The sequence below is a fragment of the Aegilops tauschii genome, chromosome 6 (genome assembly GCF_002575655.3).
Source record: "Aegilops tauschii subsp. strangulata cultivar AL8/78 chromosome 6, Aet v6.0, whole genome shotgun sequence".
Classification (NCBI taxonomy): Eukaryota; Viridiplantae; Streptophyta; class Magnoliopsida; order Poales; family Poaceae; genus Aegilops; species Aegilops tauschii.
The window spans coordinates 285,156,154-285,228,242 of record NC_053040.3 but is presented as its reverse complement, the minus strand read 5'-3'; positions in this window follow the sequence as shown (position 1 = coordinate 285,228,242).

Here is a 72,089-nt window from a genome sequence, read left to right as displayed (position 1 = left end):
ATGCTTTCTTAGTGTTGAAATCTGTGACAACGATCTGTTTCCATCGGTGACTTTGGGATAGTAGAGCCACAGAAGGTGGTCATAAGTGAGACTGAGTTAGTCCTTGTTGATGTCTACTACGCAACTTTATTCTTGTAGACTCGTGTTGGGCCTCCAAGCGCAGAGTTTTGTAGGACAGTAGCAATTTTCCCTCAAGTGGATGACCTAAGGTTTATCAATCCGTGGGAGGCATAGGATGAAGATGGTCTCTCTCAAACAACCCTGCAACCAAATACAAGAAATCTCTTGTGTCCCCAACAGACCTAATACAATGGCATATTGTATAGGTGCAGTAGTTCGGTGAAGAGATGGTGATAAAAGTGTAATATGGATGGTAGAAATATATTTTTATAATCTGAATAAATAAAAACAACAAGGTAGAAAATAGTAAACGGGCACAAAACCGGTATTGCAATGCTTGAAAATGAGGCCTAGGGTCCGTACTTTCACTAGTGCAATCTCTCAACAATGCTAATATAATTGGATCATATAACCATTCCTCAACGTGCAACGAAGAATCACTCCAAAGTTCCTATCTAGCGGAGAACAAAAGAAGAAATCATTTGTAGGGTACGAAACCACCTCGAAGATATTCTTTTTGATCGATCTATCCAAGAGTTCATACTAAAATAACACCAAATAATTTCAGATTCATAATACTCAATCCAACACAAAGAACTTCAAAGAGTGCCCCAAGATTTCTACCGGAGAAACAAAGACAAGAACGTGCATCAACCCCTATGCGTAGGTTACCCCAATGTCACCTCGGGAATCCGCGAGTTGAGTGCCAAAACATATATCAAGTGAATCAATACGATACCCCATTGTCACCACGAGTATTCATATGCAAGACATATATCAAGTGCTCTCAAATCCATAAAAGTATTCAATCCGATAACAATGAAATCTCAAAGGGAAAAACTCAATTCATCACAACAAGATAGAGAGGGGAAAACACCATATGATCCTACTATATTAACAAAGCCCGCGATACATCAAGATCGTGACATCTCAAGAACACGAGAGAGAGATTAAACATATAGCTACTGGTATAAACCCTCAGCCCCGAGGGTGGACTACTCCCTCCTCATCATGGTGGCCGCCAGGATGATGAAGATGGCCACCGGTGATGATTCCCCCCTCCGACAGGGTGCCGGAATGGGGTCTAGATTGGTTTTCGGTGGATACAGAGGTCAACGGTGGCGGAACTCCTGATCGGTTAACCCCGAGGGTTTTTATAGGGTAAAGAGGGGGTTCGGGAGGCCACCGAGGTGGGCACAACCCACCTGGGCGTGCCCTGGTGGGTTGTGCCCCCCTTGGGGCACCCCCAGGTGCTCTCTGGCCCATTGGTGGTCTTCTGGTCCATAAAAAATCCACAAAAAGTTTCGCGGTGTTTGGACTCCGTTTGATATTGATTTCCGGCGATGTAAAAAAATGCAAAAAGCAGCAACTGGCACTTGGCACTATGTCAATAGGTTAGTACAAAAAATTGATATAAAATGACTATAAAATGATTATAAAACATCCAAGAATGATAATATAACAAGATGGAACAATAAAAAAAAATTATAGATACGTAGGAGACGTATCAGCATCCCCAAGCTTAATTCTTGCTCGTCCTCGAGTAGGTAAATGATAAAAATAGAATTTTTGATGTGGAATGTTGCCTAACATGTCATCTCATATTCTTTTCTTTGTACCATGGACATTTGTACTTTTATATGGTTTAAAGCAATAGTCTAGTTTTGAAATGAGGACTTAAATACTCAAGCATATCAACAAGCAACCATGTCTTTCAAAATATCAACGCTAAAATAAGTTATCCCTAGCCCATCATGCTCAATCATTGATTCATTCATGAAACACACTCGCATATTAGCTACACCCAATGCTCAAGTACGATCATAGTGCCCCCTAGTTGGTGCTTTATAAGAGAAGATGGAGACTCAAATTAAAAATAAAAATTGCATAAAGTAAAAGAAAGGCCCTTCGCGGAGGGAAGTAGGGATTTTTAGAGGTGCCCTAAAATTGAGAGATAAAAACATTTTGAGAGGCATACTTTTCCCACCAACGAAAATGACTTAGAGCTCCCAACACTTTCCATGCTAGATATATCATAGGCAGTTCCCAAACAGAAAATAAAGTTTATTCCTTTTTCCACCATACTTTCACTTTCCATGGCTAACCGTATCCACGGGTGCCTTCCATACCAACACTTTCCAAGGAATTTATTATTTGACAACATAAAGTAAATTCATTTTTCATTTCGGGACTGGGCATCCCTAATACCTTTTCCTTACTCTCGTGCAATGACAAGTGAATAAACACTCATCGTGAGAATAACACATCTAGCCTGGAAAATATCGGCCACCCCTCACTGCCTCGCGAGCGGTATGAGCACACAAAAGAGAAATTTATTTTGAAAATTAGAGATGGCACATACAAATTTTCTTAGAACGGCAAAATGATACCGCATATAGGTAGGTATAGCAGACTCATGTGGAAAAACTGGCTTAAAGGGTTTTGGATGCACAAGTAGTGATCATACTTAGTGCAAAATGAAGGCTAGCAAAAGATTGAGAAGTGACCAACCAAGAAACGAATAATCTCATAAGTGAGCATTGAGCATAATTAACACCGAATAATGCACCACAAGTAGGATGTAATTTCATTGCATAGCTATTGACTTTTGTGCTTGCATAGGGAATCACAAACCTTAACACCAATATTCTTACTAAAGCATAATTACTCATCAACATGACTCACATATCACATCATCATATCTCAATACTATTATGAGGAATCAAGTTTATTTTGTCCAATGATCTTCATGAAAGTTTTTATTATATCCTTCTTGGATATCTATCACTTTGGAACTAATTTTCATGTATTGCTTTTGAAAAGCTCAAACAAATATAAGTGAAGATCATGAACATAATATTTCTTTCTCTCAAATTAATTTAAGTGAAGAAAGAGAGAATTTCTTCAAAAGTACTAAAGCACACCGTGCTCAAAAAGATATAAGTGAAGCACTAGAGCAAATGACAAGCTACTACAAAAAGATATAAGTGAAGATCAAGCGAGTAGTTAAGTTAATAGGTAGCTATTTGAGGACTCTCTCTTATTCAAAAACTTTTAGATCTAAGAATTTATTGAAACAACAAGCAAAAAAATAAAATAAAATGACATTCTAAGAATAGCACACATCATGTGAAGAAGCAAAAACTTAGGCTCAACCGATACTAACCGATAATTGTTGAAGAAGAAAGGTGGGATGCCTACCGGGGCATCCCCAAGCTTAGATGCTTGAGACTTCTTGAAATATTATCTTGGGGTGCCTTGGGCATCCCCAAGCTTGAGCTTTTGTGTCTCCTTAATTCCTCTCATATCACGGTTTTCCTAAATCTCAAAAGCTTCATCCACATAAAACTCAACAAGAACTTGTGAGATAAGTTAGTATAAACCAATAAAACCTTATCATTATCTACTGTAGCAAATCACTAAAATTATTATTCAACATTGCATACTAAATGCCTCTTCATATTTAATACTCCTATCCTCAAATATAATCATTAAACAAGCAAACATATGTAAACAATGCAAACATAACAGCAATCTGCCAAAACAATACAGTCTGTAAAGAATGCCAGAGCATCAATACTTCTTAAACTCCAAAGATTATGAAAATTTACAACACTGTAGAAAATTTATCAGAGCTTAATTTGCAAAAAGTTTCAACTTTTTATCACATTCTGAATTTTCTAGGGAATTTTTGCAACATCGATAAACTTTCTGTTTTGAAACAGCAACTCATATACTTGCAAGATAAGCATGGTAAAGGCTATCCTTGACACTTTTATTGAAATAAAATATGCAAAACATTATTCTAAATAACAGCAAGCAAATTCTAAGAAAATTAAATGACGCTACAAGTAAAACACATATCATGTGACGAATGAAAATATAGCTCCAAGTGAGGTTACCAATAATGTTGGAGACGAAAGAGGGTATGCCTTCCGGGGCGTCCCCAAGCTTAGTTGCTTGGATATTCCTTGAATATTACCTTGAGGTGCCTTGGGAATCCCCAAGCTTAGGGTCTTGTCACTCCTTATTCTCCTCATATCGACATCTCACCCAAAACTTGAAAACTTCAATCACACAAAACTTAACGGAACTTTGTGAGATAGGTTAGTATGATAAAGAGCAAACCATTTCACTTTGGTACTGTCAAAGACAAGATTCATAATTTTTTCCACACAATGCCTACTGTAGCATATCATTTCCACAATTTATATTGAGCAATATATGCCATAGAAACTAGAAAACAAGCAAACTATGCATTGAAAACAGAATCTATCAAAAACAGAACAGTCTGTAGTAATCTGTACTCCAACCATACTTCTGCTACTCCAAAAATTCTGAAAATTAGGAAAACCTGGGTAATTTGTCTATTAATCTTCTGAAGAAAGAATCAGCATTTTATCACGCTTCTGTTAAAAATGAGAATTGTTTTCCTGAGCACAAAAGTTACTGTTTTTTAGCAAGATCAAATCAACTATCACCGTAAGCCATCCCAAAGGTCTTACTTGGCACTTTATTGAAACGAAAGCAATAAAAAATGATTGCTATAGTAGACTAATCATGTGAACACACAAAAACAGTAGGTAAAAGTGTGGGGTTGTCTCCCAACAAGCGCTTTTCTTTAATGCCTTTTAGCTAGGCATGATGATTTCAATGATGTTCGCATAAAAGATAAGAATTGAAACATAAAGGGAGCATCATGAATCATAAGTTCCTCTCTCATAATAATTTTCAGTAGCATCATGAATCGATTCATCAATATAACCATCGCATAAAGCATTCTTTTCATGATCCAAAAGCATAGAAAATGTATTACTCTCCATATAAGCAATTTTATTCTCATTCATAATAGTGGGAGTATCATAGGAAACTCGAATGGTATAAATTGTCCCCACATTAAAAGAGTAATGTTCAGTGAAAGTATATTCAAAATTATGACAATAATTATCAGTACTTTTTATAACATAAGTATCATCACAATAATCATCATAAGTAGGAGGCTTGCAATCATCATAGCAAATTTGATCATTCAAAGTAAGGGGACTAGAAAGATCATCTTCATTAAACATAGCATCCCCAAGCTTGGGAGAAACATTAATTGCAGCAAATAAATTCTCAAACATGTCATTCTCATCAAACATAGCACCCCCAAGCTTGTGGCTTGGCATATCATAAGAATAATCACTCTCATCATTAAAAGTATGAATAGCACCAACGGTATAACAATTCTTATCATCATAATTTCCCAAGTTGGTACCAAAAAGATTTCCAAGATTATAAGAAGTATCATTATCTTGCCAATCATAATCATCACAACAAGCAATAGGCATAACAAAATCATCATCAATAGTGCTCTCGAACATTGTGCCATAAGAGAAAGAAGCAATATCATCATCAAGTGCATCATCTTCTACAATTATTTTTTATTCATTTTCATGAGGCACAACAATAATAGGAGCAACATTATTTGGGAGAGATACCTTTTTACCTCTTTTCTTTCTTCTTTTCTTCTTCTTCACCACATCCTGTGTGGGTTTAATTAATTTCTTCCAGCTTCTTATTGATGAGACTGGTTGAATAAGGAGCTCCTCCTCGTCACCTATTTCATCATGAGAGAAAATAGGAGGGAAAGTAGAAATCTTTACCCCTTTCATTAGTATTCCTTTTATATTCTATTGGTTTTCCCATCTTTCTATAGTTGGCAATATAAGCATTCTCATTGCAATTTACCATGCAAAACATATATATATATATATATATATATATATATATATATATAGACACACATCTGGGCTATTCTGTTTCGCGTAACAGAATATTATTCTGTTACCCTACTTGAACTGATGGTTTCACGCGGTTGTACTGATGATTTTCCTCTCGTTGAACTGATTGTCTTTTCGTCAGAATGGGGCGTGTAATATATCGTTGGAAACATCTTGACATATACATTACAAATATATAGGATTTTTTTGCAAAATAATCACGGTTTAAGAGCAGTTTTGAAAAAATAAATTTTTTCAAAACCGAAAACGCGAATCGTATTTTGGACTCAATTTTCAAATGGTTTATCGGAATTGAGCAAATAAGATGGCGCTGGAAAGCTGGTAAAAATACGCATCTTCCATATATCTACTGTTTTTTCAAATTATATACAATTTAAGAGTAATTTGAAAAACGGTGAAATTCTAGGCGAAATGTATTTTCGCATTTTTTTGCAAATAGTTCGTCGGATTGATGCAAATGATACGGCGTTCGAAAGCTATGGAAAATGCGCAACTTTTTCTTATAGAAATGTTTTTCTAATTCCTTATGGTTTAAAAATGAATTCGAATACTGTTAAATTTGATTTTGAACGTGATTTTTTAAAAAAGTTTTTCGAAATGGGGCAAATAATATACCGTTGAATAGCTATCGAAAATGTAAAACTTAGTCATGTTGAACGTTTTCTCAAATTTATAATCGTTGAAGAGTAATTTTGAATACAGTGAGAGTCATCGTGTTGATTTCCCGTCAGAAAAAACAGTCCTTGTACTGATCTATGTGTGTGTTTGTACTAATGTATTTTTCACAGAGTAATTTTGAATGGTTTTGACAAAAATAATACTTGACCTGATGTTTGTATGGGTTTGTACTGAGCTTGTTTTCACATACTAGAGTTGATTCTGTTTTTTATATGGTTCTCGTAATTTTATAACGGTTTACGGTATCTAGTCCCCGAACTTGCATGGTTTATATCGTTGAACTGAATGATATTTTTTTCAAAAAGAAAATGTTTTGTGTGTTTCTTTTTTAAACTCATTTTTTTGCAATGATGTTTTGGACTTCTCTCATTTTGCGACTTGAACTTTTAACATTTGAATTTTCGTGGGTTTATTGAACTTCCTCGATATTTTACATTCAATCCTTTTTGGAACGTCAGGTGGGTTTATTAAACTTCCTCGATTTTTTGCATTCAATCCTTTTTGGAACGTCGGACACGTCATTGTTTGCACTTGACACCCACATTTCTATTATTTGGAAACAATTTTTTCTTTCTTGTTTTTAATTCAAACTAATCATTGTTTCTAGTTTGAACTGATCATTTATTTTTAATTCAAAATGTTCATTGCTTTTAATTCAGTCATTTCTAATTCAAACTGATTGTTGTTTTTAATTTGAACTGATCACTCTTTTTAATGCAAACTGATTTTTAATTCAAACTGACCATTACCTGTAAGGTTTGCAAATTATAAGGTGGGCTTCTCTAGACCTTTTGGCTAGTGAAATTTATTTTGTATATCTTGAGAACTGATACAATAGATAAGTTTGAATTGTTGCTCACAAAAAATCGGCCACTCTTTCTTTACAAAGTGTTACGAAGAGTACTAGTTGTACTGATCGACATGGACAGATTTGCTACGTACAGCCTATGGAATTATACAATATACAATATTTTTCATATTTTTATGACATAACTAGCAGCGCCACCTCTCGACATAGCTAGTCTCCTTTGCGCTAGCTATTACCGGTCTTGTTCCTTCGCATAGCCTCAGTTCCTATAAGATCAAAAGGGCAGGCATGAGAGAGAGAGATAAATGGAACCAAACCAAGCACACACTTTCGTATATGCAACTACAATGACAATGACAATGACATCGAGTAAGCAGCTGCATCACACGATCAAACAACTACTCCCTCCGTTCCTAAATATTTGTCCTTTTAAAGATTTCAAATGGACTACTACATACGGATGTATATAGTCATACTTTAGAGTGTAGATTCACTCATTTTGCTCCGTATGTAGTCACTTGTTGAAATCTCTAGAAAGACAAATATTTAGGAACGGAGGGAGTAGTAATTACAAGAACCTTGCCTATAAGAAAAATTAAGAGAAAAAAGGAAATGGAGGCATCAAGTAAAACAAGACATCATATAATCATGTTTGCCTGAACTATTAGTAGAAATAGACTAATCAAACTGAACTGGACTAATATCAAAAGGTTGCATGAACTAGAGAGCATAGATGGACTAGAGGCTGATAGGAGCTCGTATTCGATCAACAATACAACTGAAATCCAAAGTTTCCAGACCATGCAGACTAGTTCTATCTTCAGTAGAGAGTGATTCATAGACTAACTTTTATACAACCACTCGTTTTCTGGATGTTTTCGGGCGGGAAACACTTTTTTTAACTTTGTCTTCAGAGTGCAAAAGATGCACGGTGCAGCATTGAGGCATTAAAGCAAACACTCGCAAGGTAAGTAGAGTGGAGTAAAATCTGCAGCTTCCAATGCAACGGAGATGATGTCGACATACACTGGAGCATGGCGTGCTGGAGTGATACACTTCGCGCCTACTCATTGTCGCGGTACCCTGCACACACCAGCCAACAGTTTACCACATGGACTGAATTGGAGCTACAATAAGAATTGAGTTGGTTTAAATTTACAAATTGAACAGAACGAAAAAATTTGACACCACAGGTACATCTAGAAAAAAATTGTAGTAGTTAGTACCAACTACTAAACTAATATACTGGATACTGAACTTATAGATTGCATATTGGTGAACTTTTGCACTTGACCGGAGTAATCAACATGAACTTTTTCTCTCGAAGTTACAACATGTATTCCTCGACGATAATATAAGAACATCAGGGAAAGAAATGTTTGAACGGCAAGACAATAGTGTGTGAACTTGTCGATGTAAACATAAAATATTTCAGGAAACATGCTAAAATTGGTCCCGTTTACTGATCAAGAAAATATTTAGAGATCACCTTTCAAAATCTTGTTTGTGAACTCTTAAGCGAGCAGCAATTGAACATATGTACAGGTACAAGGATGAGATGGCGAAAGCTGACCTTTAGGAGATGTCGAAGAAGAACAGCCAACGACGGTGGTTAAATAATTTTGTAGACCACACGAATTAGAAAAAATGAATCACTGGTTTTCTAACTAGAGAATAGAGATCCTGTTGAACATTTACTGAAAATTTTGCATATAGGTTGATCTTAGCTGAATTGACACATGAAACTGTATAGGTTTATGCATATCAAAATGCATATGAGTTGTTTGATGATACAGTACATGTTGAACTGAGCAAATTCAGAAATTTTTGCAATCAGAAAAAGTGTTTTTTGTAGCTTTTTTTGTCAATGGCCTGTTGTAACATAAGTAGTTAAGTACTAGTACCGCTAATGGCTTTTATATAAATTATGACAAAATCAAACGAAGTTATGAAAAGGCATGCTCCAGCCAATGTGGTGGGCAAGGAGATGCCTGCTGCAAGAGGAGATGCTTGCTGATATGAAGAGGGGGGCATAATGGAGAGAAGAACCTGAATATGGTCAAACAATTGCAGGGCCATCGTGTTTATCAAAATTAAAACCACTCAATGTACTCTTCAGTTTACTTAAATTAATTACTCAGGGGGTGATGCATTTTTATGCTTTAGAAATTCATAATGTTGACTACAAAATCTGAATGGACATAAACTAATTATTACAAATAAACACTGATTTTAGCGTATGGCCCGAGTGGTTGATTCACAAGTTTGCCAATAGTGGATGTATGCATAACCACTAAGTTGCTGTATCATCCTTGATATCGAAAATGGTGTACCAATTAAAATGCAAGGAGCACAATGTTGAAAAGAGCAAAGGCAGTGAATGTGCACACAGTGCCCTATATAATGTGCTAGTCTGTTGATCACAGAAGGACTATAGGGACAATCATTCAAGTGGGTAATATACTAGAGCGTAATGCACGGAGCACATGGCACTGATGGATCAGATACCACACATGTAAACCACACTAAGAAATTTAAGACAATGCAAATATTATCTACAATATGGACATTAAGTATAGTTTGAACTGAACTTTGAATGGATGGGCCTCCAAGCATAGAGTTTTGTAGGACAGTAGCAATTTTCCCTCGAGTGGATGACCTAAGGTTTATCAATCCGTGGGAGGCATAGGATGAAGATGGTCTCTCTCAAACAACCCTGCAACCAAATAAGAAATCTCTTGTGTCCCCAACACACATAATACAAATGGCAAATTGTATAGATGCACTAGTTCGGCGAAGAGATGGTGATAAAAGTGTAATATGGATGGTAGAAATATATTTTTATAAACTGAATTAATAAAAACAGCAAGTATCAAATAGTAAACGGGTAAAAAAAACAGTATTGCAATGCTTGAAAATGAGGCCTAGGGTCCGTACTTTCACTAGTGCAATCTCTCAACAATGCTATTATAATTGGATCATATAACCATCCCTTAGTGTGCAACGAAGAATCACTCCAAAGTTCCTATCTAGCGGAGAACATAAGAAGAAATCGTTTGTAGTGTACGAAACCACCTCGAAGCTTGACAACCCACAAGTATAGGGGATCGCAACAGTTTTTGAGGGTAGAGTATTCAACCCAAATTTATTGATTCGACACAAGGGGAGCCAAAGAATATTCTCAAGTATTAGCAGTTGAGTTGTCAATTCAACCACACCTAGATAACTTAGTATCTGCAGCAAAGTATTTAGTAGCAAAGTAATATTTTTGGTGTTTTGTAGTGATTGTAACAGTAGCAACGGAAAAGTAAATAAGCGAAGAACAATGTATGAAAAGCTCGTAGGCATTGGATCGGTGATGGAGAATTATGCCGGATGCGGTTCATCATGTAACAGTCATAACATAGGGTGACACAGAACTAGCTCCAATTCATCAATGTAATGTAGGCATGTATTCCAAATATAGTTATACGTGCTTATGGAAAAGAACTTGCATGACATCTTTTGTCCTACCCTCCCGTGGCAGCGGGGTCCTAATGGAAACTAAGGGATATTAAGGCCTCCTTTTAATAGAGTACCGGAACAAAGCATTAGCACATAGTGAATACATGAACTCCTCAAACTATGGTCATCACCGGGAGTGGTCCCGATTATTGTCACTTCGGGGTTACCGGATCATAACACATAGTAGGTGACTATAGACTTGCAAGATAGGATCAAGAACTCACATATATTCATGAAATCATAATAGGTTCAGATCTCAAATCATGGCACTCGGGCCCTAGTGACAAGCATTAAGCATAGCAAAGTCATAGCAACATCAATCTCTAAACATAATGGATACTAGAGATCAAACCCTAACAAAACTAACTCGATTACATGATAGATCTTATCCAACCCATCACTGTTCAGCAAGCCTACGATGGAATTACTCACGCACGGCGGTGAGCATCATGAAATTGGTGATGGAGGATGGTTGATGATGACGACGGCGACGAATCCCCCTCTCCGGAGCCTCGAACGGACTCCAGATCAGCCCTCCCGAGAGGTTTTAGGGCTTGGCGGTGGCTCCGTATCGTAAAACGCGATGACTTCTTCTCTTTGATTTTTTCTCCCCGAAAGCAAATATATATAGTTGGAGTTGAGGTCGGAGGAGCTCCAGGGGGCCCACGAGGTAGGGGGGCGCGCCCTAGGGGGGGCGCCCCCCACCCTCATGGACAGGGTGTGGGCCCCCTGGTCTTGATCTTTTGCAAGGATTTTTTATTATTTCCAAATAGACGTTCCGTGGAGTTTCAGGTCATTCCGAGAACTTTTGTTTCTGCACATAAATAACACCATGGAAAGTCTGCTGAAAACAGCGTCAGTCCGGGTTAGTTCCATTCAAATCATGCAAGTTAGAGTCCAAAATAAGGGCAAAAGTGTTTGGAAAAGTAGATACGACGGAGACGTATCAACTCCCCCAAGCTTAAACCTTTGCTTGTCCTCAAGCAATTCAGTTGATAAACTGAAAGTGATAAAGAAAATTTTTTACAAACTCTGTTTGCTCTTGTTGTTGTAAATATGTAAAGCCAGCATTCAAGTTTTCAGCAAAAATTATGACTAACCATATTTGCAATAACTCTTAGGTCTCATGTTTACTCATATCAATAGCATAATCAACTAGCGAGCCATAACAATAAATCTCGGATGACAACACTTTCTCAAAACAATCATGATATGATATAACAAGATGGTATCTCGCTAGCCCTTTCCGAGACCGCAAAACATAAATGCAGAGCACCTTTAAAGATCAAGGACTGACTAGACATTGTAATTCATGGTAAAAGAGATCCAATCATAGTCATACCCAATATAAATTAATAGTAATGAATGCAAATGACAGCTGCGCTCTCCAGCTAGTGCTTTTTAATAAGAGGGTGATGACTCAACATAAAATTAAATAGATAGGCCCTTCGCAGAGGGAAGCAGGGATTTGTAGAGGTGCCAGAGCTCGGTTTTGAAATAGTGATAAATAATATTTTGAGCGGCATACTTTCATTGTCAAGATAACAACCAAGAGATGGCGATATCTTCCATGCTACACACATTATAGGCGGTTCCCAAACAGAATGGTAAAGTTTATACTCCCCCTCCACCAACAAGCATCAATCCATGACTTGCTCGAAACAACGAGTGTCTCCAACTAGCAACAGTCCCAGGGGGAGTTTTGTTTGCAATTATTTTAATTTATTTTGCATAAAGCATGGGACTGGGCATCTCGGTGACCAGCCATTTTCTCGTGAGTGAGGAGCGGAGTCCACTCCTCTTGAGAATAACCCGCCTAACATGGAAGATAAGGGCAGCCCTAGTTGATACATGAGCTATTCGAGCATACAAAACAGAATGTTTATTTGAAGGTTTAGAGTTTGGCAGATACAAATTTACTTGGAACGGCAGGTAGATACTGCATATAGGAAGGTATAGTGGACTCATATGGAATAACTTTGGGGTTTAAGGGATTGGATGCACAAGCAGTATTCCCGCTTAGTACAAGTGACGGCTAGCAAAAGACTGGGAAGCGACCAACTAGAGAGCGACAACAGTCATGAACATGCACTAAAATTAATAAACATTGGATGCAAGCATGAGTAGGATATAATCCACCATGAACATAAATATCGTGAAGGCTATGTTGATTTTGTTTCAACTACATGTGTGAACATGTGCCAAGTCAAGTCACTTAAATCATTCAAAGGAGGATACCACCCCACTATACCACATCACAACCATTTTGATAGCATGTTGGCACGCAAGGTAAACCATTATCACTCATAGCTAATCAAGCATGGCACGAGCAACTATGATCTCTAATTGTCATTGCAAACATGTTTATTCATAATAAGCTGAATGAGGAACGATGAACTCATCATATTTACAAAAACAAGAGAGGTCGAGTTCATACCAGCTTTTCTCATCTCAGTCAGTCCATCATATATCGTCATAATTGCCTTTCACTTGCACGACCGAATGATGTGAATAATAATAAGAGTGTACGTGCATTGGACTAAGCTGGAATCTGCGAGCATTCAATAAACAGGAGAAGACAAGGCAATATGGGCTCTTGGTTAAATCAACAATAATGCATATAAGAGCCACTTCAACAATTTCATTATGGTCTTTCTCCTATCGACCCCAAAGAAAAGAAATAAAAACTATTTACACGAGAAAGCTCCCAACATGCAAAAGAAGAATGGGAAATATTTTTTGGTTTTCTTTTAATTATTACTACTACATCAAGAAAAGTAAACTAACTAAAAGCTATTACTAATTTTTTTGGTTTTTCTTAAAGTTTAACAAACACACAAGAAGAAAGCAAGAAAAAAGGAAAAGAAACTAGCATGGATATTACAGTGAAAAAATATGAGCACCGACATCTAGCAATGAGTGTGCGAACATAAATGTAATGTCGGTGGGAAATACGTACTCCCCCAAGCTTAGGCCTTTGGCCTAAGTTGGTTCGTTGCCACAGATGGCCTGGTGGATATCCGTAGGTGTAGCTGGGGTCGTACTGAGATGCAGCGGTTATCGCTTCCTGAGCTACAGCGTGGCGGCGAGCTGCCTCCGCCCTCCTCTCGTACTCATCTGCCTCCTCTCTGGTGATAAAATGTCTTCCTTTTGCCTGATAATCAAAGAAGGCAGGAGCAGGGAGAGTAATACGGAAAGCATGACGTCTGTCAAAGATTAAGCATATCGGAGAGGTGATTCATTCCTCTTGACAAACTGGTGATAGACCATAGAATTATAGTCTAAATAAGTAGGAGGCAACTCAATGTCATCCTCACGAACGTCCACACCAAGAAAATCAGCTAAGCGGGTTGCATAAATTCCACCAAAGAAATCTCCATTAAATATATTATTATGCAACCTACGTGCAACAATGACTCCCAAATTATAAGATTTGTCTCCTAACACAGCACTCCTAAGAATACTAAGGTCAGGGACACACATCACTACTAGAAAAAGGCTTACTAGTGGCGCACCAGTTTTGCCTACTAATGGCGCACTACTGGTGCGCCACTAGCACCACGCCACTAGAATATTTTAGTAATGGCGCACCATAGGTGCGCCATTAGTATCCCACAGGTGCGCCATTAGTAACTGGTATACTAATGGCGCACCAGATGGAAGTGCGCCATTAGTAACATTTTTTTTAAAAAAAAATCGTTTTTTCTTAATCTCAGGTCACTATTTCACATATGAGATATCCAACACATATATATATACAACAAGCATCCATATAACAATCATATCCAACACACAAGTTTCATCATATATACATACATAGCCAACACATAGTTCCATCGTTACATATTACAAAAGTTTCACATTGTTCATCCAACACCGTTATCCATCCAACACCATATTACAAAAGTTTCACATAGTTCAGTTCTCATTGTTCTTCTCCTTCTCCTTCCTCAGCCTGATGCGCCAAGAGCGGCGAGGCGGTGGAGGCAGCTGTGGGATGTAGTCTTCTACCACAATTGGCGTGGTCATGTCGCCCAGCTGTGGGATCGCCGACGCCACCACCGGTGCGTGGTCATTGTCAGGCACCACCACCATCGCGAGGCCACCTTCAGGCAGGACGGGCACGACCATCGCTAGGTCATCCTCAGCCACCACCATCTCTTGCCCATGGTCAGTCACCACCATCTCTTGCCCATGGTCAGCCACCACCATCTCTTGCCCTTGGTCAGCCACCACCAGCGCTAGGTCATCCTCAGCCTGATGCCCATCGTCATCCTGCAGCTCCTCATCCCCACTCTGCTCCTCTTCTCCCCCACTCCAGTCCGGATCATCCTTCTTGCTGTCTTTGCTGCTGCCAGAATTGCTGCTGCTTTCGCTAAAGCCAGAATCGCTGTTGCTTTTGCTACAGCCATAATCGCTGCTGCTTTGGCTGTAGCCAGTGTCGCTGCTGCTGCTCCCATTGCCTGTCCAAATGCAACAATGGCCGTTAACAATCGATGTGAGACAAAGCCAAATGTAGAGGAATAAGAAGAGGCAGAACACACTGGCATCTTCGTCGTCAGCGTAGCGCATGCGACACATAGTCGTGTTGAAAACCTTCACGATGAGCATTGTGGCGTCATCGTCGTACCTGAAGAGAAGAAAGTACCCGGTCCGCAGGTCGTAGGCACTGTAGAACTTCTCCCAACCACGACACAGGTACATGTGGCCCTCCTCGATAACCAACTCCACGTCCCACAGCCTGCGAACCCCGCTGCCGGCCTGTCGGAGCTTCACATTATCTGGCAGATCTTCACCCAGCATGTTCATAAAAGTGTCAGGCAGCCTCTGCAATTTGGGACAAGGAGTGATGTAGCAAACAACAGAGTTATCATAATGAGATGGGTGAAGGGGAGATATCTCATTTTAAATACCTGCCTCATGGCTGATATTGAAGTCCCAAGTATGACACTGAAGAACTCGAAAGCATCCAACTCGTACTACGGTGAGGCAGAGCGGCGGTGGCTGCTTCCCCCCATCTCTGATAAGCAGCAGAAGAGACCAATTAGTACCCTTACAACATCACATTGCAAATAGATGAATTGTGTAGGTATGCATGGATTTAAGATTATTTGTGCAAAGCCAATTTGTCAATGATTAATATGATATCTCAATTTCCACCAAATAATACACTTGTTATACACCACATTTTCTTTTCCTTTGGAAAAGAAAAAAGCACACTGCATTCAAGTGAATGTATCTTTTATTGCCCAACTATGCATTGGAAAATGTCCACAAATCCCGAACTATGCATTGGAAAATGTCCAGAAATGGAGTGAGATCATTAACTGTCAAGTTAATAGGGATAAGAGTACACTTATGATAGTTAATTTTCATCCCAGCAATTTGTTCAAAACAGGTTAGAATCCATTTCAGATTCAGAGCAATTCCAGCATCATTTTCCAACAATAAAAGGGTATCATTAGCATATTGTACTCTTATAATAGCACTCTTATAATGGAACTATTCTATGACCATACTCGAAGGGGCTCCAGAGATTGCACTTGCACGCACAGATTGTGTACCACGGTCGAGGGGAGGGAGGGAGGGAATGGGGAGGAAGGGTGGAGAATTTCATTCACAAATTCTTAGTAGTTTTTTAATACAACAGAATAAATCTTGAGATCTCATTCACAAATTCTTAGTAGTTTTTTAATATAGTAGCTAATTGCCTGATCTGGTTGGTGCCAAGATCAAGTGGTGACCTGACCTCTTGCCTGGAAGTTTCTATTCCTTGCAATCTACTGAATTTCTAGTACCTTGTTTTTTAAAATGCTAAGCTATTTTGAGCTTGAGCATGGGTCAATTCAGTGCCCTACAAGATGACTATCTTCTCAACTAGGAGAATTTCATTGCCTCTTTCTTTAAATTCCAGAATTTAAATAAGGTTATCATTTAATTTGTTCAGAAATTACAATTTAGTAATGCTAAAGGTTCTGCTTCCCTTCTTCCAATGGGCTATGTTGATGTATGTGCTGAATATAGATATATACAGTCTAGTTGGTACATCTATACATCTGATAACTGAGCACCATCGGCATCAACGCGCTACTATTGGTGTTATTAATATCAAATAGCCCTGCATACGTAGCCTTATGCAGTATTTTAGTTAATAAACCTACAAGTCACTCACTTCTTACTGATGATTGGTCTGTTGGTGTTTGCTTGCATCTATTGAACACAACAGGTTCCTTCCCTAAATAACTGGAACACAACAGGTGTTGTGCCTGGTGATGCTAATTGGCTATCGGTCACCTAAACGTACTTGTTTAATCCCTATGTGTTGCATACAAATATGTACATTCATCACCCCTTAGCAAGTTTATTTATGTTTAACTCAAAATCAGATTGTTTTAGGTGTTGCATACATATTTTTTAGGTGTTCATGTATGTTTTTTTGCTAGCTACTTAGGGAGGGAATGGGGAGGAAGGGTGGAGAGGGAGGAAGGAGGAAGGAGGAGGGGTACCTGGGCGGGCGCGGCTGGTCGCCGGGTGGCGGAGGACGGCAGGGGCAGGCGGGGTGTGGGAACGTCGGAGGAGGAGGAGGCCCTCGCTCGCGGGCTGCTGCAGGGGCCGGAGGAGGCCCTCGCTCGTCGGAGGGAGGAGGAGAGGAGAGGAGCACTCGGCCGATCTCGTTCGGGGGGCGCAGGGGCGGCAGGGGTGGAGTCCCGCGGGGGTCGGGGCGGCGGCGTCGGGGCAGCGCAAGACCAAAGCGGCGGCGGCGTCGCCGACGGCGTGCAGGCGCGGCAGACGGAGGGGGCGGAGCAAGGGGCGGCGGCGTACGGTTGGGGTCGAGTGGGGGATTTGGCGAGGGAGGGAGGGAGGCCACAGTGCGAGGGAATAGGTGGAGTGCGGGATGTCTATCTAATGGCGCATCTCCCCCAAGTGCGCCATAAGTACGACGATAGCAATGGCGCACCTCACCCTGGTGCGCCATTAGAAATTACTAGCCCGACTGCTCAGGTTATATTTCCACCTAACCCTATCTCCATCAGAACATGCCCACTAGCCCGACTGGTCAGCACGCAGCACACACACTAGGAGGTCCTGGGTTCGATTCCCAGGCTCCCCAATTTTTGTTTTTATGCATTTAAAATGCTGTTTGATATTTATTTGTGTTTAAATATGTTCAAACTTGTTTAAATCATAATAGTAATATTTTTTTTATAAAAACAGTAATAATTTTTATAAAAATAGGGTGTGGGGGAGAGGGCGCGGGGGGTGCTCGGCGGCGGTGGAGCGGGGGAGGGTGCGGTGGGTCGTCGGGGGTGCGGGGGGTGCTCTGTCCTTGTCGTTACCAGTGTAGGATTCCATCATTACCCCGGAGTTCTGATAACCATCGCTCTTCATGTCCTTGTCCTCGGTGTAGAATGTGTAGCCGTTGAATGCGAGGCGGAGGTTGCGGCGCGCGCGGGCGAGGGCGAGGTTGGTGTCGGCCCTGCGGCGCTGCTCCGGCGAGAGTGGGGTGGGGTCGGAGGGGAGGATGGGGAGAGGGAGGCGGCGGGGGCGCGGATTGGGAGCGGACGGTGAGGAACTGGCGCGAGGGAGAGGGACGAAGGGGAACTGGCGAGGGAGAGGGAGGAATTAGCTATAGCATTCATTTGTGACGGTGGAGCAAGCCGGAGAGGGTGCAGGGGGTCGTCGGCGGCGGTGGAGCGGGCCGGGGAGGGTGCGGTGGGTCATCGGTGGCGGTGGAGCAGGGTACTAGGGTGCGGTGGGTCGTCGGCGGCGGTGGAGCGGGGGAGGGTGCAGTGGGTCATCGGCGGCGGTGGAGCAGGGAAGGGTGCGGTGGGTCGTCGGCGGCGGTGGAGCGGGGGAGGGTGCGGGGGGTCGGCGGCGGCGCCCGGTGGAGCGGGGTAGAGGGTGCGGGGGGTGCTCGGCGGCGAGGGGGGCCGGATCTGGCGAGGTGGGATAGCGATCGAGATGGAGGGGGATCGCTAGTAATGGTGCACTGTTCCCTGGTGTGCCATTAGTAGTTTTGCAAAAAATAAAAAATAAAAAAAATATAGTAGTGGCGCACTATGTGGCTAGTGCGCCATTACTAGTTAGAACTAGTAATGGCGCATTGTGCCCTGGTGCGCCATTAGTATGTTTGGAAAAATAAAATAAAAAAAATTTGTTACTAATGGCGCACCGTTTGTCTGGTGCGCCATTAGTGTCTTTCACACTAATGGCGCACCAGCACATGGTGCGCCACTGCTATATAGCAATGGCGCACCACATGTCTGGTGCGCCATTAGTGGCCATTCCATCTATAGCCCTTTTCCTAGTAGTGCATATGACATGCTTCATCTTTACCATTTATGCACCTACCTATGAAGAGAGCAAAATAATGTATAGCAGGAAAATGAATGCTCCCTATGGTAGCTTGTGCTATATCTCTAGATTCCCCCACAGTTATATTAGCAAGAAAATTTCTAAATTCAGATTTGCGGGGTTCACTAACACTACCCCATTGTGGAAGTTTGCAAGCAGAAGTAAAATCCTCTAAGTCCATGGTATAAGATTTTTAATAAAGATCAAACAGGACAGTTGGAGAATTACGTGAAGATGAAAATTCAAACCTCCTCACAAATGTACTAGTGAGATAGTGGTACTGGCGGCATTTGTCTGCCTCAAAGCTCACAAGGTCAGCGTTACGCAAATATGCGTTAAATTCTTCCTTGATTCCCGCTCGATCCATAAAATTTTCTGAAGGCCATTCACAGGGCCGCACTGGAGCGTCCCTTGGTGGCTCCTCGTCAGCATCACGCATTGCAAGCCTGGGTCCTTGCTTCCTTGAAGAACCACCTTCGAACATTTTCCTAAGCATATTTCTTCCTCCGAAATTTTTTCTGAAATTTTTAGTAACTTCAAACAAAAGTGAACCAACCTCAACAAAATTGATAGCAACTACTCCTACAAGTGCCTAGAGACTATATCACCCATTAGAACTACTTGGAACCATATAAATTTGACATGCAAGCTCAAGAACATGGTCACCTAGGCAGCACAAATTTGCAATGAATAAAGCACTAGAACAAAAACTAATTGGACCAATGGAGGAGTCACATACCAAGGAACAATCTCCCCAAGCAGTTTTGTGAGAGGTGCTTTGAGCAAGGAGATCGAAAATCGCAGCAAAATGAGCTAGAACTCGTGCGTGAGCTGGATATTGGTGTTTGTGGGAGGAAGGAGTGTATGGGTGCAGGAATAAGTGGAGGAGGGCCATCGTGGGCCCATGAGGCAGGGGGCGCGCCCTGGGGGGTAGGGCGTGCCCTCCAGCCTCATGGCCAGGTGCTTGCCCCTCCAGCTGTGTTCTCGGTGCCAGATATTCTCAAATATTCTAGAAAAAATCATATTCCATTTTCATGGCATTTGGAGAACTTTTATTTTTGCGGTATTTTTATATTGCATGGATAAATCAGAAAATAGACAAAAAAAATACTATTTTTACTTTATTTCAACTAAATAACAGAAAGTAGAAGGAGGGTACAGAAGGTTGTGCCTTCTAGTTTCATCCATCTCATGCTCATCAAAAGGAATCCATTAACAAGGTTGATCAAGTCTTGTTAACAAACTCATTCCGAATAACATGGAACCGGAGAAATTTCGAATAACACTATGTTACCTCAACGGGGATATGCACATCCCCAATAATAAGAATGTCATATTTCTTCTTGACAGTAGGAAGAGGAAATTCAAAACCTCCAAATATAATCGATGGAATTTTTCCAATAGAGTTGATACTATGAACTTGAGGTTGTTTCCTCGGAAAGTGTACCATATGCTCATTACCATTAACATGCAAAGTGACATTGCCTTTGCTGCAATCAATAACAGCCCCTACAGTATCCAAAAAAGGTCTTCCAAGAATAATAGACATACTATCGTCCTCGGGAATATCAAGAACAACAAAGTCCGTTAAAATAGTAACGTTTGCAACCACAACAGGCACATCCTCACAAATACCGACAGGTATAGCAGTTGATTTATCAGCCATTTGCAAATATATTTCAGTAGGTGTCAACTTATTCAAGTCAAGTCTACGATATAAAGAGAGAGGCATAACACTAACACCAGCTCCAAGATCACATAAAGCAGTTTTAACATAGTTTCTTTTAATGGAGCATGGTATAGTAGGTACTCCTGGATCTCCAAGTTTCTTTGGTATTCCACCCTTAAAAGTATAATTAGCAAGCATGGTGGAAATTTCAGCTTCCGGTATCTTTCTTTTGTTTGTAACAATATCTTTCATGTACTTAGCATAAGGATTCATTTTGAGCATATCAGTTAATCGCATACGCAAAAAGATATGTCTAATCATTTCAGCAAAGCGCTCAAAATCCTCATCATCCTTTTTCTTGGATGGTTTGGGAGGGAAAGGCATGGGTTTCTGAACACAAGGTTCCCTTTCTTTACCATGTTTCCTAGCAACGAAGTCTCTCTTATCATAACGTTGATTCTTTGATTGTGGGTTATCAAGATCAACAGCAGGTTCAATTTCTACATCATTGTCATTACTAGGTTGAGCATCATCATGAGCATCCTCATTAACATTTTCACTAGGTTCATGTTCATTACCTGATTGTGTTTCAGCATCAGAAATAGAGATATCGTTTGGATTCTCAGGTGGTTCAGCAATAGGTTCACTAGAAGCATGCAAAGTCCTATCATTTTTCTTTTTCTTCTTTTTAGAAGGACTAGGTGCATCAATATTATTTCTCTAAGAATCTTGCTCAATTCTCTTAGGGTGGCCTTCAGGATACAAAGGTTCCTGAGTCATTCTACCAGTTCTAGTAGCCACTATAACAGCATAATCATTTTTCTTACTATTCATTTCATTGAGCAAATCATTTTGAGCCTTAAGTACTTGTTCTACTTGAGTGGTAACCATAGAAGCATGTTTACTAATGAGTTTAAGTTCACCTCTAACATTAGCCATATAATCACCCAAGTGTTCAATCATATAAGCATTTTGTTTTAATTGTCTACCAAAATAAGCATTGAAATCTTCTTGCTTAACCATAAAGTTATCAAATTCATCCAAGCATTGGCTAGCAATTTTAGTAGGAGGGATTTCAGCTTTATCATATCTATAGAGAGAATTTACCTTTACTACCTGTGTCGGGTTATCAAGACCATGAGTTTCTTCAATAGGTAATGGATTAAGATCATATGTTTCTTCAACAGGCGGTAGATTAAGACCATGTATTTCTTCAATAGGAGGTAAATTCTTAACATCTTCAGCTTTAATACCTTTTTCTTTCATAGATTTCTTTGCCTCTTGCATATCTTCAGGACTGAGAAATAGAACACCTCTCTTCTTCGGAGTTGGTTTAGGAATAGGCTCAGGAATTGGCTCAGGAGCTGGCTCAGGAAGTGTCCAATTATTTTCATTTGTCAACATATTATTCAATAGAATTTCAGCTTCATCCGGTGTTCTTTCCCTGAAACAGAACCAGCACAACTATCCAGGTAATCTCTGGAAGCATCGGTTAGTCCATTATAAAAGATATCAAGTATTTCATTTTTCTTGAGAGGATGATCAGGCAAAGCATTAAGTAACTTGAGAAGCCTCCCCCAAGCTTGTGGGAGACTCTCTTCTTCAATTTGCACAAAGTTGTATATTTCCCTCAAAGCAGCTTGTTTCTTATGAGCAGGGAAATATTTAGCAGAGAAGTAATAGATCATATCCTGGGGACTACGCACACAACCAAGATCAAGGGAATTAAACCATATCTTAGCATCACCCTTTAATGAGAACGAAAATAATTTAAGAATATAAAAGTAGTGAGATCTCTCATCATTAGTGAACAGGGTGGCTATATCATTTAATTTAGTAAGATGTGCCACAACAGTTTCAGATTCATAGCCATGAAAAGGATCAGATTCAACCACAGTAATTATATCAGGATCAACAGAGAATTCATAATCCTTATCGGTAACACAGATAGGTGAAGTAGCAAAAGCAGGGTCAGGTCTCATTCTATCATTAAGAGATTGCTGCTTCCATTTAGCTAATAACATCTTGAGCTCATATCTATCTTTGCAAGCTAAAATAGCTAAAGAAGCTTCTTTATCAGAAACATAACCCTCAGGAATAACAGGCAAGTCTTCATCATCACTTTCATCAATATAATCAGTTTCAATAATTTCTTTCTCTCTAGCCCTAGCAATTTGTTCATCAAGAGATTCACCAAGTGGCACAGTAGTATCAAGCATAGAAGTAGTTTCATAAGTATCATGCATAGCAGAAGTGGCATCATCAATAACATGCGACATATCAGAACGAATAGCAGAAGCAGGTTTAGGTGTCGCAAGCTTACTCAAAACAGAAGGTGAATCAAGTGCAGAGCTAGATGGTAGTTCCTTACCTCCCCTCGTAGTTGAGGGATAAATTGGTGTCTTAGCGTCTTTCAAGTTCTTCATAGTGACTAGCAGATATAAATCCCAAGTGACTCAAAGAATAGAGCTATGCTCCCCGGCAACAGCGCCAGAAAATAGTCTTGATAACCCACAAGTATAGGGGATCGCAACAGTTTTCGAGGGTAGAGTATTCAACCCAAATTTATTGTTCGACACAAGGGGAGCCAAAGAATATTCTCAAGTATTAGCAGTTGAGTTGTCAATTCAACCACACCTGGATAACTTAGTATCTGCAGCAATGTATTTGGTAGCAAAGTAATATTTTTGGTGTTTTGTAGTGATTGTAACAGTAGCAACGGAAAAGTAAATAAGCGAAGAAAAATATATGAAAAGCTCGTAGGCATTGGATCGGTGATGGAGACTTATGCCGGATGCAGTTCATCATGTAACAATCATAACATAGGGTGACACAGAACTAGCTCCAATTCATCAATGTAATGTAGGCATGTATTCAAAATATAGTCATACGTGCTTATGGAAAAGAACTTGCATGACATCTTTTGTCCTACCCTCCCGTGGCAGCGGGGTCCTAATGGAAACTAAGGGATATTAAGGCCTCCTTTTAATAGAGTACCGGAACAAAGCATTAGCACATAGTGAATACATGAACTCCTCAAACTATGGTCATCACCGGGAGTGGTCCCGATTATTGTCACTTCGGGGTTGCCGGATCATAACACATAGTAGGTGACTATAGACTTGCAAGATAGGATCAAGAACTCACATATATTCATGAAAACATAATAGGTTCAGATCTGAAATCATGGCACTTGGGCCCTAGTGACAAGCATTAAGCATAGCAAAGTCATAGCAACATCAATCACTGAACATAGTGGATACTAGGGATCAAACCCTAACAAAACTAACTCGATTACATGATAGATCTCATCCAACCAATCACTGTTCAGCAAGCCTACGATGGAATTACTCACGCACGGCGGTGAGCATCATGAAATTGGTGATGGAGGATGGTTGATGATGACGACGGCGACGAATCCCCCTCTCCAGAGCCCCGAACGGACTCCAGATCAGCCCCCCCGAGAGGTTTTAGGGCTTGGCGGCGGCTCCGTATCGTAAAACGCGATGATTTCTTCTCTTTGATTTTTTTCTCCCCGAAAGCAAATATATAGAGTTGGAGTTGAGGTCGGAGGAGCTCCAGGGGGCCCACGAGGTAGGGGGCGCGCCCTAGGGGGGGGGCGCCCCCACCCTCGTAGACAGGGTGTGGGCCCCCTGGTCTTAATCTTTTGCAAGGATTTTTTATTATTTCCAAATAGACGTTTCGTGGAGTTTCAGGTCATTCCAAGAACTTTTGTTTCTGCACATAAATAACACCATGGAAAGTCTGCTGAAAACAGCGTCAGTCCGGGTTAGTTCCATTCAAATCATGCAAGTTAGAGTCCAAAACAAGGGCAAAAGTGTTTGGAAAAGTAGATACGACGGAGACGTATCAAAGCTATTCTTTCCGATCGATCTATCTAAGAGTTTGTACTAAAATAACACCAAATAATTTCAGATTCATAATACTCAATCCAACACAAAGAACTTCAGAGAGTGCCCCAAGATTTCTACCGAAGAAACAAAGACAAGAACGTGCATCAACCCTTATTCGTAGGTTACCCCAATGTCACCTCGGGAATCTGTGAGTTGAGTGCGGAAACATATATCAAGTGAATCAATACGATACCCCATTGTCACCACGAGTATTCATATGCAAGACATATATCAAGTGCTCTCAAATCCATAAAAGTATTCAATCCGATAACAACGAAATCTCAAAGGGAAAAACTCAATTCATCAGAACAAGATAGAGAGAGGAAAACACCATATGATCCGACTATATTAACATAGCCCGCGATACATCAAGATCGTGACATCTCAAGAACACGAAAGAGAGAGAGAGAGAGATTAAACACATAGCTACTGGTAAAAACCCTCAGCCCCGAGGGTGGACTACTCCCTCCTCATGTGGTTGACGCCTGGATGATGAAGATGGCCAGCGGTGTTGATTCCCCCCTCCGGCATGGTCCCGAAACGCGGTCTAGATTGGTTTTCGGTGGCTACAGAGGCCTGCGGCGGCGGAACTTCTGATCTAGGTTAACCCCGAGGTTTTATTGAATACTAGCAAAAGGACCCGTGCGTTGCAACGGGATTCAAATCAATGAGATCATATAATGTATAGCCCACCTTGTTTATTCAAAATCAAATAAAACTGACCACTGGTTGCACTTAACAATTATTCATGCTAATATATACATTTAGTTGATGGCTTACATGCGACAAGTTTTAGAGACAACAATTTATTCCAAAAATCTTAGTTTAAATTTAGCATTTGAAAATTTCATTATTCGTCGCATAAATACAAATCAAAATCGCAACAATAACTAACTACAAATTATTTAGGTGTATGAAAATCAATCATTAAATCAATAAAATAATGTGCTTACGTTCACAAAAGTCAAAAACATATGCTTCACAAACTAAATGCACGTAGAAGAAAATTACTGGCCTCATCACAAATTCACGGCCGTTTTTTGACATGACCAAATTCCAGGGAAGGCTGGTTAGAATCGGTGACAACAAAGTAGATAGATATTTTCTCAATCCGAGATGACTCGGGTTGAATCTTACCGATATGAGTTCACACAACACCATTTTGGCCCTTTGTCCGCGACTTCAACCACATACCTCCCGCACAACACCTTCCCTTCATGCTCGACACGCAGCCTGCAGCCTCCATAGCAGCAATCTGGCGTTTGCACTCCGCCGCCCAGTACTCCATGAAGTTGTCTGCTTGTGTGCTTTCGTGGCGGCTAGGTGCGGTACATTTTTGTGTGTGTTTTTTGGGGGAATTGTTTTGCGTGCTGTAGGAAAAAACATAGCAGGCCCATTTAGACCTGAGGTCACCACACACGCCCTCATCCTCTCGATCCCGCATCCCCTCACGCGCCGCCAGCACCAGGGACGCCGGTCTCCTCTTCTCCCCCTCGCGTCCTCCTCTCCATCGCGACCACTCGCTGACAGCCGCGCGCGCCCTGGAAGGTTCCACTGCGCATCCATCCAGCGACCGCAAGCCTCCTCCTCGCTCGATCCCGAGCGGGAGATGGCCTCGACGCCTCCTTGCCCCGCGCCCCTCTTCCCACACCTCGAGCAGCCCCGCTCGATCGGATAGATAGGAGTTCCTCGAAGCTCGACCTCGCGCGCCCACCACCTCGTCCCCGCGCAGCTCGTCGGAGCACCCTCATACCGCCGAACGCCGTCCTCTCCGCCTTCGCTTTCCTTTGCTCCTCACCGTGCTCCTCCCTGACCATTCTCCCTCGTCTCATTTTTGTTCTCAAAGGGAACCATCAACCATGGCTGCTGCCCCGGAGCTGCGGCGAAGCGGCCAACCCTTCCTGATGTGCTGCTCACTGCGAGGCAGCTCCTGATTTCCAAGGCTTATGAATTGGTGGGATTAAATTTAGAGGACCGAGGTGGGATTATCTGTTCGTTCCAGTACGCACGAGAGGAAAGCGTGGTTACCGGCGCGGGAGTCGTGGTTGCCAGCGCGGGAGGCCCAACCTGGCCCATGAAGCCAGTTAGCGTAGCACCAAAAATGTACCAAAAACTCATGGGTGGCATCGCTCCGGACGGAACTCACATGAATAGTACCACCTCGGATGTAGAAAAAAATATAGGTGAAAAAAACTGAAAGCGTAAATTCTCTGGAAGAATGCGTATTGTGACTGTGAACCCAAGGAGTCAATCCGTGCTTTATTATTAGGGAGAGATTTGGGAATTTATAGGGTAAAGAGGGGGTGTAGGAGGCCACCGTGGTGAGCACAACCCACCTGGGCACGCCTGGGCCCCCAGGCGCTCCCTGGTGGGTTGTGCGCCCTCGAGGCACCCCCTAGGTGCTGCTCTGGCCCATTGGTGGTCTTTTGGTCCATAAAAAATCCACAAAAACTTTCGCGATGTTTGGACTCCGTTTGATATTGATTTCCTGCGATGTAAAAAACATGCAAAAAATAGCACCTGGCACTATGTCAATAGGTTAGTACCAAAAAATGATATAAAATGACTATAAAATGATTATGAAACATCCAAGAATGATAATATAATAGCATGGAACAATAAAAAATTATAGGTACTTTCGGGGGAAACGACACCTATGGGATCACTGGAATCCCTTCTGCGGTTGGCGGGCGCGGGGTTGTGCAAAGAGTGCGTCTAGAAGCCAGCACAAAGATCGTTTACCCAGGTTCCGGCCGCGAGGATGCGTAATACCCTAGTCCTGCTTTGGTGTATATTTGTGTGTTCTTGAGCTCCTGAACTAGCTAGGGTGCGTGCGTCGTCCAAAAAGTCCGAATCCTCCCCCAGTACGCCGCGGGCCTCCTTTTATAGACAAAGGGGCTACCACAGTGGCACCCCGGAGGTGGAAAGCTATACAGTGGTCGAGTCTATCCTCTGGCACCATAGGACAAACACATTTAATGCGCTGCCGACGTGCCCTTCTTGCTTTATCGGGGACGGCAAGGAAGCTCGTCCCAGCTGTTGCCGCCTCGCCTGGCTTCGACGCGCGTCCGAACTGACGAGGCGGGTAGTGCCATGTTGGCTGGCTGCTGAGTTGGTGCGGTGGCAGAGCCTTCACGAAGAACTGCATGCCACCACGCAGGTGCTTGCTGAGTTGGCCTAGAGGCCGCACGTCGCCACGCAGGTGTTTCCCTAGTTGGTGGGCTGGCAGCTGCATGGGAACGGCGGCGGAGCTTTGGCAGATGTGGGCCTGGCTGCGGCCCCGCAGATGTCTTCGGCAAGAGTCTTGCCAGGGCCCCGGCAAGGGTCTTGCCATGGCGTCGTGGTCTTCCCCGGCAAGGGGCTTGCCGGGGGTCTCGTGGGTATCCTTGGCAAGGATCTTGCCGAGGATCTTCGCCTTCTTGTTATTTATCTAGTCTTGTATGCTCTTGGTCTTCACAAAGATCTGCATGCCACCACGGAGGCGCCTCCCGAGCTTTGGTTCTAGTGTGGTTGAGGGCGTCGGAACTCTCAGGCTGGAGGGTGGCAGCCCTGCTGGCGTTGGGCAAGTTGCCCCGGCAAGGCTTTTGCCGGGGCTGTGGAGGCCGCCCCGGCAAGGGCCTTGCCGGGGGTGTCCACCTCGCCCTTCTGCTCTTTGTGTTTCCGGCATGGCGTTGTTCTGGTCGTCTTGTTCCTTTGCTTCCTCTGCCCCGCCAAGCGTGGCCAGGGGCGTGGGGCTGCGACTGCCCGCGCACAAGTAAAGGGGTGCAAAAAGGGACCCCTACTTTTGTACACCGACAGGAACCCCCGGGCTTGGGCCACATATAAGCATGGGGCGTTATTGGGCTAGGCCCAGAACGGTGCGCGGGCGCACGTGCGGCGGTGTTTTTGCCGCAGTAACTACCTCGCTCGCTGCTCTTCCCCACGACCCGTGTTGAATGCGCGACGTGGGGGTCGTGCGTGACGTGGGGGTCATGCGTGGGGCGGTTGCTGCCCTCATGCATCACATCGTAGTAAATGGTAAAGAGGCGGCCTGCGCCTTTCCCATAAAAAGGGAAAAACCGCAGGCGCGCTGCTTGTTTACCCTCTGCGCCTCTTCCAATCTCGGAACCGCTGTTCCTCTCTTCTCCCTCAGGTGAAAGATTCGGAGTTCTTGCCTCTGCTTGCTGCTGCCGCCCCCATTGCTCTTGATCCTTCGCCCCCTTCCAGCTGCCAGGGCGCCCAAAACCAGCAGGGGCAAGGGAGCGGCCAAGGATGTCGGGGAGAAGGAGGCGCCAGAGAGCAAGTCGGCGGTGCGGCGGACGCAACTCGCCTACTTCCCGTCGATGGTCGATGCGGTCCACCTCAAGAACCTCTTCTTTCCCCTGTGGGGGAGGAAGACGACGGGGCACCCTGCCACGCGCGTCGTCCCCGCCGATTTTGCCAAGGACGGCCCAAATCGGTACCCCTTCTTCGTCGATTTCTTCTCTTGCGGGCTCTGCCCCTCTTTCTCTGACTTCTTCAACGACGTCATGCACACCTACAGCTTCCATCTCTTGGATCTCATGCCGAATGCCGTGGCGTGCCTGGCTCTCTTTGCCCACCTCTGCGAGGGCTTTACCGGGGTGCTCCCCAACACGGCGCTCTTCCGCCACTACTTCTACCCTCGCATCCAACCAGGGGGCGCCATCTCTGGGAGCATCGCCTGGATCCCGAGGACCCAGGAGAAAGGCACATACCAGGAGGGCGCCCAGAAGGAGAGGTGGGAGGAGTGGCGGGGCTGGTGGTGCTGGATCGAGGAGAAGGACCCGCCGGAGTTCTCTCGGGTCTGCCAGAGCCCGCCGACCCACCACCAAGAGTGGAGCGACCTCGGCGTCAACGGCAAGAAGCTCTCGATTGCCACCACCAGGATTCATCGCCTCACCAGGCCGGGCTCACCCTCGAGATGATTGGGGCGGACTTCATCCATCGCTGAATCGCCCCGCTACACAACAAGGGGAGGCCGCCTGGGACTTCGGGAATGCGGCCGACTTCATGAGACTCTGCCCTGGCCTGAAGCATAACTTCACGGTGACGTGGACAGTGACGGCAGGGCGGAGAGGAGCGGCAAGGCCGCGAAGGCCAGCAAGGCCGTCAAGGGGCCCCTGTTTGGGTTGCCGGCGGGAGTGGTCCCGTTGAGCAACAACTCTCGCCAGTCCGCCATCATCGCCATGGTGCCGGACTTCAACGCGCACGGCCTTCACCCATCCTAGGCCAAGCCGCCAGCGGAGGAGGTGTAGGAGTTATTCGACAGTTTGTCGGAGGCTTACGTCCGTGATGAACCACTGCTCATCCAGGACACCACCCAGGCGGAGCTGGACTACATATCCGCCAGGGCAGTGGAGGCGGCGCTTGCCAGGGAGGCTGTCAGCGCTGGCGGCGTGGAGGACGAGGCCGACGCGGCCACGGAGGAGAGGGAGCTCGCCCAGTGGGCGGAGTCTGCCGGGGAGGCTAGCGGCGCCAACGCCGAGGCCCCCTTGTTGAAGATGCGGGCGACGAGTCGTCCGCAGAGGAGGTCGAGGTGAATGGCCCCCCGGTCACGGGGAGGCAGCGCGTCCTGAGGCGGGCCAACTCTGGCGAGCCGGTCCGGCCTGGCAGGATCACGCAGCGGCAGCCGCCCGAGGAGCAGCTCATGCGCGAGACGAGGGCGATGAAGGCAGCGGCAGCGACGAAGGCGGCGATGGCCGCGGTGGCGAAGAGGAAGGCGACTCCTTCCTCCTCGTCCAAGCTGTACCGGACCCCATCTCCTTCCCCATCGGGCAGCACCTTGGAGGCCGAGTTTGACCTTGGATCTCTCAGCCCGGCGCGGAAGAGGAATCTAGTGGAGGAGGAGGTGGAGGAAGAGTAAGTATTTCGCCCCCCGCATCATCTCCTGACGTCACTCCAATGTTATCCTTCTTTGATTTGGTGTTATCTTCACAAGGACGTGGAGACGCTGGCCCAGAGGGTGGCGAAGGGGGCCAAGGCCTCGACGGGTGACAAGCCACTGGCAGGTACTTCGCATACACCGTTGCTGGTGGATAGCAGCCCGGACAGCAGCCCCCGGCGTAGCCCCCGCTTCAGTCCCTAGCATAAGCTCATCACTTACTCCTCCATTGACGAACTTTGGGGTGTGAGTCTTTGACGCTGATCTTGCCGGGTTTGTAGGAGAAGAAAGGCAGCAGGAGGAGCCGTTGAGGGCCACCCCCAACACGCCGCCCCCTTGACTACGCCGCCCTGAGGGGCGTCCCCGACAAGGGAAACCACCACCGACCCCACGCCTATGGAGGAGGAGGAGACGAACTTGGGTGCCGGTGGTCCTACCCCGGCAACGAATGTTGGCGGGGAGGGCGCCACTTCTTCCCAGCCCGGTGCAAGTAAGTTCGCTTGCTTCCCGTCCCTGTTCTTTCTTCTTCCTTTTTTATTTTGAACTTTGATCTTGGCTCTGCCTCATTCTCCTTCTTGGCATCTAGGCGCTTCTGTCGGATGTGGGGTTCCGACAAACCCTTAAGGTTCGAACACTGGGGTGCGTGCAAAGTCTTTCCCTCCTACCGATCTACGCCCTAGCTCGCTAAGATCTCGCGGACGGACTCGACGAACTCGCAACACAGATAGACACGAGATTTATACTGGTTCGGGCCACTGTTGTGGTGTAATACCCTACTCCAGTGTGGCGGTGGTGGATTGCCTCTTGGGCTGATGATGAACAGTACAGAGGGAAGAACAACCTCCTGAGGTTGAGGTGTTCTTGTGCTTGGTGACTTAGCGGGTGAGAGCTGGATGGACTGCTCGATGCCCCCTATTGTGGTGGCTAGCTCTACTTATATAGGCCCTGGTCCTCTTCCCAAATATTGAGCGGGAAGGGACCCAACAACGGCGGGCAAATTTGAAGGGGGACAGCCAGTACAAGCTATCCTGACAAAAGTGGTCTTCGCCTGCGAAAAGCTCTGGTGGTGACGCCGTCTTGGGCTCCACGATGACCTCTGTCTTGCCATCCTCCTGGTCTTGGTCTCGTTGCACCGATATGGCAACCTTTGCCTGATGCCTCAGTACTCCTCGCCTGCGCCTGCTTCCTTAGCACCAAAGAGGAAACAAGGACGCTGCATGCGCTGGCGCTCGCCTGGTGTCGGTCGTCATGGCTCACGTCACGAGAGCCTCGTGAGGTTTGCCCCGCCTTGATATCTCTGCTCCTCATGAGCCTGCCTGACTAGGCCACTCCTGAGGAGGTCTTGCATCATCTGCCTCGCGAGGCTTGGCCCCTCGCATGGGGCTTGAATGCCTTGTTGATGAAGATGGGCCGTACGGCCTGCTGGCTTAGCCACGCCGTGGGCCGCAAGCATGCAAGTCTGGGGACCCCCGTTCCCAGAACGCCGACTGTAGCCCCTGGGCCCAAGGTGCACTCGGGCTTGGCTTCGCGGCGAAGCCAAGGGTCAAGTACGGAGCACCGCAGGCCCCAAAAGCCTGCGGCCTCGGTTGACGCGTGGCGGTTGATTGGACGTGGGCGTCTCCGCTTCCCCATGCTGCCTTGGCAACTGCACGACTTGACAAGTCCCTGCGACATGCAAGGAAAACCATCATTACCTGCGATCGTGGGAGGCACCGGTTGGCCTTTTTCCGTTATAAATGGGGAGGGGGGCGGAGCCCCCGTCGCCCATCTCTTCCTCGCTTGCTTGCTTCTTCCTCCTCGCTCCATTGCTTGCAGTGCCACCAATGGCGCCACGAAGGAAGTTCTCCGCCGCCGAGAAGGGAAAGGCCGCTCGCGAGGGACCCGGCTCCCCGGCGCCCAAGCGCGGATGCGGCCGTCCGCGCAAGCACGCTGCATCCCCTGCCGTGGCCCGCTGTCGAGGCGGCGCCGTGGAACACGGAGGGGGTCGTCCCAGCCATGCCGGTCCAGTTGACGAGGGGAGGCGTGCTATGGTGGCGCAGCCCCCCGTCCGCGCTTCCACACGGCGGAGGTGTCGCCGGAGTTTGTCGTCTCGTCGGATAACCCGGCCGGCAACTAGCTCCAACTTCCGCGCTTCTTCGTCAGCGAACTGGCGGCCTCTGGTCCAGGTGGACTCTGGTTGCAGGCGATGGTTGCTGCAGCAAGGCCTCTTGGGTCGCGATCGAGACTTCCGCCGCGGGCAACATAGCCCTGGCCTGCGGCTGGCAGACGTTCGCCCGCGTGCTCGACCTGGGTAGGCGGTGCACCCTCCACTTCAAGTACGATGGTGGATCGACCCTCTATGTGAGGGTGTTTGGGGAAGGTGGTCGCCGCGCCGGGTGCTGTCCCGAGACAAACGACGGTGAGGAGGTGCTCGGCCTTGGGGACGGTCGTGACGAGGATGAGGGCGAGCCCACACCTGGCGGCGACCGTGCCTCGTCCAGCTAGGCGGCTCTTCCTCCGGCAACAGCTCCAGCAGTGGTGGCTACGACCAGCCACCGCGCCGCCGCACCCGCTTTGAAGGCGGCAGTGGGTCGTTCATCGCCGCGCCTCCGTGAAGCGCGAGGAGGGGTCTGGCTAGGCTCGGGATGTCGCTAGGCGCCTGCCTCCGTGGATCGCCGTAACACCGCTTTTGTTTTGCTCTTTTTCCTGCATCAAGAACGAAACCATTATGGGCCCAGGGGGCGTGTACCGAACTATGGTTCCTTGGTTATTGCATTACGCGTGTCGCTCCCGTGCCGTGTCGTTATTTTGCGCAAAGATAACTTAACCTGATATATTTAGGATGCCCTCTTCCTCATGAGGTGTTTGTTTCCTCGTGTCCATCTTGCCTTGGTGGCCTGCATTCGCTTAGGAACTGCAAAAATTCATTAGGAAATGCGTTAAAAGATTTGCCATCCACCCAAGCCTTGACCTGACGCTTTGTATCGCGGTACCCGAGGGGCACGGACCAGGAGGGATGCGCCAGCTTTTGGGCTCGAACGAGGGTGGCTCGCGAGAAGTCAGAGAGGAGAAAAACGCTCACGAGGGCACCTGCCAAGTCCCCTCACGAGGTATGCGATAGAGAGAATACGAGCAAACCAGAGCCGGAAAATGCGGTAAGAGGCGAGGGAATCAAATCAGCAAGGAATGCCGAAAGCAAACTTCGATTTAAGGAAAAGCGAGCCAACTACAGAAAGCAAATGAAAAGCCGCGTCCGGCACCTAATCTAGTCTTCAAGTCTTCTCACCAGCGCGGAGCTAAGTGCTGCCACTAGGCGTGGGCGGGAGCCCCAGGGCCTGAGGCCGGCGCTCCTGAGACTCCGGGGCGTGTATAGCCCCAACTCATTATTACGTGAGAGTGTCACGGGCGGCGATTCTTCACAGGCACCGGGCCTTCTTCGCAGGCTCTGGGCCTTTCTTCACAGGCTCTGGGCCTTGCTTCATGGGTAGAACTTCCGGAGGTGCTGAATGTTCCAGGCGTTTTGGATAGGTATCCCGTCTTGTGTCTCCAGGTGCACGGCGCCAGGCCTGGAGATGTGGACAACCTTGAACGGGCCCTCCCACATGGGTGAAAGGTTATGCAGCCCTTCCCTGGAGAGGACCCGCCTCAGGACTAGGTCACCCATCTCAAGCGTCCTGGAGCGAATGTTGCGGCAGTGGTATCGCCGCAGCGCTTGCTGGTACCTTGCCGCCCTCAGTGCAGCTTCGCGACGACGTTCCTCCCCCAGCACGAGATCCATCCCCCGCGTGGCGTCCTGTTGCATTTCGTCGAACGCCAGGACCCGTGCGGAGCGATGCTTGACCTCGAGAGGAAGGACTGCTTCAGCTCCGTAGACGAGGAAGAATGGAGTCTCGCCCGTTGGCTTGGTAGTGGTGGTGCGGATGGACCACAGCACGGACTGGAGCTCGTCGTGCCAGCCCCTGCCGCAGGCCTCCAGCTTCTTCTTGAAGGTCCTGGTCTTGAGGCCCCTCAGGACCTCCGTGTTGGCGCGTTCAGCCTGACCATTGCTCCTGGGGTGGGCCACCGAAGCGTAGCAGATCTGCGTTCCAAGGTTAGCACACTAGGTTTTGAAGAGGTTACTAGTAAACTGCGAACCGTTATCTGTGATGATGCGGTTGGGGACCTGAAGCGGCTCACGAGGCCCTTGATGAACTTGACAGCAGAGCCGACCGGGATGGTACGGACGGCTTCCACTTCCGCCCACTTGGTGAACTTGTCGATGGCGACGTAGAGATAGCGGTAGCCCCCTGGCGCCCGAGGGAACGGGCCTAAGATGTCCAGCCCCCAGACCACGAACAGCCATGTGAGCAGGATGGTTTTGAGGCCTTGAGCTGGCTGATGGATTTGCTTGGCGTGGAATTGGCAAGCTTCGCAGGACTTCACCAGTTCGGCTGCGTCGTTGAGTGCTGTTGGCCAGTAGAATCCACTACGAAACACCTTGCCGACAAGGGTTCGTGACGACGAGTGGTGTCCGCAGTCCCCGCCGTGTATGTCAATCAGCAACTCCCTTCCTTGATCACTCGAGATGCAACGCAGCGTGACATCGTTCGGTCGTTTCCTGTACAACTCGCCGTCTTGGATATAGTATGCCGTGACTTGCCGGGCCACGCGCTCCGCGTCCTCTTCCTTCTCCGGCAGCGTCCCGTGCGTCAGGTACTCCTTGAATTCCTTGGTCCAACATTCCTCTTGGGGCTCGAGCGCCAAGAGCAGCCGAGCTCCTGGGTCGGGCCACAGGCCGGGGCTCCCGTGGCAGGAGGCTGTGGGAGCTCCTCCCGAGGCTGAGTCGTGCTTGAAAGGGGTGGTGTAGCTGATGGCTTGAAGAGCCGCTCTTCAAAGACACCGGGCTCTTGTGGTTGCCGCTTGGACGCTCTCCTGGCGATGTCGTCGGGGGGTTCCCCGGGGCACGTACTCCAGCTCTAGGCCCGAGAAATATTTTTCCTTCTTGCACACCTCCGTGAGGTAGGCCTCCATATGCTCATCCTTCGGCTCGTACACCTTGTTGGAGAAGTTGACGAGGAGTTGCGAGTCACCTCTGACGGTAAGGCGCTTCACACCTAGGGCCGCCGCAGCCTTCAGGCCAGCTATGAGAACTTTGTATTCTACAATATTGTTGAGACCTTCTCGCCGTGCTGAAAGCAGAGTTGCACGGCGTAGTAGAGCTTGTCCTCGATGGGCGAGATGAGCACTACTCCAGCCCCCGCGCCCTGGTGCGCGAAGGCACCATCGAAATACATGACCCAGCCGTCTGGAGCCTCGCTCCCTGGGGAGGTGGACCGGTCTTTGCCTTCCTCAAGTGTCGGGGCATCCGTACATTCTGCCACAAAGTCAGCAAGTGCGGCCCCCTTGATGACCCTGGTAGTGCTGAACTCTAACTGGAATGCTTGCAGCTCGATGTTCCACTCAGCGACCCTTCTAGCTGAGTTAGGGCTCCTGAGCACCCTCTCCAATGGGTAGGCTGAGACGACCTTGATGGGGTGCCCTGATAACCCACAAGTATAGGGGATCGCAACAGTTTTCGAGGGTAGAGTATTCAACCCAAATTTATTGATTCGACACAAGGGGAGCCAAAGAATATTCTCAAGTATTAGCAGTTGAGTTGTCAATTCAACCACACCTGGATAACTTAGTATCTGCAGCAAAGTATTTAGTAGCAAAGTAATATGGAAGTAACGGTAATGGTAGCAAAAGTAATATTTGTGAGTTTTGTAGTGATTGTAATAGTAGCAACGGAAAAGTAAATAAGCGAAGAACAGTATGTGAAAAGCTCATAGGCATTGGATCGGTGATGGAGAATTATGTCGGATGCGGTTCATCATGTAACAGTCATAACATAGGGTGACACAGAACTAGCTCCAATTCATCAATGTAATGTAGGCATGTATTCCGAATATAGTCATACGTGCTTATGGAAAAGAACTTGCATGACATCTTTTGTCCTACCCTCTCGTGGCAGCGGGGTCCTAATGGAAACTAAGGGATATTAATGCCTCTTAATAGAGTACCGGAACAAAGCATTAACACATAGTGAATACATGAACTCCTCAAACTATGGTCATCATCGGGAGTGGTCCCGATTATTGTCACTTCGGGGTTGCCGGATCATAACACATAGTAGGTGACTATAGACTTGCAAGATAGGATCAAGAACTCACATATATTCATGAAAACATAATAGGTTCAGATCTGAAATCATGGCACTCGGGCCCTAGTGACAAGCATTAAGCATAGCAAAGTCACAGCGACATCAATTTCAGAACACAGTGGATACTAGGGATCAAACCCTAACAAAACTAACTCGATTACATGATAAATCTCATCCAACCCATCACCGTCCAGCAAGCCTACGATGGAATTACTCACGCACGGCGGTGAGCATCATGAAATTGGTGATGGAGGATGGTTGATGATGACGACGGCGATGGATTCCCCTCTCCGGAGCCCTGAACAGACTCCAGATCAGCCCTCCCGAGAGGTTTTAGGGCTTGGCGGCGGCTCCGTATCGTAAAACGCGATGAATCCTTCTCTCTGATTTTTTCTCCCTGAACACGAATATATGGAGTTGGAGTTGAGGTCGGTGGAGCGTCAGGGGGCCCACAAGGTAGGGGGCACGCCCGGGGGGCAGGCGCGCCCCCACCCTCGTGGACAGGGTGTGGGCCCCCTGACGTGGATTTTTCTTCCAGTATTTTTAATATTTTCCAAAAATACGTTCCGTGGAGTTTCAGGTCATTCCGAGAACTTTTGTTTCTACACATAAATATCACCATGGCAATTCTGCTGAAAACAGCGTCAGTCCGGGTTAGTTCCATTCAAATCATGCAAGTTAGAGTCCAAAACAAGGGCAAAAGTGTTCGGAAAAGTAGATACGACGGAGACGTATCAACTCCCCCAAGCTTCAACCTTTGCTTGTCCTCAAGCAATTCAGTTGATAAACTGAAAGTGATAAAGAAAAACTTTTACAAACTCTGTTTGCTCTTATTGTTGTAAATATGTAAAGCCAGCATTCAAGTTTTCAGCAAAGATTATGACTAACCACATTCACAATAACTCTTAGGTCTCATGTTTACTCATGGCAATGGCATAATCAACTAGCAAGCAATAATAATAAATCTCGGATGAAAACACTTTCTCAAAACAATCATAATATGATATAATAAGATGGTATCTCGCTAGCCCTTTCTGAGACCGCAAAACATAAATGCAGAGCACGTTTAAAGATCACGGACTGACTAGACATTGTAATTCATGGTAAAAGAGATCCAGTCATAGTCATACCCAATATAAACTAATAGTAATGGATGCAAATGACAGCAGCGCTCTCCAGCTGGTGCTTTTAATAAGAGGGTGATGACTCAACATGAAAGTAAATAGATAGGCCCTTCGCAGAAGGAAGCAGGGATTTGTAGAGGTGCCAGAGCTCGGTTTTAAAATAGAGATAAATAATATTTTGAGCGGCATACTTTCATTGTCAACATAACAACCAAGAGATGGGGATATCTTCCATGCTACACACATTATAGGCGGTTCCCAAACACAATGGTAATGTTTATACTCCCCCTCCACCAACAAGCAACAATCCATGGCTTGCTCGGAACAACGAGTGCCTCCGACTAGCAACAGTCCCAGGGGGAGTTTTGTTTGCAATTATTTTGATTTAGTTTGCATAAAGCATGGGACTGGGCATCCCGGTGACCAGCCATGTTCTCGTGAGTGAGGAGCGGAGTCCACTCCTCTTGACAATAACCCGTCTAGCATGGAAGATACGGACAACCCTAGTTGATACATGAGCTATTCGAGCATACAAAACAGAATTTCATTTGAAGGTTTAGAGTTTGGCACATACAAATTTACTTGGAACGGCAGGTAGATACCACATATAGGAAGGTATAGTGGACTCATATGGAATAACTTTGGGGTTTCAGGGATTGGATGCACAAGCAGTATTCCCGCTTAGTACAAGTGAAGGCTAGCAAAAGACTGGGAAGCGACCAACTAGAGAGCGACAACAGTCATGCACATGCATTAAAATTAATGAACATTGAGTACAAGCATGAGTAGGATATAATCCACCATGAACATAAATATCGTGGAGGCTATGTTGATTTGTTTCAACTACATGTGTGAACATGTGCCAAGTCGAGTCACTTAAATCATTCAAAGGAGGATACCACCCCACTATACCACATCACAACCATTTTAATAACATGTTGGCATGCAAGGTAAACCATTATAACTCATAGCTAATCAAGCATGGCACAAGCAACTATAATCTCTAATTGTCATTGCAAACATGTTCATTCATAATAAGCTGAATCAGGAACGATGAACTAATCATATTTACAAAAACAAGAGAGGTCGAGTTCATACCAGCTTCTCTCATATCAATCAGTCCATCATATGTCATCATAATTGCCTTTCACTTGCACGACCGAACGATGTGAATAATAATAAGAGTGCACTTGCATTGGACTAAGCTGGAATCTGCGAGCATTCAATAAACAGGAGAAGACAAGGCAATATGGGCTCTTGGTTAAATCAACAATAATGCATATAAGAGCCATTTCAACAATTTAATCATGGTCTTCTCCTATCAACCCCCAAAGAAAAGAAAAGAAATAAAACTATTTACACGGGAAAGCTCCCAACAAGCAAAAGAAGAACAGGAAATCTTTTTGGGGTTTCTTTTTAATTATTACTACTACAACATGAAAAGTAAACTAGCTAAAAGCTATTACTATTTTTTTGTTTTTCTAAGATTTAACAAACACAGAAGAAGAAAGCAAGAAAAAGAAAATAAACTAGCATGGATATTACAGTGAAAAAGTATGAGCACCGACATCTAGCAATGAGTGTGTGAACATAAATGTAATGTCGGTGGGAAATACGTACTCCCCCAAGCTTAGCCTTTTGGCCTAAGTTGGTCTATGGCCACGGATGGCCTGGCGGATATCCATAGTTGTACCTGGAGTCGTACTGAGAAGAAGCATCGAATTGCCACTGGTTGGCAATCGCCTCCGGATCCCACTGGTAATTAGACTGTCGTGGACGATCAAATTGTGGTTCCGGCTCTAGCTCTGTGGCTGATGTAGGGTTCCGGTAGGCGTGAATGGCCGCCAGCGGAACGAGATACTGGCCTGCAGATAAATCAAACAAGGAAGGAGCAGACAAGGTAATAGTCTCAGGGTGATGTTTATCAAAGAACAATTTGTATTTAAGCGCCCCTTCCCTATTCTTAACAATAAAGTCATGCGCCACCATACTCTTATAATCTAAATAAGCAGTGGGCAGCAATTTTTCTTCCTTTTCATAATGCCTAATAGGTATGTTATAGTGTGCAGCAAGGCGTGAAGCGTAAATACCTCCAAAGATGGGGCCCTTTGTATGGTTCAAACTTAACTGTTTAGCAATAATACCGCCCATACTAACAGTGTTATCGTAGAATAAACCATGGAACAAAATGATAATATCAGGAACACTAAGGTTTCCACAGTTTCCACGACCAATTAAGCAACAACTAGTGAATATAGCAAAGTAGCGTAAAACAGGAAAATGTATGCTAGTGATTCTTGCGTCGTAAACCTTCCTAGTTTCCCCTACAGTAATAGTGTCAATAAACCCGTCCACATCTTTACGACGTGGTTCCTCTAAGCTACCCTTGAAGGGTATTTTGCAAACCTTGCAAAATTCATCTAGTGGAATCTTCTTAACCATATCATATAAATGAAACTCTACTGAAGGAGGTGATTCCTTAGGATAATAGTAGAAGTTTTACACAAAAGTATTGGCGAGTAAGAGATACTGTTCGCTTTGGTCGTGGAGGAAGTCGGTGAGGCCTGCATTCTCAGCCAATTCATAAAAATCATCATAAATCCTGGCTGCTCTCAAGAATTCATCGGAAGGCAATTCACACGGCCGAACCTCCGTGGTGCGAGGCAGATTATATTTGGGCCTCTGTGCTTCTTCACTTTGCTTTTTCCTTTGAGCTTCGGCTCGATGAGCCCCTCAAAAATCTCTTCATTATTTTCTGAAAAAAATCTGAAATTTTTAGTAAATTCAAACAAAAGTGAACCAAGCTCAACAAAATTGATAGCAACTACTCCTACAAGTGCCTAGAGCCTATATCATGCATTAGAACTACTTAGAACCATATAAATTTGACATGCAAGCTCAAGAACATGGTCACCTAGGCAACAAAAATTTGCAATGAATAAAGCACTAGAACAAAAACTAATTGGACCAATGGAGGAGTCACATACCAAGGAACAATCCCCCAAACCAGTTTTGTGAGAGGTGCTTTGAGCAAGGAGATCGAAAATCGCAGCAAAATGAGCTAGAACTCGTGCTTGAGCTGGATGGTGATTTTTTTGGGAGGAAGAAGAAGTGTGTGGGTGCTGGAATAAGTGGAGGGGGGCTACCGTGGGCCCACGAGGCAGGGGGGCGCGCCCTATAGGGGTGGGCGCGCCCTGGACCCTCGTTGCCAGGTGCTTGCTCCCCCTGTTGTGTTCTCAGTGCCAAATATTCTCAAATATTCCAGAAAAAATCATATTTTAATTTCAGGGCATTTGGAGAAATTTTATTTTCGAGGTATTTTTATATTGTAGGGATAAATCAGAAAACAGACAGAAAAATACTATTTTTACTTTATTTCAACTAGATAACAGGAAGTGAAAGGAGGGTACAGAAGGTTGTGCTTTCTAGTTTCATCCATCTCATGCTCATCAAAAGGAATCCACTAACAAGGTTGACCAGGTCTTGTTAACAAACTCATTCCGAATAACATGGAACCGGAGAAATTTCGAATAACACTATGTTACCTCAACGGGGATATGCACATCCCCAATAATAAGAATATCATATTTCTTCTTGACAGTAGGGAGAGGAAATTCAAAACCTCCAAAAATAATCGATGGAATTTTTCCAATAGAGTTGATACTATGAACTTGAGGTTGTTTCCTTGGAAAGTGTACCGTATGCTCATTACCATTAACATGGAAAGTGACAATGCCTTTGTTGCAATCAATAACAGCCCCTGCAGTATTCAAAAAGGGTCTTCCAAGAATAATAGACATACTATCGTCCTCGGGAATATCAAGAATAACAAAGTCCGTTAAAATAGTAACGTTTGCAACTACAACAGGCACATCCACACAAATACCGACAGGTATAGCAGTTGATTTATCGGCCATTTGCAAAGATATTTCAGTAGGTGTCAACTTATTCAAATCAAGTCTACGGTATAAAGAGAGAGGCATAACACTAACACCGGCTCCAAGATCACATAAAGCAGTTTTAACATAGTTTCTTTTAATGGAGCATGGTATAATAGGTACTCCTGGATCTCCAAGTTTCTTAGGTATTCCACCCTTAAAAGTATAATTAGCAAGCATGGTGGAAATTTCAGCTTCCGGTATCTTTTTGTTATTTGTAACAATATCTTTCACGTACTTAGCATAAGGATTCATTTTGAGCATATCAGTTAATCGCATACGCAAAAATATAGGTCTAATCATTTCAGCAAAGCGCTCAAAATCCTCATCATCCGTTTTCTTTGATGTTTTGGGAGGAAGAGGCATGGGTTTCTGAACCCAAGGTTCTCTTTCTTTACCATGTTTCCTAGCAAAAAAGTCTCTCTTATCATAATGTTGATTCTTTGATTGTGGGTTATCAAGATCAACAGCAGGTTCAATTTCTACATCATTATCATTACTAGGTTGAGCATCATCATGAACATCATCATTAATATTTTCACTAGGTTCATGTTCATTACCAGATTGTGTTTCAGCATCAGAAATAGAAATATCATTTGGATTCTCAGGTGGTTCAGCAATAGGTTCACTAGAAGCATGCAAAGTCCTATCATTTTTCTTTTTCTTCTTTTCAGAAGGGCTAGGTGCATCAATATTATTTCTCTAAGAATCTTGCTCAATTCTCTTAGGGTGGCCTTCAGGATACAAAGGTTCCTGAGTCATTTTACCAGTTCTAGTAGCCACTCTAATAGCATAATCATTTTTCTTAGTATTCAATTCATTGAGCAAATCATTTTGAGCCTTAAGTACTTGTTCTACTTGAGTGGTAACCATAGAAGCATGTTTACTAATGAGTTTAAGTTCACCCTTAACATTAGCCATGTAATTACTCAAGTGTTCAATCATATAAGCATTTTGTTTTAACTGTCTACCAAAATAAGCATTAAAATCTTCTTGCTTAACCATAAAGTTATCAAATTCATCCAAACATTGGCTAGCAAACTTAGTAGGAGGGATTTCAGCTTTATCATATCTATAGAGAGAATTTACCTTTACTACCTGTGTCGGGTTATCAAGACCATGTGTTTCTTCAATAAGTGAGGGATTAAGATCATATATTTCTTCAACAGGCGGTAAATTAAGACCATGTATTTCTTCAATAGGAGGTAAATTCTTAACATCTTCAGCTTTAATACCCTTTTCATTCATAGATTTCTTTGCCTCTTGCATATCTACAGGACTGAGAAATAGAACACCTCTCTTCTTCGGAGTTGGTTTAGGAATAGGCTCAGGAATTGGCTGAGGAAGCGTCCAATTATTTTCATTTGTCAACATATTATTCAATAGAATTTCAGCCTCATCCGGTGTTCTTTCCCTGAAAACAGAACCAGCACAACTATCCAGGTAATCTCTGGAAGCATCGGTTAGTCCATTATAAAAGATATCAAGTATTTCATTTTTCTTAAGAGGATGATGACGCAAAGCATTAAGTAATTGGAGAAGCCTCCCCAAGCTTGTGGGAGACTCTCTTCTTCAATTTGCACAAAGTTGTAAATATCCCTTAAAGCAGCTTGTTTCTTATGAGCAGGGAAATATTTAGCAGAGAATTAATAAATCATATCCTGGGGACTACGCACACAACCAGGATCAAGAGAATTAAACCATATCTTAGCATCACCCTTTAATGAGAATGGAAATATTTTAAGGATATAAAGGTAGCGAGATTTCTCATCATTAGTGAACAGGGTGGCTATATCATTTAATTTAGTAAGATGTGCCACAACAGTTTCAGATTGATAACCATAAAAAGGATCAGATTCAACCAAAGTAATTATATCAGGATCAACAGAGAATTCATAATCCTTATCAGTAACACAGATAGGTGAAGTAGCAAAAGCAGGGTCAGGTTTCATCCTAGCATTAAGAGATCGCTGCTTCCATTTAGCTAATAACCTCTTAAGATCACTTCTATCATTGCAAGCTAAAATAGCTCTAGCAGATTCTTCATCCAGAACATAACCCTCAGGAACAACAGGTAATTCATATTTATTAGGGGGAGAATCTTCATCATCACTATCTTTAATATTATCAGTTTCAATATTTTCATTCTCTCTAGCCCTAGCAAGTTGTTCATCAAGAAATTCACCAAGTGGCACAGTAGTATCAAGCATAGAAGTAGTTTCATCATAAGTATCATGCATAGCAGAAGTGGCATCATCAATAACATGCGACATATCAGAATGAATAGCAGAAGCAGGTTTAGGTGTCGCAAGCTTACTCCAAATAGAAGGTGAATCAAGTGCAGAGCTAGATGGCAGTTCCTTACCTCCCCTCGTAGGTTAGGGATAAACTTTTGTTTTCTCGTCTTTCAAGTTCTTCATAGTGACCAGCAGATATAAATCCCAAGTGACTCAAAGAATAGAGCTATGTTCCCCGGCAACGGCGCCAGAAAATAGTCTTGATAACCCACAAGTATAGGGGATCGCAACAGTTTTTGAGGGTAGCGTATTCAACCCAAATTTATTGATTTGACACAAGGGGAGCCAAAGAATATTCTCAAGTATTAGCAGTTGAGTTGTCTATTCAACCACACCTGGATAACTTAGTATCTGCAGCAAAGTATTTAGTAGCAAAGTAATATGGAAGTAACCGTAACGGTAGCAAAAGTAATATTTGTGAGTTTTATAGTGATTGTAACAGTAGCAACGGAAAAGTAAATAAGCGAAGAACAGTATGTGAAAAGCTCATAGGCATTAGATCGGTGATGGAGAATTATGCCAGATGCGGTTCATCATGTAATAGTCATAACATAGGGTGACACAGAACTAGCTCCAATTCATCAATGTAATGTAGGCATGTATTCCGAATATAGTCATACGTGCTTATGGAAAAGAACTTGCATGACATCTTTTGTCCTACCCTCCCGTGGCAGCGGGGTCCTAATGGAAACTAAGGGATATTAATGCCTCCTTTTAATAGAGTACCGGAACAAAGCATTAACACATAGTGAATACATGAACTCCTCAAACTATGGTCATCACCGGGAGTGGTCCCGATTATTGTCACTTCGGGGTTGTCGGATCATAACACATAGTAGGTGACTATAGACTTGTAAGATAGGATCAAGAACTCACATATATTCATGAAAACATAATAGGTTCAGATCTGAAATCATGGCACTCGGGCCCTAGTGACAAGCATTAAGCATAGCAAAGTCAGAGCAACATCAATTTCAGAACATAGTGGATATGAGGGATCAAACCCTAACAAAACTAACTCGATTACATGATAAATCTCATCCAACCCATCACCGTCCAGCAAGCCTACGATGGAATTACTCACGCACGGCGGTGAGTATCATGAAATTGGTGATGGAGGATGGTTGATGATGACGACGGCGATGGATTCCCCTCTCCGGAGCCCTGAACAGACTCCAGATCAGCACTCCCGAGAGGTTTTAGGGCTTGGCGGCGGCTCCGTATCGTAAAACGCGATGAATCCTTCTCTCTGATTTTTTCTCCCCGAACACGAATATATGGAGTTGGAGTTGAGGTCGGTGGAGCGTCAGGGGGCCCACGAGGCAGGGGGCGCGCCCCCACCCTCGTGGACAGGGTGTGGGTCCCCTGACATGGATTTTTCTTCCAGTATTTTTAATATTTTCCAAAAATACGTTCCGTGGAGTTTCAGGTCATTCCGAGAACTTTTGTTTCTGCACATAAATAACACCATGGCAATTCTGCTGAAAACAGCGTCAGTCCGGGTTAGTTCCATTCAAATCATGCAAGTTAGAGTCCAAAACAAGGGCAAAAGTGTTTGGAAAAGTAGATACGACGGAGACGTATCATGCCCCTTGAAGTAGTGTCGCAGCTTGCGTGAGGCCACCAAGAGTGCGAGCAGGAGCTTCTGAGTCATGGGGTTGCGTGCCCTCGCGTCTCGCAGCACGGTACTGACGAAGTACATCAGGTGTTCGACGAGGGTTGGCACACTGTCGGGGCTCGGGTCCTGCGGAGATTGGGGCATCTCCTGAGGTGGAGGGGTTCCGGAGACTTGACTATCCTCAGGAGCTTCTACGACGTTGTCCTGCCGAGCTTGGTCTTCCACCGCTGATGTCTTTGCTGCGCCTTCCTGACTCTGCGTCGCTTCAGCTCCAGCTTGGCGCAGCGCGCCCTTGGCTTGGCGCTCCTCCCGAACCGCCACCAGCGCCGCGCTGGCGGAGTACGGGGTGGCGGCAAGGTAGAGTACCAGGGGCTCGAGAGGCCGTGGTGCCACCATCACCGGAGGGCTGGTAAGGTATTTCTTGAGGTCTTGGAAGGCCTGGTCGGCCTCCGGGGTCCATTCGAACGGGCCCTTCTTCTTCATGAGCTTGAAGAAGGGCAAGGCGCGCTCTCCCAGTTTGGAGATGAAACGCCCTAATGCGGTCACCCACCCTGCTAGCTTCTGCATCTCTTTGAGGGTCTGTGGTGGGCTCATGTCCTCGATGGCCTTGATCTTCTCCAGGTTCGCCTCGATCCCTCTGTGGGATATGAGGAATCCCAACAGCTTTCCGGAGGGGACGCCAAACACGCACTTCTCCGGGTTAAGCCTCAAGTTCACTTGGCGTAGGCTCTCGAAGGTCTCCTCCAAGTCTTGGATCAATGTCCTTGCCTCGCGAGACTTTACCACTATGTCGTCGACGTAGGCCTCTGTGTTTCTCCCGAGCTGCCACCCCAGGGCGATGTGCCTCAGTCGCTGAAAAGTCGCGCCCACGTTGTGCAGCCCAAAGGGCATGCAGGTGTAGTAGTACACCCCACATGGTGTCAGGAAGGCTGTCTTCTCCACGTCTTCTATCGCCATTTTGATCCGATGATACCTCGAGAATGCGTCCAGGAAGCACAGCAGGTCGCACTCGGCGGTGGAGTCGGCTATCTGGTCGATGCACGGGAGCAGGAACGGATCTTGGGGGCAGGCTTTGTTAAGGTTGGTGAAGTCGACGCACATCCGTTCCTTCCCGCCTTTCTTTGGCACTACGACGGGGTTCGCCAGCCATTCGGGATATCGAACTTCGCGAATGGCACCTGCCACCTCCAGCTTGCGCGTCTCTTGGACAATGAAGGCCTGATTCTTAGTGGACTGCCGTCTCGTCCGCTGCTTCACGGGGCGTATGTTGGGGCATACCCTCAGATGATGCTGAATCACCTCTCTCGGGACCCCTACCAACTGATTGGGCTCCCACGCGTATATCTCCTTGTTCGCGCGCAAGAACCTCACCAAGGCCTCTTCTTGACCCGGGTCGAGGCCGGCGCCTATGGTAAAGGTGGCTCCCGAAGGCTCGTCCTTGTTGACCGACACCTCTTGGTTTCTGCCTTGCCTTGGGTGAACAACTGTTTCTTCTTGGTAGGTGCGGCCTCCTCGGCCTCGGGGGTACTGGCGCTGGTGGGTTGTGCTGCTGCCGCGGTCTTGAAGGCGAGCCTGAGTGCCGTCACGGCCTCCTTAGTGTCCCCCTTGATGTTGAGGACGCCCTTGCTCCCTGGCATCTTCATGAGGTTGTAGGCTGGGTGAGTCGCCGCCATGAACTGAGCGAGAGCTGGGTATCCGAGGATGGCGTTGTACGGGAGACCGATGCGGGCGATGTCGGAGTCCACCAGCTCGGTGCGGTAGTTGTCGCGCGTGCCAAAGGTGACAGGGAGGCAGATCTGCCCCAGAGAGTGGGCAGCTCCACCACCCACTCCCGAGAAGGGCTTGCTGAGGCTGAGCTGCTCGAGCGGCACGTGAAGAAGGCTGAAGGCTTCTACGAAGAGCAAGTTGAGGCCGGCACCGCCGTCGATGAGGGTCTTGGTAACGGCCACGTTGCAGATGGTGGGCGTGCAGAGCATTGGGAGCATGCCGGAGCCGGTGGTGGAGTCGGGGTGGTCCTCTGAGCCGAAGGTGAGGTCGGCCTCCGGCGCGGCCCAACCCGGCGGAGCCCCCGGGCGCTTGGAGGTGGCCCGGATCTGACGGAGGAACGACTTGACGTGGCGGTCCGAAGGCGGTGCTTGAGAGCCGCCCAGCAGGGCCGCGACTACATGGTGCGCCGGCACCGCGTAGCGAGCGGTGAAGAGGTCGTGGAGTTCCCCCCAGGAGGCCACCGTGGATCCCGGGAGGTTGAGCAGCCAAGCGCGCGGCTCGCCGGCGAGGGCCATGGGGAACCAGTTGGCCATGATCTTGTTGTTGCCTCCGGCTTCGAGGACAGCCTGCTCATACGCCAGCAGGAATGACGACGGGTCTGCCGCCCCGTCGTAACGCGGCGGCATCTCTGGCTTGAACTTGGTTGGCCACCGCACTCGCCGTAGGGCGGGTGCCAGGGCTCGGTACCCAGACGCCCCGCTGTCGATGTCGGCCGCAGAGGCGGATGGTGGGGCACCCGCCATGGAGGCGAAGCGCGGCGGTGCGGGGCGCAGGTTGGTGGAAAGGAGCTCCGGCGCACCCCTACCTGGCGCGCCAAATGTCGGATGTGGGGTTCCGGCAAACCCTTAAGGTTCGAACACTGGGGTGCGCGCGAAGTCTTTCCCTCCTACCGATCTACGCCCTAGCTCGCTAAGATCTCGCGGACGGACTCGACGAACTCGCAACACAGAAAGACACGAGATTTATACTGGTTCGGGCCATCATTGTGGTGTAATACCCTACTCCAGTGTGGCGGTGGTGGATTGCCTCTTGGGCTGATGATGAACAGTACAGAGGGAAGAACAGCCTCCTGAGGTTGAGGTGTTCTTGTGCTTGGTGACTTAGCGGGTGAGAGCTGGATGGACTGCTCGATGCCCCCTACTGTGGTGGCTAGCTCTACTTATATAGGCCCTAGTCCTCTTCCCAAATATTGAGCGGGAAGGGAGCCAACAACGGCGGGCAAATTTGAAGGGGGACAACCAGTACAAGCTATCCTGACAAAAGCGGTCTTCGCCTGCGAAAAGCTCTGGTGGTGACGCCGTCTTGGGCTCCACGATGACCTCCGTCTTGCCGTCCTCCTGGTCTTGGTCTCGTTGCACCGATATGGCAACCTTTTCCTGATGCCTCGGTACTCCTCGCCTGCGCCTGCTTCCTTAGCACCAAAGAGGAAACAAGGACGCTGCACGCGCTGGCGCCCGCCTGGTGTCGGTCGTCATGGCTCACGTCACGAGAGCCTCGTGAGCTTTGCCCCACCTTGATATCTCCGCTCCTCGTGAGCCTACCTGACTAGGCCACTCCTGAGGAGGTCTTGCGTCGTCCTCCTCGCGAGGCTTGGCCCCTCGCGTGGGTCTTGAATGCCTTGTTGATGAAGATGGGCCGTACGGCCTGCTGGCTTAGCCACGTCGTGGGCCGCAGACAGGCAAGTCTGGGGACCCCCGTTCCCAGAACGCCGACAGCTTCCTCGGTGGACCAGGAGAACATCGATACCATCATTGAGGAGGTCGCCAGGGACACCGAGGCCGAGGCGGAAAGGACCGCCGCCGAGGAGGCCGCCAAGACTGCCGCCAAAGAGGCCGCCAAGGGGCCTGCCGGGGAGGCCGGCAGGGCCACTGCCGAGGAGGCCGGGAAGGCTGCCACCGAGGAGGCCGGCACGGAGCCTGCCGAGGAGGGGGTGGTTGACAACCAACCTTCCTCCTCCGCTGCCTCTGGCTCGGGTAAGTACCTGAAGGTGAGCGACGACTTGTTCGTCCACCTCCCAGGGACGGCGAGCACCAGGGCGCCCACCGAGGGGGAGGTGTTCGATGACGAGGTGCTCGCCGCCACCGGGCTTGAGGTTGTTGACGAACCGAGCGCCGGTGGCAGCGGTTCCCAAGAGGAGCAGCCCCTTCGGGCCATGAGCGCCAACTTCCAGAAGCTTCAGGCGGTTCACCGTGCCCGCCTGGACAAGGCAAAGTCCAGGATGGCGGCGGTGGACAAGGCGGAGGTGGATCTCGCGGGCCGCATCACCGAGACGCAGGCCTAGTTCCACCAGGCCCACGAGGAACTGAAGGTTGCCCAGGATCTGCTGGCTGAGCGCAAACATTAGCTTATCCTACTGCAGGACGATGTCAAGAAAGCCCAGGAGGCGGCGAAGGAACAGGCTGCCAAGGACGAGGCCGGTCGACACCAGCACTAGGCCGAGCTGAACTCCCAGGAGGAGGACCTTGCCGCTCGTGAGGAGGCGCTCGCCGCCACCCTCCGCGCCAAGGATGAGGAGGTCAAGAAGCTTGCCGTGCAGCAGACCCAGGAGCTGGAGCAGAGGCACAAGGAGGCACTCAATGCTCAGGCCCAGGTCCATGCCGGCAAGGTGAAGGAGCTGGAGGTGGAGCGGGATGGGCTGAAGGAATAGGTCCTGGGGCTGGCGAAGGAGAAGGACATGCTCAACGACGCTTTGGTGGAGGCACATGCCACAATCCTCGGCAAGGCCGAGCTGCTCTTCAAGGCCAACGACTCCATCAAAGATCTGAAGCTGAAGCTGGAGGGTCTTGAGGGGACGTTTTCGGAGGTCAGGGCCCGGGAAGAGACCCTGACCAAGGCCTTGGAGGACGAGAAGCAGCTACGGAGGAACGATGCCGCCAACCACGAGGATTACGTGATGGGCGAAAACCTCTGGATCAGCCGCCTCGTCGGCGTCACGGAGAGGCTCACCGCGCAGCTGGCGGTCATGGGGATGCCAAACGTGAGGTACGCCCTGGAGCCGAACGTGAGTCCCAACGCCAAACTGACCCTGTTCTTCGAGGGCGTTCTTGGAGCCCTGGAGTAGTTTCACTCTAACAGAGCGACCTCTCTGGCCAATGAGGCCCGGAAGCTTTGCCGGGGTGCCCTGACCAAGGTCCTCACCAAGGTGGCGTATTGGAACCCCAACCTCGACTTCGACGCCGCGCTGGAGAGCTTGCCGGAGGATGTGGACCTCGCGACGCTCGAGGAGCGTATCAAGCCCATCATCAGCCACGTCGATGGAGTTCGGAGGATAGAGGGCCAGCGCCGGGACTAGGCACCTCGTTTCTCATCGCCGCTGCAGGTTCACGACCAAGACAATTTTCATCTTTATTTAGAACCGCAACAACAATTGGTGTAATATAACTCTGCAGTACTTTGAAACGATGCATGTTGTTTCCCTGTTCGCTTTCCCTTTGTATGTCCACCCTACATTTAATCGGACAGGCTTGCCGGCGCATAAACCCAGGCCACGGTGTTTCGAGGACGGATCCTCAATAGCCGGCCGGGTGTGCTTGCGGCCAGGCAAACCACCTTGCCGTTCTCAGCGCGGCCGCTTGAACCGTCGAGCGGACTCGAAACAGAACAAGGGCGTTGCCAATAGCAGGAAGGCCACCTTGCCACTCTCGATGCGGCCGCTCGAACTGTTGAGCAGACTTGAAACAGAACAAGGGCATTGCCAACAGCGGAAGGCCCCCATCGCGTGCAGGTTTCTCATACCAAGAGCAAGGTCTCCGAGGAAAATAACGTTATACATAAAGGAATTATTCAAAGTTTCGCATGACTTAGATTTTCTATCGCTGTGCGAGCATTCACTGCTCACAAATGATGCCGCTCGTTCGGTCGTCTTCTCTCTTGGAGTGACGACCACAATGAAACCGCTGTGCCAACTAGACCAGATTTTCACAACTGCACGCCCCCTACCTGGCGTGCCAAAGATGTCGGGGGAAACGGCACCTTTTGGATCACTGGAATCCCTTCTGCGGTTGGCGGGCGCGGGGTTGTGCAAAGAGCAGGTCTAGAAGCCAGCACAAAGATCGTTTACCCAGGTTTGGGCCGCGAGGATGCGTAATATCCTAGTCCTTCTTTGGTGTATATTTGAGTGTTCTTGAGCTACTGAACTAGCTACGGTGCGTGCATCGTCCAAAAAGTCCGAATCCTCCCCCAGTACATCGCGGGCCTCCTTTTATAGACAAAGGGGCTGCCACAGTGGCACATAGGAGGTGGAAATCTATACAGTGGTTGAGTCTATCCTCTGGCACCGTAGGACAAACACATTTAATGAGCTGCCGACGTGCCCTTCTTGCTTTATCGGGGAGGGCAAGGAAGCTCGTCCCAGCTATCGTTGCCTCGCCTGGCTTCAACGCGCGTCTGAATTGACAAGGCGGGTAGTGCCACGCTGGCTGGCTGCTGAGTTGGTGCGGTGGCAGAGCCTTCACGAAGATCTGCATGCCACCATGCAGGTGCTTGCTGAGTTGGCCTAGAGGCCGCACATCGCCACGCAGGTGTTTCCCTAGTTGGTGGGCTGGCAGCTGCATGGGAACGGCGACAGAGCTTTGGCAGATGTGGGCCTGGCTGCGGCCTCGCGGATGTCTTCAGCAAGAGTCTTGCCGGGGCCCCGGCAAGGGTCTTGCCGTGGCGTCGTGGTCGTCCCCGGCAAGGGGCTTGCCGGGGGTCTCGTGGGTATCCTTGGCAAGGATCTTGTCGAGGATCTTCGCCTTCTGGTTATTTATCTAGTCTTGTATGCTCTTGGTCTAGCCGATGGGCTTTCAACGGTGGGACTGAGTTCAACACACAGATTTTTTTTGTCAACTCAGCTCACTTGGCAAAATGAAATCTCACAAGGATTTACAAGGAATTGGCGTAAAGATTTGCAATGAATTAACTATAGAAACATAGACAAATGGCAGAAATCTAAAAGGGATCTAGATGAAGTTTTTGGTTTTCTTTTGTAAAAGAGACACAATGGCAAGCAAACATGCAAATGGAAAATCAATTATGCAAAAGGAACACTAGAGAACTTCATCTAGAGAAGGTCGGCGACAAAATCACCTATATTAGAATATATTGACTGAGGAGTCAAGTGAGATCACTTGATCGTATGTCATACTCATCGTTTAAGCTCAAATGGGGTTTCCATTTTTTGTTTAAGCATTTTGATGTACTAACATCTTGTTGAGTTGCTTTAACTCATGACTCGGAGTAAAGCTTCTCTAAGATGGAATGACATACCTTGGGTTGTGGTGTTGATCTTGATCATGTAATTGAACTTGTGTTGGATGCTCAAGGTTGATGTAGTTCATCAAGAGTTAGGAGCACCACTAGAAGTTGAAGTTCATGTTCCTACATGGGTTAGTCTTGCAAGGAATGGAACTTGTGTATCCAAATTGACAACCATGAAATTGGACATATTGAAATACTCAAAGGATATATGTTGAGTGAGTTCATGCTTCCTTGAGATCAACAACCAACCTATAGGAACTTGGTGATGTAGAAATTGCTTGGGATGTGAGTGATTTGCAATTGCCTAGATTGAGGCTCATCCAAGTACCTACACGGGTTAGATAACATGCAAGGGTGCAAATATATCCAAGGAAAACGACCATCATCATAAGAGAAATATCAAGGATTGGTCACAAAAGGCTCATGCCTTGCATGCATCCGAATGGAATTTCTATTCCAAGTTTGAGGCATCAATGATATTCAATTCACCTCTCAAACGGGAAAATATCTTTTCATCAGGAGGTTTATTGAATATATCCGCCAATTACTTATCGGTACAAACGCTAATCTCACGGCCTAGCTCGACGAACCGAATGGAAAAGAGACACATCAGTTACCCAGGTTCGGACCACCTTGCGGTGTAAAACCCTACTCCTGCTTTGTGGTGGATTGTCCTCGAGGGGCTGAGGATGAACTAGTACAGGGGGAGAACAACCTCAGGAGGAGGAGTGTTCTTGTGCTTGATGAGCTGGTGGGTGTGAGGACGATCTCAATGATCCGTCCCTACTACGGTGGTGGTGCTGCTCTATTTATAGGGGCCTTGGTCCTCTTCCCAAATGTAGGCGGGAAGGGATCCCACAACGGCCAAATTCGAAGGGAGGCAAAGTACATGCTATCCTGACAAAAGTAGTCTTCACCTGCAAAAAGCCTCTGGTGGTGATGCCGTGGTGGGCTCGGCGATGACCTCTGTCCTGCCGTCCTGGCAGTCTTGGTCTTGTTGCACCGGAATGGAAACCTTTGGCTGACTCCTCGGGACTCCACGCCTGCGCTTGCCTCCTTAGCACCAAAGAGGAAACTGGTACACTACGCTCGCTGGCGCCCGCCTCACCTTGGTCGTCATGGCTCACGTCACCTAAACCTCGCGAGGTGAGCCTTTCATAGATATCTCTGCTCCTTGGGAGCTAGCCTGAGGAGGCCGCCCCCAGTGGAGGTCTTGGTGTCGTCTGCCTCACGAGGCTTGGCCCCTCGTGAGGGTCTTGAGTTGTTGATGTTGAAGCTGGGCTGTACCAGGCCGTCGATGGAGCCACGCCGTGGGCCGAAGGTAGGCAAGTCTGGGTACCCCCGTTCCCAGAATGCCCACACTAGTTGTCTCCCTTCAAATTTGGCCGTTGTGGGATCCCTTCCCGCCTTACATTTGGAAAGAGGACCAAGGCCGCTATAAATAGGGCCTAGCCACCACCATAGAGAGGGATCCGGATCCGAATCTCGGAGATCTTCCTCTTCCACCAGCTCAAGAACATTCCTCCCGAGGTTGTTCTCCCACTATACTAGTTCATCCTCAGCCCCTCGAGGCCAATCCACCACAAAGCAGGAGTAGGGTTTTACATCACAAGGTGGCCCGAACCTGGGTAAACTGTTGTGTCCCGTTTCCTTCTAGTTCACCGAGCTAGGCTATGAGATTGGAGAGTAGGCAGACTGGGGAGGTCGAGTTCTTCGCACGCACCCGAGAGTTCGAACCTCACAAGGGTTTGCGGAACCCGTAATCCGACAGCATCATATACAACTTTTCTTTAAGAAATCCATTAAGGAATGCATTTTTGGCGTCCATTTGCCAGATTTCATAATCATAAAATGCGGCAATTGCTAACATGATTCGGACAGACTTAAGCATCGCTACGGGTGAGAAAGTCTCATCATAGTCAACTCCTTGAACTTGTCGAAAACCTTTTGCGACAAGTTGAGCTTTGTACACAGTAACATTACCATCAGCGTCAGTCTTCTTCTTGAAGATCCATTTATTCTCCATAGCTCGCCGATCATCGGGCAGGTCCACCAAAGTCCACGCTCTGTTCTCATACATGGATCCTATCTCATATTTCATGGCCTCAAGCCATTTATTGGAATCTGGGCTCATCATAGCTTCTCCATAGTTCGTAGGTTCGTCATGGTCTAGTAACATGACTTCCAGACACTACAAAAAAAAGACACATCCGTGACATTTTGGGCCGAACGAAATTTTTTTCTGTCATACTTATGACACTTCTATGACGATAATTGGGACAAAACCCGGTATCATCATAGATGTGGTGGGGTCCTACTTCTATGACAAAAAATCATGACAGAAAATGGGCTTTTCGTCCTGGGCGGGCCGGAGATGTAGCTGCATGACATTCTTTGGGCCATCCATGACGGAAAAAACCGTGGTAGAAGCGAGAGCGAGGAAAATATCGGGGTGTTCCCGGTTACGGTGGGTGGTCGGGGCCGAGCGATGCGCGTTTCCACGTACACGCACGCATGTGGGTGCGAGGCGTTGGGCTCTAACTGTCACATCCCTAGTTCTGGTTTGCCTAGTTCTAGCATCTGGTGTTGCATCATGTTTACATCTCCCAGAAAGTTGAATGGGGATGACAGAAACCCCTAGCACCACTTAAACCAACTAGGGTTTACTAAAGACCTTTTCAATGAACCTGAAATGCCCTCCTAAAATGTTCATCATATTTGCCTTGGTCTAGAACCTCTGACAAAAATGTTGCACAATTTTCTAGGACAGCATAAGGTCACTGGATTAAATCATACTCTATTTGCATTTGGGCATTTAAATACTATAAAATATTTTAAATGTTCAAATAATCATAAACTAAAATGTTTACTGTTGGAAATATTCCAAACAGTGGGCATGAGAAGTTTCATGATTTTTGAGATTGTTTTGGTATTTTTAATAAAGCCCTAAAGTTACATAATAATAGAAAACAGAAACAAATAAAAGAAGAGAGAGAGACCCACCTGACTTACCTGGCAGCCCACCTGGCCCAGCTCCTCCAGCCGGCGCAGCCCACTGGCAACTGCCAGCCATCTCCCACCGAGTCAAAGCTAGCTTGCTGCAGTTAAACTCCACCACCCCCTTTGTTGATACTGATGCATATGTAGCTAGTTCTAATGTAAGTCTTGCTGGGTACATTTGTACTCATGTTTGCTTAATTTCTCGACACAGTTGGACCTATTCAACGAGTGCAGCAGTGGCACACATATCCCACGTGGCCTTCCACCATTGAAACGCCCCACAAGGACCTCAAGACGATCAATAAAGTGTAGGAACTTGTGGATGTCGTCCCAGTCAACTTCAGTGCCGTCAGTAACAGCCGAGTTGTTATAGAATAACAAACGAGCAGCCTTCTTAACTCTGAAAAAACCTACACGTGCCACCAATTATAAGAAAATATTTGTTAGAAGTAGCATCTTCGTGAGAGATTCGTTGCTACTTCTAAAGTTAAATTGTGATTAGTTAGACATAATAGGTGGATTAAGAAGTAATTGAGGCAACAAGCAAGAACCAGATACAAAACTAACATGGATGAACAATTGAAACAACATCGGGGTGGAAGATCACAGTGAAGATGAGACCATGTTCTGCTATTTCCATCAACATTCGTGCGCCAACTTTCAGTCCGTAACACTTCAGAAAGTTTATCCAAGTTCGTCCATAAGAAAAGCAGCGATCTTCTTGGTTCATGAACCCAACTCGGAACTTATATCCATGGCTTGTCTTCACTGTGACCATTAAACTGATGTATTCAGTTATGGCAAGGCCGAGCATCTTGAGTACATCTGTTCTAGCAGAGCAAATAATGCACTGCAGGAAAAATACTATGAGAACACAATGTATTCCCTATCCAAATCAACAAATAACTTCCTCCTTCACGTCAGTGTTGACCATCTTACTGGTAGTACCTTTTATCCCAATATAGCAATCCAAATTTCCAAATTAGTCGACAACATGTTCAAAAAAACCCCACCCTCCCGGATAGAAAAGAGGATTCTAGGAACATACTGTGCGCGTTTTAAAATCCTGTGTTAGGATGAGAAGGAACAAGTGTGGCGTCTCGCCGAGGGCGCAGAAACCTGTAGGGTCCTCGCACTTTGGGCGCTACAAATGAAACACACTAGATTCAGTAGGAAGAAAAATGCATCAACGGCGGCGGCTGCCATCCTAGGATTACCCGTGACCAAGGGACTTGGATTTATCGGGGATGGATGAATAATTCGTACCTGGTTCTCCATGAGAAAACCCTATGCAATCGCCGAGAGGGGGTTTTCTATGAATAAGCAGACGAGGGAGGGTTTTCTATGAACAAGCAAACGAGGGAGAAGGGGATTCAGGCCCGGTGAAATATTGTCGCTTCGTCCGTCCAGCTTACTGTTAAAGCTGGAAAGGGGGGGTTGTGATTTGATGGCTCATTGGGCATTACTGCGGCACTACGACCGGGGTGTGTCTACCGTGTAGTTGTGCACTCTAATTTGTGCATATGGCACGTGGACCCCGTTGCCGGATGCCCCAGATATCAGTGAAAGGAAGTAGAAAGACAGGAGTAACTAGTTACACAAAAATATATTTTTGACAGTGTGATACTCCCTCTGTAAAGAAATATACAAATCTTTTATATCACATTTATACATAATAAAAATCAAGGGGAATATATATAACATATATAATTATAAAAAACAGAGTTGTTTTTAACACAGTATAGACGAGTTGGTGATGATGGTGTGCCTCCCGTCCGGCAATATAGGCCATTCGATTTATATCTGACGGATAGGAAGGAAACTATGGCAATTTCGCAAAAAGGTACCCACACACCTCTCCACATTTGCAAATAAGGCCTTCCCTCGTTCATCCTTTTCTCTCACAAGATAAAATACTCATACAAATGCATCTTGATGTTACGTGCAACGCACGGGCATTATGGGGGTTCAGCTGAGAATATAATACTCAGACAGTCCCATGGTTCTGGACTTTGGGCCGCAGGCCCACCCTACATGTTTGGGGACCCATGTGTTCTACCTCAGCACTTTTCATATTGCAAGCGATCGGTACGGCGCTGGTTTTAGATGCTGTCGCAAGGTGAATACACAAAATTGAATAAAGCACGGCAGTTGTTGGAATGAAATCGAACGACAGTTCCTAACCAGCAATGAGAGTTGCAATTCTATCAACGATACACCATGTGATAAATAATACTGTCGTATTACTTATACACAGAGGACACTTGTTTCACCATGCCAGATTATTACATCAAAATCTCTCGGAGGATAGATCAGTTTGGCAGTTGCGTGCTGCTACTGAAGAATTTCAAAGTTGATTTGGACCAGCTCTCCTTGCCGAGAAAGTTCGATTTTGAGATCATCCCCTACCGCAAGATATGATTTAGATTTGAACCTTGACCATCCTTTAGCATCAATCATCATGCGACCATCCTTTGTACTTACGGTATATTGAGCAAGTTCATTCACACCAAGGCTGCGCATGGTAAGAGAAACTTGGCCGCTGTCGCCCGGATTGTTGAACGACTCCCTCGTTGCTCTAGGAAATCTCTGTTTGCAAACAAGAAGACATACCCAAACAGTTAGATCAACACAGTGAATCATGCGAAACGACATGGAAAGAAAAAAGAACGAAACACTTGGGCGACCAATGCTTACCAAGAAGGTGGACATGTCGGTTTTTGTAAGGACTTTGGTATATGAAGTGCGAACTGCAGCCCAGTCTGTTGCCGGTGCAACTGCTCGTTCGGTTGCCGCTGCACGGGCCGGAGCAGATGCAAGTGCAAGTGTTGGTGCAGGTGCCGAAGCCGCTGCTGCTGCCGGAGATGGTGCTCCTTGTAGAGCTGGTGCCGGTGTCGGAGCAGGTGCCGGTGTCGATGCCTGACCCTCCGATAGATCGGCTTGATCCGCTAACGCGGTCGGTGCCCAATCCTCAGCTGGATCAGACTGAGCTATTGCCGCTGTCAGTGTTAGAGCAACTGCCGATGCTCGATCCGTTGCTGAAGGTGGTACCGATGTTCGAGACAACGGTGATCGTGTCTGGTCTGGTATGATCAGCTTTCTAACTTGACTAGGCTTCGTGACCGTGATCCAGTTTTTTTCTTCATTTCTTTTAAACGCGAGAAGGACTAATTGTGGCGTTTTTGTTAAACCAAACTACAGTTCATCATAGGGATTCAGCTTGTACTCAGACAACAGACTGATCCAATTTTTTCCAGTAATATAAGTGATGGACAGTGCCTTCGTTACTGACACGACATAAGAAGTGAAACCTGCAAAAATAGCCATCGTAGAGCAAACCAAACGGTTTATTCTGTGATGAATGTCACATGGCAAAACCTGCATCGTAAAATTGCAGGAAAAGAAAGAAAACATGACATTAAATCAATAAGATTTAGACATTAAATCAATAAGATTTACTTGATGTGACACGAGTGAATCCTTACCAGGAAATCACTTTGTTGAAGTACTAAACAGAAGATTGATCGTCCAACTACGGGTGGCATGCAGGGGCCCCGCCTACTCCCACAAGCAGGACAATCCAAAGGTCGTGACAAATCGTATGGACCGAACATCCATGGGACTGGAAATCCTGGTGGGTGCGATAAACCCTGCAATGCATACAGATATTGGAGTGTAACCAGGATTGATAAACCGTCCTCACAAAAAAGATGATCTGGATACTTCAAAATATACAGACTGAATTGAGTGGACAGAGATTAACATAGACCGTTCTCAAGACTGACCACACACCAAAAGCGGCAGTACTAATAAACAATACAGGGTTCACAAACACAAATCAAGTACTGAATAGTAGTACTTACTACAGACAAGCAAAGTTGCACTAATTAAACTCTGCAGACTATTTCTTGCCACCGACCTACGGGATGAACCCCGCATAACTGACTAGGCCATGGACTTCGTGAGAGATGTCTAAATGCACCATCACCATCTCGTCAACCTTGGAGAACCTAACAGAGTGGTCTTTCCACTCATAAACATGATCATGAAGACATGCCGCATCAGATTTGTTGGGAAGCTTTACAAGAACCACACCCTTCGTAATCGAAGGCACAGCCAGGAAATTGTTGTGGGCAAGTACACCCTCGAGAACGCGCCTGACAACAATGCTACAGGAAAACACTAGTTCAGGACACGGGGCGACAAGGAGACAGCAGCTGGATAGTTTAGCAGTAGAACTCATCGTCAGGTCTTCCAGTTCACACGGCATGACTTTGAGAACTTCATCTCCACCGCGGACCTGGTTCTAATTCAAACAGAAACCATATTTTATTACTACCTCCGTTCAGAAATATAAGATGATTTTCGATATTATACTCCATATATGACTACATATACACACAGAAATGAGTGAACAAAGACACTAGAACATGTCTTCAAAGGCATGAGAGCAGAGGGATTACTTGCAATATCCATAACACAAGTTACTGAGGCAAATATACCCTCTTCAAAGGTAGCATTGATGTTCATAAAGTACTCCCTCCGTCCCAAAATTCTTGTCTTAGATTTGTCTAGATACGGATGTATCAAGTCATGTTTTAGTATTAGATACATCCGTATCTAGACAAATCTAAGACAAGAAATTTGGGACAGAGGGAGTAGTTGAAAGTAATCTATAAGAAATCAATGTCAACCTCTCGCATGTTTTGGTCAAAATAGGAATTTAGAACCGTCATTTGGCACACAAAAATCACATGCAAGATCACCCAGAAAGTTGTACTACTAGTACTAGTACTGCGTGTTAGATGAAAAAACACGATCAAGATCGAGAAAAAGATCGTCAAGAAGAGATATTACCTGTACTTGCTTAATGAGGGTTCCCGGAGAGGGGGGCTTGTACAGGGCGACGGCTTTGAGCTTGTCTGCGGTAGTCTCCGCGGGGTGCTTGCGCTTCTTGGTACTACGAGCCTCGACGGTTTTGGCCAGAGCCATAGACATCACTTCGGCCGGTGCTCCAGCGTCCATCAAGAAATTGTCAAATAGAAATAAAAGAAAAGAAACCATAATCACGAACCCAAAAGAAGAAAAGAGAGGGAGTTATAGGATCAGTCTCGGGGTTGCAAGACCGGGCCTTGGCCAGAATCAACACCATTGATGCGCTCACCTTTCCTTCTTTGGGAGAGAAGAACAATGGCAGAAGCAGGTCAGGGTTTTCTTGAAGAAATGAGGAACAAGATGAGGGAGAAGCGAGTTGGGTAGAAAGGAAGCTGAGAGAGAAGAGTGAAATGATGGTTGCTTCGTCCGTCCAACTTACTGCTGGAAAGGAGGGGTTTTGTGATTTGACGGCTCATTGGGCATTACTGCGGCGCTTCGATCGGGGTAGTCTACCGTCACTATACTACGGAGTAATTTAGTGCATGGCTAGTGGACCCCAATTCTGGCTGTCCCACAGGTCGGCGAAAGTGAGTAATTTAGTGCATGGCTGGAGGAGGATCCGCATGGTAGAGCGTGTCCACTGTTTTTCTGAAGAAAAAAATGATTACAGCAAGCGTTTCCACTCTTACGATGGAGGAGTGCGAAACACGGCAACCACTTGAACATACACAGTGCTCCTACTACTAGGCATGTGCAGTGGTTCATACGTCAGTACTACAAAATCTTGGTGCTAGTGTAGTAAGATATGCCGACAACAAATGATGTTGTTGTCAGGACCCTGATCCTAAGTCACACCGATCTAGCATGTAACACATCATATCACTTTGCGGCCTCACGCACGGTATTCCCACGGGTGCCACCTTACCTGGCCCGGGATTGTTTGCGCCTTTTGGCTCACGTATATGATAGTGTCGCTAGCATCCATATGATAGAGAACCCGGGCCGACATGACTAGTCGTGAACCCAAAGTGGCACTAACTTATGGGGACAGGCATACATGAACCAACATTGAACATGTCGGTCATCAGCGTGTGAATCCGGGCTGTAGCAACTGGGCTAACAGGACTCCAGGAACCCGAGCTGTAGCAGGCTAGCAGGACTCCGGAGGTCACCGCGTGACATTTCCCCGAAGGGACAGACACAGGAACGAAGTGGGACACATGCCGGCCAGTCTAGGTGTTCCGGAGCAGTAGTAACTGGGCTAGCAGGACTCTGGTAAACCGGGATGTAGCAGACTACCATGGCTCAGTGGAAGCACCAGACTACATTTCCCCATAAGAGAGGCTACGAAGGATACACAACTAGGTTGTCGGATCCCACACATACCAAGCATTTCAATCATACACACAATATGCTCGATATGCGTAAATACAACATGGCATCACAACATGACTCTACGACTCAAAGTGTTTATTCAAGAGGCTCCGAGGAGCGAGATATTACAAACAGGGGTCTCATGACCCAACATTCAGAGCATACAAGTCAAAGCACACGCGGAAGCTTAACATGTCTGAGTACAGACATCTACAAATGAAAAAGGCTGAGAAGCCTGACTATCTACCAGATCCTGCCGAGGGCACAAGATCGTAGCTGAGGTATCAAGCTAAACGTCGAAGTCCACACAGAACTACTAGCGAGCCTGAAATCTCTCTGCAAAAACATAAATTAAGCAAACGTGAGTACAAATGTACCCAGCAAGACTTACATCAGAACTAACTACATATGCATCAGTATCAACAAAGGGGGCGGTGGAGTTTAACTGCAGCAAGCCAGCTTTGACTCAGTGGCTATCGTAAACTATGACTGCAAGGAGTTCTTTTGAGGTGGCGCACACGAGTCCACATATTCACCATTTCAATACACCACTATGGATCCGCTCCCGTCTCCCTACGAGAACGCTATCCATAGAACTCACACTTATCTTGCGCATTTTAGAGTATCCACTTTCACTTGTCTATGAACTGTATAGGCAACCCAAAAGCCCTTTACCGCGGACACGGCTATTCGAATAGATCATTTATAACCCAGCAGGGGTGTACTTCTTCACACACGCTCTCGCCACTTACCACCATGTACACGTCGTGTATCTCGGCAACCTTCAAGAGGAAGCTTGGCGAGGGAGTCGGCCACGACCTAACTAACCACACAAGTCTCTAGTCCAGAGGTTTATCACCTATTCGGGTTCCATCCGCGAGGAGATCCGGCCGGGGTTTCTCTCACAGCCCCAAACAATGTGTGCATGGCTCCCGAGACACCAAACGGGCGCCCGGTACACCGGGCCATGGTTTATCTACCGCATCATAGCCCACCCCTAGGGTCAGCACTACGCACGGCCTCCAACACATATCCTACAAACACCAGAAACTAGTTGCAACTCCTGGACAGAGATCAAGGCGATTAATAAGTCGAGAGAGTCAATTAAGGATCCCAATGTGTGGTAGTAACTGTTCATGGATCACAAACACAGAACTCAGTTCCTGAGGACGGTTTCAATGAGGCAACCCACCATGTACTCCTACATGGCCTCTCACCGCTACCTTTACCAAATCGTGTTCACACACTTAGCTCTCAACAGTAGAACATGTTCACACACCTCCAATTCATCCTCGATGAATCAGACCTGACACAACTCTAAGCAGTAGCAGGCATGCAAACAAGCATGAATGAGTAGGCACATCAGGGCTCAAACAACTCCTACTCATGCTAGTGGGTTTCATCTATTTACTGTGGCAGTGACAGGTCATGCAGAGGAAAGGGGTTCAACTACCGCATCATGTAACAGTTGAATCGTTGTTGTCCTAATGCAGTAAAAGAGAGCAGGAGCGAGAGAGTGGGATTGTATGGGAATGAACAAGGGGTTTTTGCTTGCCTGATGGAGTGGTAGTAGGATACTGCCCTTCAGTCGGATATTCGTGGGTATCCTCGGAGGCAGAACCTACCACGAAAGACACATCGGAACACAATCATCACATGGCAATATGCAACAATATGATGCATGCTATGACATGTCAATATGGGTTTGTTTTGGCTAATGCATTCTAAAACAGGTTGGTTTGAGTCCATTTGAATCAAAGATTCAAATGAAAGCCCATGATATGAAGTCATATTAATGCATTAGCTTGTTTCACTTAAACATCAAGGTTAAAGTGTTCTGACATGCATGGAACCATTACAGATGGAAAGATTGAATTTTTCTGATCAATTTTCATATATAAATCTTTGCATTTGGAGTTACAGATTAATTTCTATGAATTTTTGAAGTTTATAACATTTTTTGGAATTTCCTGTATAAGAGTAAATCCGGTAAATGATTTACTGCGTCAGGGTGATGTCAGCAGTCAACGGGGTTGGTCCAGGTCAAACCTGACCAGTGGGTCCCGCGTGTCAGTGTCATTAGACTAACTAATTTTAGTTAGTCCTAATCCTTGGTTAATTAGCAGGGCGGACCCCACCTGTCATAGACCCAGGGGGGTCAAACTGGGGTCAACCCGGGTCAAACTCACCGGAGTTGACCCGGGGCTCGTCGCCGGCAGGGCCAGGGACGGCGGAGAGGTGCAGGTTTCGTGCTCCGGTGACCAAAACGACGGCGGAGCACATCTACGTGACGCAGGGAGTGAGCCGCGTCGAGTAGTGGCAGTGGGTGGACCTGGGGTGGCCGGAATCGTCGCGGGCGACGACCTTGGCGGTCGCCGGAGTTCGGGCGAGGTTGAACCCGTCGCTAGGGGGCATAGCGAGGTGCGTGAAGTGGTGCTACGGCATCCTGGAGTGCGGTGAGTGCGATGACGTGCTCGGTTTTGAGCCAACGTGGCTATAGCCACGACGGCGATGAGCAGAGGCGGCGGTGCGTGCGGGCGAGCTCAGTGCGGTCGCTACGAGGCACAAGAGCGAGAACGGAGAGGATGTGGAGGTAGCCGAGCTCAAGGCGATCACGGCGAAGCAGACGGCGAGGTCGGGGAGGGACCGGAGCGGTCAGGGCGTCGAGGGGGATCTCCGGCGGCGATCGATGAAGACGAGGATGATGGCGTCGCTTCGGGCATCCCGCGGGCGCGTGCTTCGTCTTGGAGCTCCGTGGCGTCGAGGCGGAGCCTCTGGACAGCACGGAGAGGCGAGGTGGTGGCTCTGGCCATGGCAACGAGGGGCGGCGGCGACGGTTGCTCTCGGGTTAGCTCGGGGAAGGGGCTAGAGGGCGAGGGAGAGAGCAGAGAGTGAGGGGAGAGGCAGAGGGGGCTGCGGGGCATCTCCACACGCGTCGGGGGTGCCTCGGTAGCAAGCAGGAGGTGGAGCTTGAGCGCGCGCGCTGTCGACACGCCTCTGCCTACTGGTAGAGGTTGAAGACAGCCGCTTCAGGCCGGTGGGCTGGGCCGGCAGTGGGCCGCCAGGTAGGTGGCCAGGTGGGCTTTCTCTCTCTCTCTCTCTCTCTGTTTTCTTTATTTTAGTTTCTGTTTTCTATTTTCTGCAGGTTTGTGGCTTTTCTAAAAATGCTTAGGCACTTTCAAAAATCACCAAACTGCTCATGCCCACTGTTTTGCATATAACCAACATGGAACATTTCAGTTTAGGATTATTTGGACATTTAAAATATTTTATAGCATTTAAATGCTCAAATGCAATTAACATATGATTTAATCCAGTGACCTTAGGATGACCTAGAAAATTGTGCACCATTTTTGTCAGAGGTTTAAGACCAAGGCAAAGATGATGAACATTTTAGAAGGGCATTTCAGGTTCATTGAAGATAATTTTAGTAAATCCTAGTTGGTTTCAGGGGGTGCTGGGGGTTCTGTCGTCCCCATTTCAACTTTCTGTGAAAAGTAAACATGATGTAACACCAGATGCTAGCACTAAGCATTGTCAGAACTAGGGATGTGACAGTTGTGCGCATGTCAACTATATGAACAGTAATGTAGTAACATAGTACCGCTTTCTCGACTGTCCGGTCGAGAATGAACGGTGAGATCGATGTTAACAGAACTAGATCTACAGTGCACGGAGAGTACGGTGCTACAATACTCCATGAAACATGAACCATATGAAGCACGAATAGTGTTAGGCAGGGTGTATGAAGGGTGCACGGGATGGGAGCAAAAGTTCCCTTCTCGACCCACTTTTGGGTGTTTGGCAGAGTGCATGAAGGGTGCATGAGTCCACACTAGTAGGTTAACACAAATACACAAAGAGGAAACAACTATATTTAGATGAGATTGCAACCAAACACACCCACACGCTTTGTGCTACAGTGACTGATTTGCACCGTCTGAGTTTGATCCAATGGTCATGTTGCGCCGAGACATGGACATGCCCATGCAGAGGGCGCCTAAACACCACCGAAGTCCCTCTGCTTCGCGAGGCGCACGACGTTGGTGATGCAGGGGGCGAAACGGCTGAAAGGCAATGCAATCTACAGGAAGGCGGAGGGAGCCAGCCGAGGAGCGGGGAATCTTTTGGTTTTCACCATGGTAAAACAACAGTCGACGACTTCTCACATTAGGGAGCAGTGGGTTTTACAGGCGGAGTCATCATGACTAATTGCTGCCGCGCCTGCTCCCGTCAATCAAAAAATTAAAAATCCTATCGCGCCTGCTCCCGTCAATCAAAAAATTAAAAATCCTGCCGCACTCAAACACCAGAGCAACGCCGCGGTGGATATTTAAATTTACCTGCCGGCAAGTAGATAAAAAAGGGGTGAAAAAACAAATGTGGCGGCGGCCTAGCTAATCGGTCGAACTAGCCCAACTAGCTAGCCACCGTGCTTCACCGATGTACTCGGCGGGAAAAGTGGTCTTTCGTAATTTGACGACTCATTTACTTGCTTCGGCGAAAACGCGTGGTAGGGCGTCTCACTTCAGGAAGAATATATGCGTGCACCACCCGGGAGGACCCCGAAACCGCGCAGTAGGGTGTGCCATGTCTCGGCATGGAGGAAAAATGTGCGTGTAAAAATTTACTGTATCAGACGTAGTACCTATGGTTCGACCTCGGGACCCAGCTAGTCGGTCGAAAACACCCAACTAGCCACACAGCTTCATCATGCTAACATGGCACAGAGGATAGGTGTGGTTAGCTCCATCTCGACCAGCCACAACATCTCTTCTTCTAGGCGATTCTTCTATTTTCCAAGCTTTTTTTAGTTGTAATAACACCACGGCAAGCTAGCACCGCTCTTCGTGTGTGCCCGTGCAAAGGTTAGACAATGGAGAGAATAGAGAGATCGCAGACCTGGGACCCACCAGTAAGTGAGTCAACGGTCATGCACGTGTTGAGGAGGCACTCCCTCTACTCTACTCAACATAATACTGTATAAAATCAAGTTATGGGACAAAGCCAACAACCGTTGTTGTTTCATGCTATCGACTTACGCTTTGTAGTCCAGGTTGCCAGTTCGAATCTCGTCTTTCAGATTTGTTAGTTTTATGTCCAAATTTGATTAATGACAAGTGGGACCCCCGTGTGTTGTTCCGATATTTCACTGTAGGATGGTTTTTTTGAACAAACACTTTGCGCGGTTAGACAAGTAACGGCACAAGTTACACGTATTTTGCAAGTTTACGAACAAAAATGACAGCGGCATAGAATATCACATCCACCCTGCAGCTTAGATGCTATGGTGATACGAGTTTGTACACCGTTGGAAGTGAGATCCAATGGCTTGGGAGTAGTCTTTGTAATTATGCGCAATTTCCAAACTCCCCAAAGGTTTTTTGCAAATAAAACATTCAGGCCTCATGTGTGCCGCTGCATCTTGGATCCAACGGCTCCCCGTTGCTCATATTAGGTGCTCCCCGTAGCTTAATTACCCGCTACGGTGATATGAGCATCTAGGTCGTATGATCAGTGATCAGATGGCACATGCGTAGTACTTGTACTTTCTGCGCAATTCCAAAACTCTCTCAGCCGTATACTGCAAAAACATTCAAACCTCCTAATGTGGGCCGTTAGATCTCCGTGAACTCGTATCACCATAGAATCTACGGTGCGGGAGCACCTCATATTCTGCTGTGCGAGAAAACATAAGGTGCTCTCGCAGCTTGGATGCTACGATGATACGAGCTTCGAGGTCGTTTGATCTAAGATCCAATGGCATCTGAGCAGTCTTTGTGCTTGTAAGGAGTGGCCGAACTCTTTGGGGGCTTTTCTGCAAAAACCATTCGAACCACCAAGGAGATGTTGGGTCACAAATCCAACGATTGCGAAGAGCTTGTATCACCAAAGCATCTAAGGTGTGGTAGCACATGATATTCTTACATACAGGAGAATATGATGTCCTCCTTCATCTTAGATGCTACGGTGATACGAGCTTCGAGGTCGTTGGACATGGGATCCAAGGGCATCTGAGTAGTTTTTGTACAAAGTGTGTGCAATTCTCAAACTATCAAGGTTTCCTGTAAAAATATTAAGACATCATGTGAGCTGCTATATCTCAGATCTACGAGCTCCAAGCAACTCGTATCGGCATATAGCATCTAAGGTATGGGGGCACATGATATTCTCCCAGGGAGGAGGGGTGGGGGGTGCACAACCAATCGGTGGTTGGGAGGGTGGGGACAAATATAATCTAAACAACCCTAAACAGAGCTTCACAATTTTATCTAAGGTCGAGGGGGTGACCCCTGACAATCATAGCTCCGCATAATTAAACACAACATTTGCATGTACTGAAGTACTAGACTTAATATTCATGTTTCAGTTTCATGTTCGTTTTAAATATTTAATTGAGGACCATGCATGTCTTACATTTTACTCCCTTCGTTCCTAAATATTAGTCTTTTTAGAGATTTCAAGTGAACTGGCACATACGGATGTATGACATATTTTAGAGTGTAGGTTCACTCATTTTGCTCCGTATGTAGTCGCTTGTTGAAATCTCTAAAAGACTAATATTTAGGAACAGAAGGAGTATTTTTGAATTCGTGTCATACGTGCATGGTTTGGAAAAATAGATGCACTATACTTATGGGATTGTTGTTGTGTTCGTGTGTGGGTGTCTCTCTGTGTGTGTGTGTGTGTGTGTGTGGTCATATGCTTGATACATACAAAGTTTTCTCACCTCCATATTGTTCATCTTTTAAATTTGAATTTGCATTGTAAAACTTACCAGGGATACCATGAAATGTGAAATCCACGTTGGGATCACTATATCACAAACTCACTCTAATTCAACAACTCGTTATAAATCAATTACCACGTTGAGATTAGTATTTGCAAGAAAAATACGAGCATTGTAATACACATAGATTCGTTCGGCAATTTAAAAGGTTCCTTTCGTATTCTCGAATGGTAGGACCCAACGGCGTACCAGCCAGACCTTGGCTCGTGTTGATCCTAAAAAATAAAAAAAATAAAAAAAGGGCTCGTGTCCTTCTGGTGGCGTGCGTGGTACGCACATTAGGCAACCCCAACCAGTCGAGCCTCCGCGTTTTGAGTCGAAATATCTGGCGGCCAGAATTCCAGCCCTAGGAAATTCCCCTCATGTCCCTGGTCCATAATGACTACCGATGAACAACGGAGGGATGCTTTAGTAACTAGACAACATTACCTACCGTGCCGAGCACGGTTCAATTCCCTTGGTCGCCGCTCGCCAAGGTCACCCGTCAACTGCATTGCCTAGTACTACTACTACTACACCATGATGAGCACAGCGTGCCTAGTACTTGAGTTAATATATCAGGCAATGCACTGGTACAGAGGGATTATCCTTTTGCTCTGCATATATAACTTGTCTGAAGTCTAACTAAGCAAAATGTTTGACCAAATCCTTTCTTAAGAAATACAACAGGACAGATGTATGGCTTGAAAATTTATTGCATGATGCAGGTTATGATATTGTTTCGAATCCTGGATCTTAAATTTCAGGAAATCAAAAAGTGACCATAAATTCTTGAAACTGAGCATGGTCACGTGATATGGCACAAATATTACTTTGTACTTTTTTTCTTCAATTTGAGACAAGCTGTTTATGACAAGTTGCACAAATGAAGAGCCAAGGTATTTTGGAACAAAGACCTGTCACGTTATGGCTAATGCTTTCACTATTGAAACCATGGGCATTTATGTGCCGCCACGAGTCCCGCTTCTCATCGGCAGGTGCCGTCCGAGCAAGCGTGTGAGACGACGGGAGGCATGCGAGTAGAACGCTGAGCCGGCTGACACGGAGGCATGCTAGCAGACCGCTGTGCAGGCTCACCGGGAGGCGAGCCCTTTAACCAGGCTCCGCCGCCCACCTTCGTCCCAACTGCTCCCACTTTTAATGTCGCCGGTGCCGCAGTTTAAAATCAACCCCGCACTACCCGGTATCACTACAATCTTCTCTCTTCCTCTCCGATTCTCCTGTCGTCTACCTCCAACCAGCCTGACCTAAACGTACGCCATGCCGCATCACGATGGTCTGCCCTTAGTCTTCCAGTTTCCCGAGGAATACACCCAGCCGAAGTCTCAAGAACATAAGGCGCTTTGGGTAGAGCTTGAAATGGCCTTGCGGGAAGACGCCGCGCCTGTCCCCGCTCCCTTTCCGGCTCGCGTCGCCCCGACTGCGCCAGCGCCCATCCTCGTGGCATTGATGGGCTGGGAGCCGCACATTGTCGCCGAGCTTGATGCCACGGGGTTCCACGAGGTCCCCGCCGACTTTCACGCGCCCGTGCACCGCATGCGCCTGTGCGTGCACTGACGCACACGCCCGTGCCGGTGCCCGTGCACCTGCCAGCGCATGCGCCTGCGCGTGCACTGACGTGCACGCCCGTGCCGATGCTTGTGCACACGAATGTCTCCACTGCGCCGTTAATAGCGCATGTCCCTGCACGGGTGCCACTGCCCCCCTCAGCGGCATGGATGGCCGCCGTCGATCGCTTCCTTGCACCAATGCCAGTCGCCTCCTCCCGCCAGTTGACTCGCTCCGAAGTCCAGAACATTTTGGCCTTCCTTGAAGCTAGGCCAACGTCCAGGAGTACGCCAACAACGGCGCAAGGCGCCGCCGTCGCCGTCGGTCAGTGGCCCGACGACACACAGAGCATGACAGAGGAGCCGCTTCCCACCGCAAGACGCCCCCGCCGCCGCCGCATAATCTAAATTTGCCATGAAAAACGTTCGGATTGCCATGCTTAAAATGTGAACGTTTATCATTTCCGTTTATTTTAGATCGATCGTCGTATAATTTAAAGTCGGAGTCAGACTGAACGAAATCTATGGTTTGATTGATTGAATGTTCTGCTAGAGCCGTATCAAATTAAATATAAAATGTCATCAAGCCACTTGTATTCCTTGTCATCCAACGACCTAGACTGCTTCAATGTCGAGCGCTCAACACGTTTGGCGTGCAGTTAATTTCATGCCAAAAATAGTGCTAATCACATAATAACACGCAAATAATATCCTACTTAATATCCGCATGCACTTAATATACTTCCAAATTAACATGCATTGCACGTACACATTGACTAGTGCTTCTTGTCGGTGTCAAAACTGGCGGATCTCGGGTAGGGGGTCCCGAACTGTGCGTCTAGGATCGATGGTAGCAGGAGACGGGGGACACGATGTTTACCCAGGTTCGGGCCCTCTCTATGGAGGTAATACCCTACTTCCTGCTTGATTGAACTTGATGAATATGAGTATTACAAGAGTTTATCTACCACGAGTCGTAATGGCTAAACCCTAGAAGTCTAGCCTATATGACTATGGTAATGTGTATATGCTTTTCGGACTAACCCCTCCGGTTTATATGGACACAGGGGGATCTAGGGTTTACATGGAGTCGGTTACATAAGAAGGAATCTTCAAAATCGGTCGCCAAGCTTGCCTTGCACGCCAATTAGAGTCCAATCCGGACACGGGTACAATCTTCAGCCTTCATGTCATCACAGCCCATCAGTCTGGCCCATGGATAACAGGCCGGACGCCCGAGGACCCCTTAGTCCAGGACTCCCTCAGTAGCCCCTGAAACTGGCTTCAATGACGAGGAGTCCGGCGCGCAGATTGTCTCCGACATTGCAAGGCGGGTTCCCCTTTTTCCGAACTCCAAGATAGTCCTCAGATGTATTGATTATATCCGGACTTGTGTACACAACTGCAGAGGATATAATGTTTTACGAGTTCAATCCGCTGGCAACCTTTTGGTAATACGACATCGTGCCTGCTTGGCCATTATATTTGAACCGTTAGCTGGCCCGTTGCCCCACGTCCCTAGACGCGATTTTATTGACACGTCTTATCCAAACGGAGACCGTGGCTCCCTTTTTTAAGGGATTCCTGTCAACCCAGACGTGGGTAACCCAACCGTCGCTTGGGTACAACTCCTCAAAAATAAGCAAGTT